The sequence below is a fragment of the Triticum urartu genome, chromosome 1A (genome assembly GCF_056163025.1).
Source record: "Triticum urartu cultivar PI428250 chromosome 1A, HENAU_Tu73, whole genome shotgun sequence".
Lineage (NCBI taxonomy): Eukaryota > Viridiplantae > Streptophyta > Magnoliopsida > Poales > Poaceae > Triticum > Triticum urartu.
Window position 1 is genome coordinate 508,540,589 of NC_141873.1, and position 72,089 is coordinate 508,612,677.

A 72,089-nucleotide genomic window follows, 5' to 3' on the forward strand; every position below is an offset into this window, starting at 1 on the left:
TGCGATTAGTTTTAGAAAGTTGAAAGTTGGCATGGTATTACGAGGGCCGAACCATAAGACATTAAAGCATTTCAAATGAACTCTGGAAAAGTTGAAAGTTGGCATGGTATCATAATTTCACCCACATAGCATGTGCATGTACAAAACGGACAATGGTAGCATGTTCGTGTGTTACAAAGTTGGCATGGTATCATCATAATAGTTGCGGGAGAAAGTCTTCACTTTTTCTTCGCTTGTGTCATTTGCTTATTGAGCTGTAACCATGGATAATCTTCATTGTTTATCAGGATGCTTGGGTCAGCCTTGACATTGAAGGGAGGAATTTCATGAAACTTTTCATAATCTTCAGACATGTCTGTCTTGCCGTCCACTCCCAGGATGTCCCTTTTTCCTGAAAGAACTATGTGGCGCTTTGGCTCATCGTATGATGTATTTGCTTCCTTATCTTTTTTTTCTCGGTTTGGTAGACATGTCCTTCACTTAGATAACCTGTGCCACATCATTGGCTAGGACGAACGGTTCATCAGTGTACCCAAGATTTTTCAGATCCACTGTTGTCATTCCGTACTGTGGGTCTACCTGTACCCCGCCGCCTGACAGATTGACCCATTTGCACTTAAACAAAGGGACCTTAAAATCAGGTCCGTAGTCAAGTTCCCATATGTCCACTATGTAACCATAATATGTGTCATTTCCACTCTCGGTTGCTGCATCAAAGCGGACACCGCTGTTTTGGTTGGTGCTCTTTTGATCTTGGGCGATCGTGTAAAATGTATTCCCATTTATCTCGTATCCTTTGTAAGTCAATACAGTCAAAGATGGTCCCCTGGACAACAAGTACAACTCATCACAAACAGTGTTGTCACCTCTGAGACGTGTTTCCAACCAATTGCTGAAAGTCCTGATGTGTTCACATGTAATCCAGTCGTCGCACTGCTCCGGGTGTTTGGAGCGCAGACTGTTCTTGTGTTCATCGACATACGGGTTCACCAAGGTAGAGTTCTGTAGAACTTTGTAGTGTGCTTGAGACCAAGAATATCCGTCCCTGCATATTATTGAGTCTCTTCCAAGAGTGCCTTTTCCAGTCAGTCTCCCCTCATACCGCGATTTAGGGAGACCTATCTTCTTAAGGCCAGGAATGAAGTCAACACAAAACCCGATAACATCCTCTGTTTGATGGCCCATGGAGATGCTTCCTTCTGGTCTAGCGCGGTTACGGACATATTTCTTTAGGACTCCCATGAACCTCTCAAAGGGGAACATATTGTGTAGAAATACGGGCCCCAGGATGACAATCTCGTCGACTAGATGAACTAGGACGTGCGTCATGATATTGAAGAAGGATGGTGGGAACACCAGCTCGAAACTGACAAGACATTGTGCCACATCACTCCTTAGCCTTGGTACGATTTCTGGGTCGATCACCTTCTGAGAGATTGCATTGAGGAATGCACATAGCTTCATAATGGCTAATCGGACATTTTCCGGTAGAAGCCCCCTCAATGCGTCATAATCACGTGGCAGTCATGAGACTTTAGGTTTTGAAACTTTTTCTCTGGCATATTTATTATTCCCTTTATATTTGAAGAGAAGCCAGTCGTGACCTTCATACTGAGAAGGCATTCAAAGAAGATTTCTTTCTCTTCTTTCGTAAGAGCGTAGTTGGCAGGACCTTTATACTGCTTCGGAGGCATGCCGTCTTTTTCGTGCAAACATTGCAGGTCCTCCCGTGCCTCAGGTGTATCTTTTGTCTTCCCATACACGCCCAAGAAGCCTAGCAGGTTCGTGCAAAGGTTCTTCGTCACGTGCATCACGTCGATTGAAGAGCGGACCTCTAGGTCTTTCCAGTAGGGTAGGTCCCAAAATATAGATTTCTTCTTCCACATGGGTGCGTGTCCCTCAGCGTCATTCGGAACAGCTAGTCCACCGGGACCCTTTCCAAAGATTACGTAGTGTAAATCATTGACCATAGCAAGTATGTGATCACCAGTACGCATGGCGGGCTTCTTCCGATGATCTGCCTCGCCTTTGAAATGCTTGCCTTTCTTTCGACATTGATGGTTGGTCGGAAGAAATCGACTATGGCCCAGGTAGACATTCTTCCTGCATTTGTCCAGGTATATACTTTCAGTGTCATCTAAACAGTGCGTGCATGCGTGGTATCCTTTGTTTGTCTGTCCTGAAAGGTTACTGAGAGCGGTCCAATCGTTGATGGTCACGAACAACAACACCTTAAGGTTAAATTCCTCCTGTCTGTGCTCATCCCACGTACGTACACTATTTCCATTCCACAGCTGTAAAAGTTCTTCAACTAATGGCCTTAGGTACACATCAATGTTGTTGCTGGGTTTCTTAGGGCCTTGGATGAGAACTGGCATCATAATGAACTTCCGCTTCATGCACATCCAAGGAGGAAGGTTATACATACATAGAGTCACGGGCCAGGTGCTGTGATTGCTGCTCTTCTCCCCGAAAGGATTAATGCCATCCACGCTTAAAGCAAACCATACATTTCTTGGGTCCTTTGCAAACTCATCCCAGTACTTTCACTCGATTTTTCTCCACTACGACCCGTCAGCGGGTGCTCTCAACTTCCCATGTTTCTTTCGGTTCTCACTGTGCCATCGCATCAACTTGGCATGCTCTTCGTTTCTGAACAGACGTTTCAACCGTGGTATTATAGGAGCATACCACATCACCTTCGCAGGAACCCTGTTCCTGGGGGGCTCGCCGTCAACATCACCAGGGTCATCTCGTCTGATCGTATACCGCAATGCACCGCATACCGGGCATGCGCTCAGATCCTTGTATGCACCGCGGTAGAGGATGCAGTCATTAGGGCATGCATGTATCTTCTCCACCTCCAATCCTAGAGGGCATACGACCTTCTTTGCTGCGTATGTACTGTCGGGCAATTCGTTATCCTTTGGAAGCTTCTTCTTCAATATTTTCAGTAGCTTCTCAAATCCTTTGTCAGCCACAGCATTCTCTGCCTTCCAGTGCAGCAATTCCAGTACGGTACCGAGCTTTGTGTTGCCATCTTCGCAATTGGGGTATAACCCTTTTTTGTGATCCTCTAACATGCGATCGAACTTCACCTTCTCCTTTTGACTTTCGCATTGCGTCCTTGCATCGACAATGACCCGGCGGAGATCATCATCGGGCACATCGTTTGGTTCCTCTTGATCTTCAGCAGCTTCACCCGTTGCAGCATCATTGGGCACATCGTCTGGTTCCTCTTGATCTTCACCAGCTCCCCCCGTTGTAGCGTCACCGTATTCAGGGGGCACATAGTTGTCATCGTACTCTTCTTCTTCGCCGTCTTCCATCATAACCCCTATTTCTCCGTGCCTCGTCCAAACATTATAGTGTGGCATGAAACCCTTGTAAAGCAGGTGGGAGTGAAGGATTTTCCGGTTAGAGTAAGACCTCGTATTCCCACATTCAATGCATGGACAACACATAAAACCATTCTGCTTGTTTGCCTCAGCCGCATCGAGAAACTCATGCACGCCCTTAATGTACTCGCAGGTGTGTCAGTCATCGTACATCCATTGCCGGTTCATCTGCGTGCATTATATATAATTAAGTGTCCAAATTAATAGAAGTTCATCATCACATTAAAACCAAAGTGCATACATAGTTCTCATCTAACAATATATAGCTCTCCAGAGCATCTAATTAATTAAACCATACATTGAAACTATGTAAAACATTTCAATGCGAAAACAAATGCGATCATAATCGCAACCAAGGTAACAATTGATCCAACGGCATAATGATACCAAGCCTCGGTATGAATGGCATATTTTCTAATCTTTCTAATCTTCAAGCGCATTGCATCCATCTTGATCTTGTGATCATCGATGACATCCGCAACATGCAACTCCAATATCATCTTCTCCTCCTCATTTTTTTTATTTTTTCCTTCAACAAATTGTTTTCTTCTTCATCTAAATTTAACCTCTCGACAATAGGGTCGGTTGGCATTTCCGATTCACATACATCCTACATAAATAAAATCTATGTCACGTTGGCCGGCATAATTTTCATAAACAATAAATGAACCAATAGTTATAAAGATAATATATATACCACATCCGAAACATAGACAGGACGAGGGCCGACGGGGGCGGATACCAAAACCATCGCACTATATAAGATGCAATAATAAAAGTAAGAAAATAATACAAGTATCTATGTAAACATACAAGTAAGAATATTTTTCCTTTCAGAAAGAAGATAAGAACAAGAGGCTCACCACAGTGGTGCCGGCGATGAGCTCGGGGCGGGTGATCGACGGCGGTGAAGACGGGGACGGGGCGTGACGGACCGCTAAACCTAGACAAATATTATGGAAAATGGAGCTTGGAGGTCGATCTTGGAGAGGAGAAAGGTTAAGTAGTGTGGCTCGGGCATTCCATCGAACACCTTGTGTGCATAGGAGGTGAGCTAGAGCACCACCAAGCCCTCTCCCCCTCGGCCAGAGAAAAACAGAGCACTGGGGTGCTCTGCTCGCGAGCGAGGGGTATATATAGGCACCTCATTGGTCCCGGTTGGTGACATGAACCGGGACTAAAGGGGAGCCTTTGGCCCCGGTTCAAGCCACCAACCGGGACCAATGGTGGTGGGCCAGGAGCGAGGCTCATTGGTATCGGTTCATCCCACCAACCGGGACCAAAAGGTCCAGATGAACCGGGACCAATGGCCCACGTGGCCCAGCCGGCCCCCTGGGCTCATGAACCGGGACCAATGCCCCCATTAGTCCCGGTTCTGGACTGAACCGGGACTAATGGGCTGACCCAGCCTGGACCAAAGCCATGTTTTCTGCTAGTGTGATGGTGGCGAGCCCTCGGCGAAGGGCAGTCAGGGAGCCATGAATGGCAGAAAAGAACCACTCACGGAACTCGCAGTCCGGGTTAGGGAGGGTGGCAGTGGCATGACACCAAGAAAGGATTTCATGCCAGATTTTCCGCGAAAATGAGCATCCAGCCAGTAGATATTGCATGGTCTCGGGCTCTTGGTCACATATCAGGCAGAGAGGGACGTGCGGGATGCCACGGCGTGCCAACCTGTCTGCCGTCCAACATCGGCCTTGATAGGCAAGCCAGAGGAAAATCATGACGCTGAGAGGATCCCATGACTTCCAGGTAAGCCGCTAGGCTAGTTCAATGGTCGATTCAGAGAAACGTGCCTTGTAGCAAGTGCAGCAGAGAGATACTTTCCTCCCAAACTAATCTATATACCAGCACTAATACTAGAATGAAGACAACACATAAGGAGACACATAGGTTTTGATAAGCATAGGGGTGCGATTTTTTTGGCGAAGGTAAAAGGATTTTATAACATGGTTCTCACAATAATAAACATGGGGAAAATGATGGCTCGCTCTCCTTCCCTCCCTTCCCCTCCTCCTCGGGCGAAGCAACTACGACGCCATTAAAGCGCACCAACTACCAGCCTCCCACCCACCCCCGCATCTCATCGAGCTCTCCCCACCCTGAATCCCCATCTCAGGTCCCGCATGGCTGGAGCGCGCCGCCGCGGCGTGCGGGTTCGTCAGCTTGCGCCGGTGGCAAGGGTAGCGGAACCGCGGGCGCTTCCACCACCTGCGGCGGCGCCGCTGCCCGAGATCGACCCACACTCGCCGGAGGCTCGCCGCGAGATGTGTCGGGTGGTGATGGAACGCTTCCCCGACCAGGACGAGTGGGGAGAGATCAACCTCCACATCCTCCGCCATGCGAACTTCGTCAAGTGCGCACGCTTCATCGGAGATGATGGCTGCGAGGATTTGGAGCTCCTCTTCTAGGCGATCCAGGAGGCAGAGTCGCCGGATCCGCGTCAGGCCGCGCGGTGGGAGAATTTCAGGACGGCGAACCCATCCAAGCTCAACATCGGGCTTCCTTCGTGGGAGGTCATCGCCAACATCCCGCCAGAATTCCTTCCGCCGGACATCGTTTGGCCACAGCGCCGCTAGTAGATCGTCTTCCCTGACCGATTCAAGCTCGGCAACGACCCATCGAGCCTCCACCTTGGCCAAGTGAGATAGGTATGAATCTTATTCATGCTGATTTATCGTTGAAGGCTCGATTGAGGGATTTCTGATTGCGTCAGAGGAGGGGTGCGACCCATAGTGTTTCAGATGATAAGTCTTTGAATGAGGATTTGGTAGTAAATTTGGGGGTTCTCCCTCGTCAAGCTGTACCTACTAAGGAACGCGTCGATGTTTGTACAGCTGGTGAGGCCTTGCCGGAGTTGGGCTCCGGCGAGGTGCTCAATCGTAAAACTGACATGGGTACCGTGCCAGGGGCTACGACTCCCTGCCGTTCTTCCCCTTCAAATCCAGCATTGACTGGGCCCACCTTCAGAGTGCGTGTCCAGAGTGAGAAAGCGGGAAGTGGGGGTAGATTACGTAAAGTGGAAAACCTAGAAAGTGTGGAGGAGTACTTTGGCCAGCTATGGCTTATTCCTCCCCTCCCCCCTCCCCCCGCACCGCCGCAACCATAAAACCCACCTCTCCGAGCCTCGGTCCGAAACCAATTCCAGATTCATCTGCTGGATCCGGAAAGACCTACTTGATAAAAATTCGTTCACGGCTGCCGACTGCTTCCCCGCTTCAATCCGGCCTTTTGACCCACCGCCAAAGAATATCAAGGTTTCTAGAGAAGGAATTGGCCCAAGGTCTCTTTTGTTTGTGGAGATAGTGAAGCGAGGTACACAGATTGCTGAGTGTCAGGCTGGAGGTAGCGGAAACCTTGGTGCTGGTCAGCACAAGGTGCCTGGGCAGAAGGTTCCCTTGTTCGCTGGGCGCAAGCAGCCATCTGCTCCGCCGGCGAAAGAGCAGGGCCCTGCCCCGAAACCTACCAGATCTACAACTTCGACTGCGGGATCAGCTCAGGTACAGTCGTCTCAATCTAGTGAAATAGAAGTGGAGCAAGTCCTTGATCCAAGGTATAAAGATATGATTTGTTTCAGGTGTGGGGGTCTGGGTCACTATGTTGGAAATTGTGTGAAGCCAAAGGCCTATTTTATTTGCCAACAAAATCACAACATTAACAACTATGCAGCCTGGTCAAAGATGCAACCCACTATTGCTTTCTTTTGCAGTGGAGCTCGAGGGCTTGGTTTCTACCATGTTGATGTACCCATAGCTAATGAGTCAAAATGGTTGAATTTCCAAAACTGTGTTGTGGTGAACATATTGAAAGGAGAAGTGGATTATCCCAAGCTGATGGAACTCTTGACTACAACATTTTGCAAGACTAGGCAGTGGCCATGGCAAATCAGGGGGCTATCCAGCAAAACATTTTTGGTCAGGTTTCCCCCTTGGAAGAAAGTGGAAGATCTCATTGAGCTGCCTGGGTTCTCCCTGCCTCAAGATGTGAATGTCACCCTGATTGAATGGAAGGGTGTGTGTGAGCCTTTTTTGGGGAACTGATTGAAGCTTGGGTCCTAATTGAGGGCATTCCTCCCAAGTGGTGCACATGGAAAGTTTTTTCTCAAATTGCTTCAATCTTTGGGGTGTTAACTGATGTTGATTGGAATGCCATGTTCAAGACTTTCTTTGAAAATGTCAGGATTAAGATTGCCTGTAGAGATCCCACTAAGATACCCTTTGAGAGGCTGATTGAGATGAAGAAGAAACTCTTCCTCCTGGGTTTTACTGTTGAGGGCTTTGAACAGGTGGGTGGAGTAGACTCTGTCATTGATATTGATGATGAGGAGGATGGTGATGAGGAAGAAGGAAAAGCTGAAGAGGATCGAACAAAAGAGGGTAGAGAGGCTCATGGAGAACATACTTCTGATGGATCGGGAGATGGTGGTTTGGCTATTGATGAGATGGGCAAAGCCAACTTTTCAACCAAACATGGGACTGCCAGTAAACGTGTGACACAGGGTTTGGTGCTCTCACCAATGGATCTTTATCCTGACTCTGACCAGGAGAACTTTGTCCTGGAATGTGTTTTATCGAAAGCTTATAATACCATTACATCTTTTGATGGTGTTGATGGGCAGAGCAATCATCAAAACCAACTTCTGGTGAAACAAAAAAGTGATGATCTATGTGTAGGCAAGGATGATACAATGGTGGGAGAGAATCTGGTTCAAAAAACTCCTGCCATTTTTTGGAAAAATAGGAATGCAATAACAGATGGGGAGAGATCTGGCAGCATGGACTACTATGAGGACCTGCTTAGGTCTGTGGACCTTTCTGATTCTGAAAATGAGGAACCTAAGGAGGAGGAGCTGGGGGTTCTCCCCCCAGAGGCCATTCATATCCTGCAGAGTGAGACACTGAAGAGATCATTGTTATATTCACTTAACCAAGTTCAGAAGGAGGGAGTTATCCCAGAGAAAAGATCTAAATGGGGACCTGTTCTTGCTCAAAAACCTAACACTAGAGGGCATGGAAACATCAACATTATGGAGAAAGCTGCTGCATACAAAAGGAATAAAAATCTGGAGATTCCTGAAAATTTTAATGGTAAATCTTTTTCCACTGTTGATAAATCTACTCTTGCTGACCAATTGGGACAAATGAACTTAACTATTGGTGGTGGTGAATCTCAAAAGAATAACGTTATTGATGAGATGGTGGCCGAGGAGAGAGAGAGAGAGATGTCTGGTTTTTGCCAATAATAACCCTGAAATAGTTCTTCCTGAGAACCTTGATATTGAAGTAAATGATTTAGTTAGCATACATGTGAGTGATTCTTCCTGTAAGCCAGTTGGCACTGCTGGTGCTTGTAGGAAAACACCCATTGTTCTAACTAAGGCCAACGCTTGTGGCTTATCCCATCCTTTTAAAATTGCTTAGTTATGATAGGTCTTATATGGAATATTAGGGGCCTTGGATAACCTGGGAAAATACAGTGCCTATGTGATACTATTGCCAAAGCTAATCCTGACTTTATTGGGTTTCAAGAGACTAAAAGAGAGATTATTTCTGAGGGTTTCCTCAAAACTATTGATAAATTTAATAATTTTGTTTGGCATTTCTTGCCTGCTGATAATACTACTGGTGGGATCCTTTTGGGTTTTAAGGAAAATGTTTTTTGAGGTTATTGGCTTTATTAACCAAAGATTTTCTATTGTGGCAACTATCAAAAATAAAAGTGATGGCTTTGTTTGGCAGATGGTGTTGGTCTATGGTTCTTCTTATTTGGAATTCAAAATGGATTTTGTGGTTGAACTTCATGATACTTTGAATAATGCTTCTTATCCTATTATGGTTTGTGGGGATTTCAGTTCGGTTTGAAGTGAAGCTGAGAAAAGCAGTGGGCAAATTAACCAGCAAACTAATTTTATCTTTAATGATTGGATCAATAGATGGGCCCTGATGGAGATTTCTATTTCCAATAGAGTCTTTACCTGGTCTAATAGCCAGAGTTCTCCAATTTTTGCCGTTCTTGATAGAGTGTTCACTTATATGGACTGGGATGCACACTTTCCCTTTTCAACTCTAACTGCGCTCCCTAGGGTTGGGAGTGATCACACGCCTTTAGTCCTTGACACTGATGCTAGAGCTCCAACTAACCACAAACCATTTAGGTTTGAAAAATGGTGGTTGTCTCAACCTGGGTTTCATCATATGGTTGCAGAAGCTTGGAACTCTGTGGCCTCTTCTAATTCTTCAGCTGACAACTAGATGACAAAAGCTAGGTTTCGGTGTCAAAACTGGCGGATCTCGGGTAGGGGGTCCCGAACTGTGCGTCAAGGCCGGATGGTAACAGGAGACAAGGGACACGATGTTTTTACCCAGGTTCGGGCCCTCTCGATGGAGGTAATACCCTACTCCTGCTTGATTAATATTGATGATATGGGTAGTACAAGAGTAGATCTACCACGAGATCAAGGAGGCTAAACCCTAGAAGCTAGCCTATGGTATGATTGTTGTATATGGAGTTGATGTCCTATGGACTACAACCCTCCGGTTTATATAGTCACCGGATAGGGTTAGGGTTACACAGAGTCGGTTACAATGGTAGGAGATCTTGAATATCCGCATCGCCAAGCTTGCCTTCCACGCCAAGGAAAGTCCCATCCGGACACGGGACGAAGTCTTCAATCTTGTATCTTCATAGTCCTGGAGTCCGGCTGAAGGTATAGTCCGGCTACCCGAACACCCCCTAATCCAGGACTCCCTCAGTAGCCCCTGAACCAGGCTTCAATGACGACGAGTCCGGCGCGCAAATTGTCTTCGGCATTGCAAGGCGGGTTCCTCCTCCAAGTCCTTCATAGAAGATTGTAAACACCAAGAGTAGTGTCCGGCTCTGCAAAATAAGTTTCCACATATTGCCATAGAGAGAATAATATAAACACAAATCAAATCTGCTGACGTATTCCGCAGTGCGTCATCACACTACGGCCAAGTCCTTTACTCAAATCGTTTTTACTTTTCCACCTCAGCATGTTTTGCGAGGCGGTTTCCTTGGCACGTCTTGTCAAAGCAGAGATCGTGTACCCCCTTTACGGGATTCTCATCAATACGGACGTGGGTAACCCAACCGCGCCATTTATCACGGTGCTTGGGAGGCAAGCGAGTTTTACTAGGCTGGTAGGGACGCACAACCGCATCCGCCCATATAAGGGGATAAGGATCCACCTTTTTACCTACGCCTTTTTCCTCCTTTGCCTATCCATCTCCTGCGTACTCGAGCTCCAGCGCCCAAGCCCGCACTTCCCACCTCAACCTTCTCCAGCAATGTCCGGAGCGGGAGGCAAGTGGATGGTCTCCTCCGCTACGGAGGGCCAAGTCAAGAAGCTAAGGAAGGCCGGATACCTGTCTAAGGACATCGCCCACCGGCTTCCCGAAAAGGGGCAGCTTCTCCCCACCCCAAGGCCCCATGAGAGGGTAGTATTTCTTCCCCACTTCCTCCGCGGACTGGGTTTTCCACTCCACCTATTTGTCCGGGGGCTCATGTTCTACTACGGCCTGGATTTCCACGATCTGGCCCCGAACTTCATCCTCAACATCTCGGCGTTTATCGTCGTGTGCGAGGCTTTCCTCCGCGTCCGCCCTCATTTCGGCCTCTGGCTCAAGACCTTCAACGTCAAGCCTAAGGTGGTGCGCGGCAGCCAGGCGGAGTGCGGAGGCGCCATGGCGGGCAAGATGGCCAACGTCCTATGGTTCGAGGGCTCTTTTGTGGAGACCCTAAAGGGGTGGCAATCCGTGTGGTTTTACATCACCGAGCCACGCGATCCGAACTGGATCACTGCCCCCGAGTTCCGATCCGGACCCCCCACGCGGCTTATGTCCTGGAAAGAGACGGGCCTGTCATGGGGTGACGAAAAAGAGGTGACCAGATTGCAAACATGCATCCAGTCCCTGGTGAACAAGCCAATCCGGCTTGTTAATATAATCCAGGTTATGCTCGTCCGCTGGATCCTCCCATGCCAACATCGGGATTTTAATCTGTGGGAGTTCGACCCGGCGCAGCACCAAGCCCTTAGCAGGCTCTTCGACACGACGGACGAAGATGCCTGGAAGGTGCTATTCAAGGGCGCCGAGCCTCCCGCATCCGCTTCCGAGGATCGCGGATACAGCTCGCAGCGTCACGCTAGCGAGGTAAGCTATCTTCACCTTTTACAGGATGTTAAGCTTTTTTCATAGTTTGACTATGCGGGATCTAAACCCTTACCTTTGACAGGCTTGGCGAGCGATATCCGGACCGATTAACTGTCCGGCTCCGCTACCCGAAGACCCAGCCCCAGCTCTACTAGTGAAGCTGCTGGTTCCGGCGCCTTATGTGGTGTCGGAGAAGAAGGCCAAGAAGAAGAAGACCACGGGGACTCGAAAGAGTGCCCGTAACATGGTGGTGTCGGACTCGTCATCCGACGGGTCCGAGACGCCCTCTTCCCGTGAAAACGAGGAGGAGGAAGAAGAAAACTCTCCCCCCAGCGGAGGGAGGAGAGAAGAGGAAGGCCTCCCCAACGAGGGAGGCCGAGGGGTCTAGGAAAAGGAAGACCCCTCCGGCGGACTACTCCCCCGACGCCAAAGAGGGCGGAGAGGAGTGGCCAAACAGGGCCAAGCATCCGGCGAAATCGTAAGTTCGGATATCAGAGTAACTCATGATGTTCCTTTGTTGCACAGTTTTCCCTAATGTCGAACGTAATTATGCAGCCTGCCCCGGGCCGAATTCAACGAATCGTCGGGCGGCTCCCTGGACTCATCGGACGTGAACTCAGTTCCGCCCGTTGTCTCCCCCCGCACTGCAGACAACGCCGAAGTGGCGTCACGACAAGCTCTGGGGCAGGAGGAGGTGGTCCCGGAGGAGCCGCAAGGCAACCTCCCGGACTCCAGGAGTGAAGGGGATAAGGCCCCCCAGGGCTCCAAGTCTGGCTTTGTGCCGGACACCGCGCCGGAGTCTTCCACAGTTCCGGACCGTGGTAGGCGAACTCCTTCCAAGAGGAGCAAGCCTTCTGAGCCGGCGGCCTCCGTCCAACCGGAGGTGCCGGACAATCTGCTGGAGGTGCTCGACGGCGCCTCCATCGACGAGGGGCACCGTACTATTATGAGTACGATAATCCAGAAGGTTCAGTCCGTCAAGAGCGGACTGACTGAAGCTTGCGCTAGCCTTCTAACAGGCTTCGAGGTAAGTAAAAAATATGTAAAAATATTACCGCATAGACAGTAGCCCCTGATGCTCTGTTTGGCGTTCGGAAAGAAAAGACGAATAGAGGATCTATTAAATATCGCAGGAGTCTAACAAAAAAGAGTCAATATGCGTATGCAGGCTTCGCTGCTATCCACCGACGCACTGACTACAGAGGTGGGTGTCCTGAAGCAGGACCTCGAGCGGACCGAGCAAGAGCTCGGCCTTGCCAAGCGGCGGCTCGAGGAGAAAGAAGGTAATTTACCTTACAGAAAAAGTGCCTATAAAAAGGCGTGATTGCAAAAAAATAACAGGATTGTACTTCTTATTGTAGGGGCCACGACTGAGGTCGTGACCCTTAAGCAGGCGCTGTCTGAGGCCGAAAAGAAAACGGCCGCGGAGCGCACCGAGCGAGACAGACTTGGGGCTCAGGTCGGCGAGGTGCAGCAAGAGCTTCAGGCTCTCATGAAAAAACATGAGAGTTTGGAGCTTGAGTCAAAGGCGCAAGCATCCGAGCTCGCGACGGCCCTTGAGACTGCCAAGCCTGCCAAGGCCGAAGCCCAAAAGGCCCTCCAAGAGTTGGAGGAGATGAGGAAGATAGCAGCGGGTAAGGCATTCTTTATGCAAAGAAGAAATATAAAAGTAAACTACTTGTTACTTACCCGAATCCGGAGCTCTCCAGGGGCATTCGCAGATCTTCCCCGCAGCGTATCTGACGCCTCCGCATTCTACCGAGCTGAAGAGGGCAGCTCGACGGAGAAGGTGTTCTGGTCTCAGTATTCTGAGGCCGGACACCCTGTGCCTTTGAGCGACCAGCTAAAACAGCTGGTCGAGCTCCACAAGGCGGCCGAACAGGCCATGAAGGGCTTCATAGTTCGGCTGTGGCCCGGAGAGGCCCTGCCTGGGAGCTATTTCGGGTTGGTGCGGCGGCTGGTGGAGGCCTGTCCGAGGCTCGAGGTCATCAAGCGCTCCGTCTGCATCGAAGGTGCCCGTCGGGCCCTTGCACGTGCAAAGGTGCACTGGGGTAAGCTGGACGGTGAGAAGCTTGTGAAGGACGGGCCGCCGTCGGGGAAGGAGCATCGCAAGCCCGAGAACTACTACAAGGATGTTCTTGCAGATGCCCGCCTTGTGGCGGATGAATGTACCAATGATGTGATTTTTGAATGAACTCGCTCGTGTTTATCCTGTGCGCTGAAAACTTGTTCATATGCGCTAAGCAATGCTTACTGAATTTAAAATATTACTTTCTGTGCGGTCGTTTATCAAAAAATTGAGAGATGGCCAGTCGTCGGCTTCTGCCCCCATGCCACTAGTGCTGGGCTGTTTGGGATAAACCTGAGCTCTCTTTTTCCCATAGTTGGGTCCTTCGAGGGAGGCGCTCAGCACAACGAACCAGGCAATCGGACTATAATGCTTGAACACTCTCACTTAGCCATAGAACTCTATAATTTTAAATTTTGGCGAAGCCCCTAGTTCGGAGGACCGAGTTCGGGGCGCTATCCACGCCTTGGCTGGACAAAGCCAGCTCCTCGCTCGAAGCGGCATAAGTCTTTAGGGACTCGAAAAACCTCTCGAACGGCGACCGGTCTCTCACCTCATCATGACAGTCAGTTTTAGCTTTCTCCACTGAGGTGCTTAACCCAGCTGAACCGGGGCACAATCGCAGTGGTTCTCCTAGTGCTACCTTAGCCGATATAGCGGAACATAAGGCACCAAAACATAGGAGCCGGGCAAACCCAACTATTGACCCAAATCATCATTCGGAGCCAATGCATATAGTGCTATAAGTTCGGGGTGCCGCACTTGTGAAAGTGTACGGACTTCTCACACCATAATGAGGTGTACTGAAGCCCCTAGCGTGTTTGCCGTACCATGGTGTACGGGTGCAATCATGTCATTTAATAAACATATATGTGAAAAGAGGATAATGCGAAAAATAGACAAAAAGTTATGCATTGTTTATAGAGAGGCTATTTATCAAAGCCGAACGATACAAATAGTGCGATAAGCAAAAAGATATTGGACTATTTAACATGTCCTGACCAGGGGCAGGCCGCGGAATTGTATTCAAAATAGGTATACCGCTCGTAACAGAGACCACCTGGGAGTTCCATAATGCGGCATGGCTTGTCTGCCTCCCTGGATCTTGCATCGTTTGTGCGGCAGTCGAATTGCCGAACAGGTCGTCCAAAGTATGGAGTCCTGAAAGTAAGAAAAAATTAAAAAAAGAATCTGGCAGCCCCTAGTACGTTTTAAGCCGTATTTTGGGCGTGCCGTTATTGTGCCCCTTCCCCTGTGCCCATGGTATTTCAAGGGCGTAGTTATGTACGCGAGGCACTGGTTTCGCTATGTCATGAGAGCTGGGGTTGGGGCCGCATTGCTACGCTTGCTCAGAACGTGCCAGGCGGTCCTGCTGTGGGTTACTCCGGGCGCGCTTGGCGGTGTCTGGCTTTTTAACGGACGGACTGGAGAATTGCCTAAGAAGGCTACTTTGTACTTCCGCTGCGAGAGCCGCCGTGTGCTCCTCCATACGGAGGGAGCGTTCGGTGTTTCCATTGACCGTGATTACTCCTCGAGGGCCTGGCATCTTGAGCTTGAGATATGCGTAGTACGGCACCGCATTGAACTTTGCGAATGCGGTTCGTCTGAGCAGGGCGTGATAGCCACTGCGAAACGGGACTATATCGAAGATTAACTCTTCGCTTCGGAAATTGTCCGAGAATCCGAAGACCACGTCAAGTGTTACTGAGCCTGTACAGTTGGCTTCTACACCTGGTATAACGCCTTTAAAGGTCGTTTTGTGGGCCTAATCCTTGAGGGATCTATGCCCATTTTCCACACTGTATCCTGGTAAAGCAGGTTCAGGCTACTGCCGCCGTCCATGAGGACTCTTGTGAGATGAAATCCGTCGATGATTGGGTCGAGAACCAATGCGGCGAAGTCGCCATGACGGATGCTAGTGGGATGGTCCCTTCGATAAAAAGTGATCGGGCAGGAGGACCATGGGTTGAACTTTGGGGCGACTGGCTCCATCGCGTATACGTCCCGTAGCGCACGCTTCCGCTCCCTCTTGGGAATGTGGGTTGCGTATATCATGTTCACCATCCGCACTTGTGGGGGAAAGCCCTTCTGTCCATTGTTGTTCGGCGGCCTGGGCTCCTCCTCGTTGTCGCTGTGCAGCCCCTTGTCTTTGTTTTCGGCTCTTAACTTGCCTGCCTGCTTGAACACCCAACAATCCCTGTTAGTGTGATTGGCTGGCCTTTCGGGGGTGCCATGTATCTGGCACAAGCGGTCGAGTATTCGGTCCAAACTGGACGGGCCCTGACTATTCTTTTTGGATGGCTTTTTCCGCTGACCAGATTTATAGCCTCCAAATCCGGCATTGACTGCCGTGTCTTCATTGCTGTCGCTGCTAACGCGGCGTTTTTGCTTATTCCGACGTGTCCTGCCACTTTTGTCCTTGGTATCCGAATTACCAGGGTTCTTTGATAAGTTGTTACTGCGAGCTAGCCAGCTATCTTCTCCCGCGGATGTTATGCTTGAAGGTTTCTAGGGCCTCTGCGTCCGGACAGTCGACTATCTGGTTTTTCTTTGTTAGGAACTGTGTCTAGAATTGCCTGGCCGATTCCTCTGGCTGCTGAATTATGTGGCTTAAGTCGTCGGCATCCGGTGGTCACACGTAAGTGCCCTGGAAGTTGTCGAGGAATGCGGCTTTCAGGTCCTCCCAAGAACCGATTGAGTCTGCTGGAAAGCTGTTAAGCCAATGCCGGGCCGGTCCTTTAAGTTTGAGCAGGAGGTATTAGATGGCGTGTAGATCATCACCGCGTGCCATGTGGATGTGAAGGAGATAATCCTCGATCCATACCGCCGGATCTGTTGTGCCATCGTATGATTCGATGTTTACGGGTTTGAAACCCTTTGGGATTTTATGATCCATTACTTCATCCGTGAAGCATAGCGGGTGTGCGGCGCCTCTGTACTGGGCTATATCACGACGCAGCTCGAAAGAGCTATGTCTGTTGTGTTCGGCCCGGCCGGATTTCTTGTATCCAGAGTGAAGATCATCGTCACGTGTCGTAGGGCGCCTGCGCGATCCGTAGATCGATCTTGTTTGTCTTGCCTTATCCTCCAGTACATCTCGCAGGTCTGGCGCATTTTCCCGTGCCTTAGTTGAGCGGCGTCGGGACATGGCTTGGGTGGAGGGCCGAGAGGCCTCTCTGTCGCGGCCGCGAGGTGGCCGGTCTGTCATGTCATGCGCTGGTGATGTAGGTGCTTCCTCCTCTGATCGGGGTAGCGGCCTACGCTTTGGGTAACTCTTGGAGGGGCGTTCGAGTTCGTACTCTTTGGCTGCAAGGACTTCAGTCCATCTGTCAGCTAGCAAATCTTGGTCAGCTCTAAGCTGTTGCTGCTTTTTCTTGAGGCTGCTTGCCATGGCTAAAAGCCTGTGTTTGAAACGCTCTTCTTTGGCGGGGTCTGATGGTACGACGAATTCGTCATCATCGAGGCTTGCCTCGTCTTCGGAGGGAGGCATATAGTTATCATCCTCGACCTCTCGGTCTGCCGCTCTCTCATGAGGGCTGTCTTCTCCATCTTCCTGTGCCGAATCTTGCTGTGGTGGGTGTTCTTCGGCGCTATCCGGGGTAGTATTATCTCCCGTGCCGGAATCACCGTTTTTGCTTTGGCTGGATTTAGAGCGGCGCCGCTGACGCCGGCGCTTTGGCTGTTTCTTGGAGGTGTCATCCCCCACTATTCCATCGCCATCTCCATCTTTTGGAGTATCCACCATATATATGTCATATGACGAGGTGGCCTTCCAGCGCCCTACAGGTGCTGGTTCCTGTTCGTCTCCTCAATCGTCGTCCATACCGTCGATGTCTTCGGAGCCGAAGTCAAGCATGTCGGTTAAATCGTCGACAGTGGCTACAAAGTGGGTGGTGGGTGGGCTTTGAACTTCTTCATCGTCCATATCCCATCCTCGCTGACCGTATTCCGGCCAAGGCTCTCCTGATAAAGAGAGAGACTGGAGAGAATTCAGGATGTCGCCAAAAGGCGAGTGCTGAAAGATGTCCGCGGCGGTGAACTCCATTATTGGCGCCCAATCGGATTCGATCGGCAGGGGCGCGGGGAGTTCGGAGTCTGGAGAGGAGTCCGGATCCTCGGAGTCGTGAGTCACGTGGAGTGTGGGGTCGGCGTTCGGCTCGATTGCCTTTGAGATCGCAGCCCCCGAGGTGACGTGCAACCGCTCATCCTCGATTGACACAATTGGCTCCGAATTAAGGGTCAGAGCTAGTGCGTTTGCGGCCTCCAGGACACTGTCCGGAGGCAGAGCTAGATCATGTCCCTCGAGATAGTGCGGCGCGCTTGGCCGTGGCTCGAACCCGTCGAAGATCAAGTCTCCGCAGATGTCAGCCGTGTAGTTTAAGCTTCCAAACCTGACTTGATGGCCAGGGGCGTAGCTTTCGATCTGCTCCAGATGGCCAAGCGAATTAGCCCGCAGTGCGAAGCCGCCGAAGATGAAGATCTGTCCGGGGAGAAAAGTCTCACCCTGGACCGCATCATTGTTGATGATCAAATGAGCCATCGGGACTAAAGGCGACGACACGGAGGAACTCTCAATGAAAGCACCAATGTCGGTGTCAAAACCGGCGGATCTCGGGTAGGGGGTCCCGAACTGTGCGTCAAGGCTGGATGGTAACAGGAGACAAGTGACACGATGTTTTTACCCAGGTTCGGGCCCTCTCGATGGAGGTAATACCCTACTCCTGCTTGATTAATATTGATAATATGGGTAGTACAAGAGTAGATCTACCACGAGATCAAGGAGGCTAAACCCTAGAAGCTAGCCTATGGTATGATTGTTGTATATGGAGTTGATGTCCTACGGACTACAACCCTCCGGTTTATATAGACACCGGATAGGGTTAGGGTTACACAGAGTCGGTTACAATGGTAGGAGATCTTGAATATCCGCATCGCCAAGCTTGCCTTCCACGCCAAGGAAAGTCCCATCCGGACACGGGACGAAGTCTTCAATCTTGTATCTTCATAGTCTTGGAGTCCGGCTGAAGGTATAGTCCGGCTACCCGAACACCCCCTAATCCAGGACTCCCTCACTAGGGTTCTTAGAAAGAAAATCAAGGGATGGAGTATTAACAGAGAAGCTTCTTTGAAAAAGAAAAAGAAGGCACTCCTTATGGAGTTTGATGCTCTTGATGTACTCTCTGAATCTCAGCAGCTCTCTGCTGATGATTTTGAGAGGATGAAAAATGTCAAAAAGGATCTTGGTGATATTTGGAAAAAAGAAGAGACTGCCTTATGGCAGAGATCTAGGGACAGGAAAAATTTAGAGGGAGATAGAAACAATGCTTACTTTCAGGCTCTTGCTAACCATAGACATAGAAAGAACCACATTACTGAACTGAATAGCCCTAATGGGGTGGTTTCCTCCACCAAAGATATGCTTGATGTGGCTACTTCCTTTTATAAGGAGTTGTTTGCTTTTGAACCTAGACCTGACATACATCTAGATGCTGATTTCTAGGCTACTGATGAGATGGTTAGTGATGAGGAGAGAGAATTTGTAGAGAGATCTTTTTTCTGAAGATGAAATCAAACAAGCTATAATGAGCTCCTATGCTAGTGATGCTCTTGTCCCTGATGGCCTTTCCTTTCTATTCTACCAAACCTTCTGGGGCGTGATTATAAAATATTTTATGTGGATGGTTAGAGATTTTGAGAATGGTGTTCTATATAGGTATAAGCTGAATTATGCCATTATTACCCTCATACCTAAAGTTCCTCTGGCTAGAGATAGGAAAAAATTTAGACCTATTAGTCTGAGTAATTGTGCTGTTAAGATTTTCTCGAAAGCCATGACCACTAGGGTTTCCCTACTTTGTGATAAACTTATTTCCTCTAATCAAATTGCCTTTAGTAAAGGAAGGTTCATTTTGGAAAGTGTGGTCATGGCTCATGAGGTTATCCATGAGATTCATAGATCTGGATCTAGTGGTTTAATCCTTAGGCCTCCTTTGGTTCATAGGATAGGAATGTTATAGGAATAGGAAAATCATAGGAAATGAGATGACATGTATATCAATTCCTATAGAGAAAGAGATGTCATTTGATGCATAGGATAGGAATTTTTCCATTGAGTCCTAGCTAATGTTTTTTCCTCCAAAATGTGAAGGATTGATTTCTATCCTACATAGGAATAGGAATCCATTCCTACAAACCAAAGTGCTTCAAAGGAAATTTTCCTATGCAAATCCTATCCTATAGAAATCCTATGAGATTCCTACAAACCAAAGGAGGCCTTAAACTGGACTATGAGAAAGCCTATGATAGACTGAGTTGGGACTTTCTGAAGGAAATGCTTCTTTCTAGAGGCTTTGGCAGTAAGTGGGTGGGCTGGGTGTTGTCTACTATTCACCAAGGGACATTCCAGGTCAGAATTAATGACACCAATGGCCCTCAATTTGTTGGTGGTAAAGGTTTAAAACAAGGCGACCCACACTCACCCCTATTATTCAACATGGTGGCTGATGTATTCTCTAAAATATTACATAAAGTTGTTAATAGAAACTTGATATGTGGGATCTTGCCTCATGCAATTCTTGGGGTGTGGTCAGCCTGCAATATGCTGACAATACTATCCTCTTCCTTGACAATTTTGTAGAATGTGCCAAAAACCTGAAGTGTATTTTAACTTGCTTTGAGAAACTTTCTAGTTTGAAGATTAATTTTCAAAAAAGTGATATGCACACTATTAACATTTCTGATCAAATGGCTAAAGAATTTTCTCAAGTGTTTTGTTGTCAGCTTGGGGATTTCCCCTTTAAATATTTAGGTGTACCTTTGCATTTTAAAAAGCTTATGAGAGAATACCTTCAACCCATTATAGACAGGATTATTAAGAACATAGTTGGGTGGTTGGGGAGATTTCCCTCATATAGAGGCAAATTGATTTTGCTTACTACCTGCATTACCAGTATCCCTGCCTACTTGATGTCCACTGTTAAATTTCCTAAATGGGCCATTGATATGATTACTTCTCAGATGTCTCATTTTTTTCTGGGGAAATGTGGGTGATAATCATAAATATCACCTTGCTAGCTGGGGCCTGATCTCCAGGAAGAGTTTGGGGGTTTGGGGGTTCCTAATCTTAGAGATTTCAACATGGCCCTTTTGGCTTCTTGGGGGAGAAGATTTTTTGATGATAGAGTTAATGATTGGAAAAAGATTTTGGCTTACAAATATAATGTTAATAATCCCAACTTCTTTAGTACTAGAACTACGTTGGGATCCCCCTTTTATGAAGAGCTTAGCTTGGGCGTTGGCAGTAGCTAAAAATTTCTATAGGTGGATCCCTGGGGATGGCAAGAATATTGCCTTCTGGCACGGTACTTGGATTGGGGATTGTTCCCTAAAAATTGCCTTTTGGGACATGTCTGAAATCTGTCAACAACAAGAAACTACTCTGGCGCAAGTTTGGGTGGGGGTGAACTTCAACTCACTTTTAGGAGGTGTGTGGACAGAGAGGCTCTATCCAGATGGGTGTTCTCGTTAATAGAGTAAAACAGGTGGTGCTATCTGATTCCCCAGATCAGCCTATGTGGATGTTGGACTCCTCTAGTAAATATTCCGTCAAATCTTTTTACAAAATGATTAACTTTGGAGGGATCCTGAGGGAGTCCTGGATTAGGGGGTGTCCGGATGGCCGGACTATACCTTCAGCCGGACTCCTGGACTATGAAGATACGAGATTGAAGACTTCGTCCCGTGTCCGGAAGGGACTTTTCTTGGCGTGGAAGGGAAGCTTGGCGATACGGATATGCAGATCTCCTACCATTGTAACCGACTTTGTGTAACCCTAACCCTCTCCGGTGTCTATATAAACCGGAGGGTTTTAGTCCGTAGGACAACATACACAACAACAATCATACCATAGGCTAGCTTCTATGGTTTAGCCTCTCCGATCTCGTGGTAGATCTACTCTTGTACTACCCATATCATCAATATTAATCAAGCAGGATGTAGGGTTTTACCTCCATCGAGAGGGCCCGAACCTAGGTAAAACTTCGTATCCCTTGCCTCCTGTTACCATCCGGCCTAGACGCACAGTTTGGGACCCCCTACCCGAGATCCGCCGGTTTTGACACCGACATTGGTGCTTTCATTGAGAGTTCCTCTGTGTCGTCGCCGTCAGGCTTGATGGCTCCTACGATCATCAATGGCGAGGCAGTCCAAGGTGAGACCTTCTTCCCCGGACAGATCTTCGTCTTCGGCGGCTTCGCACTGCGGGCCAATTCGCTTGGCCATCTGGAGCAGATCGAAAGCTATGCCCTTGGCCGTCATGTCAGATTTGGAAGTTTAAACTACACGGCTGACATCCGCGGGGACTTGATCTTCGACGGATTCGAGCCACTGCCGAGTGCGCCGCACTGTCACGATGAGCATGATCTAGCTCTGCCGCCGAACAGTGCCCTGGAGGCCGCACCCGCATCGGCTTCGACCCCTCCGCGCCCCTGCCAATCGAATCCGATTGGGCGCCGATTATTGATTTTACTGCCGCGGACATCTTTCAGCACTCGCCTTTCGGCGATATTCTGAAGACACTGAAGTCTCTCTCTTTATCAGGACAGCCCTGGCCGGACTACGGTCAGCAAGGTTGGGATTCGGACGATGAAGAAATTCAAAGCCCTCCCACCACCCACTTTGTAGCCACTGTCGACGACTTAACCGACATGCTCGACTTCGACTCCGAAGACATCGACGGTATGGACGCTGATGAAGGAGACGATGAAGAACCAGCGCCTATCAGGCCCTGGAAAGCCACCTCGTCATGTGACATATACATGGTGGACACCCCAAAAGAAGGAGATGGCGATGGAACAGCGGAGGATGACCCCTCCAAGAAACAGCCTAAGCGCCGGCGTCAGCGGCGCTGCTCAAAATCCCGCCAAAACAAATACGGTGATTCCAGCACGGCTGATAATAATACTCCGGAAAGTGCCGAAGAAAACCCCCTCCAGCAAGATTTAGCACGGGAGGATGGAGAAACCAGCCCTCATGAGAGAGCAGCAGACAGAGAGGTCGACGACAATAATTATATGCCTCCCTCCGAAGACGAGGCAAGCCTCGACGATGACGAATTCGTCGTGCCAGAGGATCCCGTCGAGCAAGAGCATTTTCAACGCAGGCTTATGGCCACGGCAAGAAGCCTCAAGAAAAAACAGCAACAGCTAAGAGCTGATCAAGATTTGCTAGTCGACAGATGGACTGAAGTCCTTGCGGCCGAAGAGCATAAAGTCGGACGCCCCTCCAAGAGCTACCCAAATCGCAAGTTGCTACCCCGATTAGAGGAGGAAGCACTTGATGCGGCCGACCAGCCACCTCGTGGCCGCGACGGAGAGGCCTCTCGGCCCTCCACTCAAGCCGCACCCCATACCAAGGCACGGGAATATGCGCCGGACTTACGAGATATGTTGGAGGACAAGGAAAGGCAGACAAGATCGATCTATGGATCGAGTGGGCGCCCCACGGCTCGAGACGGTAACCGTCACGCTGGCCACAAATTCGGCAGGGCCGAACACAGTAGACAAAGCTCATTGGAGCTACGTCGTGATATAGCCCAGTACAGAGGCGCTGCACACCCACTATGCTTCACAGACGAAATAATGGATCATCAAATCCCCAAGGGTTTCAAACCCGTAAATATCGAATCATATGATGGCACAACAGATCCCGCAGTATGGATCGAGGATTATCTCCTTCATATCCACATGGCCCGCGGCGACGATTTCCACGCCATCAAATACCTCCCACTCAAGCTTAAAGGAGCAGCTCGGCATTGGCTTAACAGCTTGCCAACAGGATCAATCAGTTGTTGGGAGGACCTGGAAGCCGCATTCCTCGACAATTTCCAGGGCACTTATGTGCGACCCCCAGACGCCGATGACCTAAGTCACGTAATTCAGCAGCCAGAGGAATCGGCCAGGCAATTCTGGACACGGTTCCTAACAAAGAAAAATCAAATAGTCGACTGTCCGGACGCTGAGGCCCTAGCAGCCTTCAAGCACAATATCCATGACGAGTGGCTTGCCCGGCACCTTGGACAGGAAAAGCCGAAGTCTATGGCAGCACTCACGACACTCATGACCCGCTTTTGCACGGGAGAAGACAGTTGGCTTGCTCGTAGCAACAATATGACCAAGAACCCTGGTAATTAGGATACCAGGAACAGTAGTGGCAGGTCGCGTCGCAACAAGCAGAAGGGCCGCATTAACAGCGACAATGCTGAGGATACGGAAGTTAATGCCGGATTCAGAGACTCTAAATCCGGTCAGCGGAAAAAGCCAATCAAAAGGAATCCCAGGGGCCCGTCCAGTTTGGACCGAATACTCGACCGCTTGTGCCAGATACATGGCACCCCCGAAAAGCCGGCCAATCACACCAACAGGGATTGTTGGGTGTTCAAGCAGGCAGGCAAGTTAAACGCCGAAAATGAAGACAAGGGGCTGCATAGCGATGACGACGAGGAGCCCCGGCCACCGAACAACAGTGGACAGAAGGGTTTTCCCCCACAAGTGCGGACGGTGAACATGATATATGCAACCCATGTCCCCAAAAGGGAGCGGAAGCGCGCGTTAAGGGATGTATACGCAGTAGAGCCAGTCGCCCCAAAGTTCAAGCCATGGTCCTCCTGCCCGATCACCTTTGATCGAAGGGACCATCCCACTAGCATCCGTCATGGCGGATTCGCCGCATTGGTTCTAGACCCAATAATTGACGGATTTCACCTCACTAGAGTCCTTATGGACGGCGGCAGTAGCCTGAACCTGCTTTACCAGGATACAGTGCGGAAAATGGGCATAGATCCCTCGAGGACTAAGCCCACCAAAACGACCTTTAAAGGCGTAATACCAGGTGTAGAGGCCAACTGTACAGGCTCAGTCACACTTGAAGTGGTCTTCGGATCTCCGGATAATTTCCGAAGCGAGGAGTTAATCTTCGACATAGTCCCATTCCGCAGTGGCTATCACGCACTGCTCGGACGAACCGCATTCGCCAAGTTCAATGCGGTACCGCACTACGCATACCTTAAGCTCAAGATGCTAGGCCCTCGAGGAGTAATTATGGTCAATGGAAATACCGAACGTTCCCTCCAAACGGAGGAGCACACAGCGGCCCTTGCAGCGGAAGTACAAAGCAGCCTCTCTAGGCAGTTCTCCAGTCCGGCCATTAAACGACCGTACACCGTCAAGCGCGCCTGGAGTAACCTACAACAAGACCGCCCGGCACGATTCGAGCAGGCGTAGCAATGCGGCCCCAACCCCAGCCCTCGCAAAAATGCGACACCAGTACTTCGCGTACATAACTACGCTCTAGAAATACCATGGGTACAGGGGAAGGCGCACCATCACGGCACGCCCGAAACATGGCTTAAACCGCACCAAGGGCTACCGACTTTTTAATTTTCTCTTACTTTCAGGACTCCACACTTCGGAAGGCCTGTTCGGCAGTTCAATTGCCGCACAAACGATGCAAGAACCAGGGAAGCAGACAAGCCACGCCGCATTACGGAACTCCCAGGTGGTCTCTATCACGAGCAGTATACCTGTTTCGCATACTATTCTGCAGCTTGCCCCCGGAACGGACATGTTACATAGTCCAACCTTTTGCTTATCGCATTATTTGTATCGTTCTGCTTTGATCGCAGCCCTCTTTAATAAACAGTGCATAGCTTTTGTCTATTTTTGCATTACTCTTTATATATGTGTGTGTGTGTGTGTGTGTGTGTTCCTTAACGACATATTGCACCCGTACACTTTGGTATGGCCTAAATACGCCAGGGGCTTTAGTACCCCTCAATATGGTGTGAGAAGTCCGAACACTTTAACAATTGCGGCACCCCGAACTTATAGCATTATATGCATCGGCTCCGAATCATGTCTTGGGTCAATAGTTGGGTTTGCCCGGCTCCTATGTTTTGGTGCCTTACGTTCCACTATATCGGCTAAGGTAGCACTAGGAGAACCACTGCGATTGTGCCCCAGTTGAGCTGGGTCGAGCACCTCACTGGAGAAAGCTAAAACTGACTGTCATGATGAAGCGAGAGCTGGTCGCTGTTCGAGAGGTTTTTCGAGTCCCTAACGACTTATGCCGCTTAGAGGAAGGAGCCGGCTCTGTCCGGCCAAGGCGTGGATAGCACCCCGAACTCGGTCTTCCGAATACCAGGGGCTTCGCCGAAATTTAAAATTATAGAATTCTATGGCTAAGTGAGAGTGTTCACGCATTATAGTCCGATTGCCTTGTTCGTTGGGCTGAGCGCCTCCCTCGAAGGACCCAAACATGGGAAAAAGAGCACTCAGGTTTATCCCCGAACACCCCAGCACTAGTGGCACGGGGGCAGAAGCCGATGACTAGCCATCTCTCAGAATTGATAAACAGCCACACAGAAGGTAATATTTTAAATTCCAAACAGCATTGCTTAGCGCACATGAACAAGTTTTCAGTGCACAGGACAAAACGAGCAAGTTTCACTCAAAAATTACATCCCTAGAACATTCATCCGCCACAAGGAAGGCACCCTTCAGAACATCCTTATAATAATTCTCGGGCTTGCGATGCTCTTTCCCCGGCGGTGGCCCGTCCTTCACAAGCTTCTCAGCATCCAGCTTGCCCCAGTGCACCTTAGCACGGGCAAGGGCCCTACGGGCACCTTCAATGCAGACGGAGCGCTTGATGACTTCGAGCCTTGGACAGGCCTCCACCAGCCGCCGCACCAGCCCGAAATAGCTCCCAGGCAGAGCCCCTCCAGGCCACAGCCGAACTATGAGGCCCTTCATGGCCTGTTCGGCCGCCTTGTGGAGCTCGACCAGTTGCTTCAGCTGGTCGCTCAGGGGCACGGGGTGTCCGGCCTCAGCATACTGAGACCAGAACACCTTCTCTGTCGAGCTTCCCTCCTCGGCTCGATAGAATGCGGCGGCATCAGACACACTCCGGGGAAGATCTGTGAACGCTCCTGGAGAGCTCCGGATTCGGGTAAGTAACAAGTAACTCATGTTTATGTGTTTGCTTTGCATAAAGAATGCCTTACCCGCCGCTATCTTCTTCACCTCATCCAACTCTTGGAGGGTCCTCTGGGATTTGGCCTTGGCAGACTTGGCATTTTCAATAGCCACCGCGAGCTCGGACGCTCGCGTCTTTGAGTCAAGCTCTAAACTCTCATGTTTTTCCATGAGAGCCTGGAGCTCTTGCCGTACCTTGCCAACCTCGGCCTCATACTTCTCCCGCTCGGTGCGCTCCGTGGCCGTCCTCTTCTCGGCCTCGACCAGCGCTTGCTTAAGGGTCGCCACCTCAGACGTGGCCCCTACAATAGCCACGATAATCCTGTCATTTTTTGCAATTGCATCTTTTTATATATATTTAAACAAGGTATTTCTTACCTTCATTGTCCTCAAGCTGCTTCTTGGCACGCCCGAGCTCTTGCTCGGACCGCTCGAGGTTCTGCTTTAGCGTGTCCACTTCCGCAGTCAGTGCGGCGGACGCCAGCAGCGAAGCCTGCATATGCATATTGACTCCTTTTTGTTAGACTCCTGCGAATTTTATTTGATCCTCTATTCGTCTTTTCTTCCCGAACACCAAACAGAGCATCAGGGGCTACTGTCTATGCGGTAATATTATTTACACATTCTTTACTTACCTCAAAGCCTGTTAGAAGGCTAGTACAAGCTTCAGTCAGTCCGCTCTTGGCGGACTGAACCTTCTGGACCACCGCACTCATAATGGTGCGGTGCTCCTCGTCGATGGAGGCGCCTTGGAGCACCTCCAATAGATTGTCCGGCGCCTCCGGTTGGACGGCGGTCACCGGCACGATGGGCTTGCTCCTCTTGGAAGGAGGTCCCCCGCCGGACTCTGGAACCTTTGAAGGTTCCGGAGCGGTGTCCGGCCTAGAGCCGGACTTGGAGCCCTGGGGGGTTTCATCCCCTTTACTCCTGGAGTCCGGGAGGTCGCCTTGCGGCGCCTCCAGGACCAGCTCCTCCCGGGTTGGAACTTGTTGGGACAACACTTCGGTGTTGTTCGTAGGGTGGGGGGAGGAAGCCGTCGGAAGCGAGTTCACATCCGACGAGTCCAGTGAGCCGCTCGATGATGCGTCGAGCCGGTCTTTGGGTGGGCTGCATAAACATATTCGACATAAGGGAAAGCTGTGCAATAAACGAATACTATGAATTACTCTGGTATCCGGATACTTACAATTTTGCTGGGGGCTTGGCCCTGGGTGGCCACTCCTCTCCGCCGTCGTCGGCGTCAGTGGAGTAGTTCGAAGGAAGGGTTTTCCCCTTCTTGGACCCTCCAGCCTCCCCAGAGAGGGCGGCCTTCCTTTTCTTCTCTCCTCCCGCTGGAGGGGGAGACGTCTCTTCTTCTTCCTCCTCGTCTTCACGGGAGGAATGCGCCTCGGAACCGTTGGATGATGGATGCGACACCTCCTGGCGCCAGGCACTCTTTCGAGTCCCCGTGGCCTTTTTCGCGGCCTTCTTCTCCGGCACCACATAGGGTGCCGGAACCAGCAGCTTCGCCAAGCAAGCGTCCTCTGGGCCTTCGGGCAAAGGAGCCGGACAGTTGATCTGTCCGGACGTCACCTGCCAATCCTGTCAAAGGTAAGGGAGCTTAGATCCCGCATGGAGTCAAACTATGAAAAACTGATACCCTGTAAAAGGAAAAAAACAGCTTACTGCATGAGCGTGACGCTGCGTACTGAATCCGCGATCCTCGGAAGCGGATGCGGGGGCCTCGGCGCCCTTGAAAAGCACCTTCCAGGCATCTTCGTACATCATGTCGAAGAGCCCGCTCAGAGTTTGGTGTCGCGCCGGGTCGAACTCCCACAGGTTGAAAGCCCGTTGTTGACACGAGAGGATCAGGCGGATGAGCATAACCTGGACTACATTGACAAGTTTGAGCTTCTTGTCCACCAGGGTTTAGACGGATGTTTGGAGTCCGGTCAGCTCTCCTTTTTTACCCCATGACAGGCCCGTCTCCTTCCAGGAGGTGAGCCACGTAGGGGGTCCGGATCAAAACTCGGCGGGTGCGACCCATTCGGGGTCACGCGGCTCGGTGATGTAAAACCACCCCGATTGCCACCCCTTCAGGGTCTCCACAAAGGAGCCCTTGAGCCATAAGACGTTGGCCATCTTGCCCACCATGGCGCCTCCGCACTCCGCTTGGTTGCCGCGCACCACCTTCGGCTTGACATTGAAAGTGTTGAGCCATAGGCCGAAATGGGGGCGGATGCAGAGGAAAGCCTTGCACACGACGATAAACGCCGAGATGTTGAGGACAAAGTTCGGGGCCAGATCATGGAAATCCAGGCCATAGTAGAACATGATCCCCCGGACAAAGGGGTGAAGAGGGAAGCCCAGTCCGCGGAGGAAATGGGGGAGGAACACCACCCTCTCATGGGGCTTAGGGGTGGGGATGAGCTGCCCCTTTTCGGGAAGCCGGTACGCAATGTCATTAGACAAGTATCCGGCCTTCCTCAGTTTTTTGATGTGTCCCTCCGTGACGGAGGAGACCATCCACTTACCTCCCGCTCCGGACATGGCTGGAGAAGGTTGAGGTGGGGAGTGTGGACTTAGGCGCTGGAGCTCGAGTGCGCGAGAATGGATAAGCAAGGGAGCAAGAAGGCGTAGGTGAAAAGGTGGATCCTTATCCCCTTATATGGGTGGACGCAACTACGTGTCCCCACCAGCCTGGTAAAACTCGCTTATCTCCAAGCGCTGTAATCAATGGCGCGGTTGGGTTACCCACGCCCGTATTGATGAGAATCCCGGAATAAGGGGACACGATCTCTGCTTTAACAAGACGTGCCAAGGAAACTGCCTCGCATGACGTGCTGAGGTGGGATAATGAAATGACTCGGATAAAGGCTTGGCCGTGGTGTGTCACACTATGGAATACGTCAGCAGATTAGATTTGTGTAAATGTTATTCTCTCTATGGCAATATGTGGAAACTTATTTTGCAGAGCCGGACACTATCTTTGTGTTCAAAATCTTCTATGAAGTACTTGGAGGAGGAACCTGCCTTGCAATGTCGAAGACAATCTGCGCGCCGGACTCGTCGTCATTGAAGCCTGGTTCAGGAGCTACTGAGGGAGTCCTGGATTAGGGGGTGTCCGGATGGCCGGACTATACCTTCAGCCGGACTCCTGGACTATGAAGATACGAGATTGAAGACTTCGTCCCGTGTCCGGAAGGGACTTTTCTTGGCATGAAAGGCAAGCTTGGCGATACGGATATGCAGATCTCCTGCCATTGTAACCGACTTTGTGTAACCCTAACCCTATCCGGTGTCTATATAAACCGGAGGGTTTTAGTCCATAGGACAACATACACAACAACAATCATACCATAGGCTAGCTTCTAGGGTTTAGCCTCTCCGATCTCGTGGTAGATCTACTCTTGTACTACCCATATCATCAATATTAATCAAGCAGGACGTAGGGTTTTACCTCCATCGAGAGGTCCCGAACCTGGGTAAAACTTCATGTCCCTTGCCTCCTGTTACCATCCGGCCTAGACGCACAGTTCGGGACCCCCTACCCGAGATCCGCCGGTTTTGACACCGACAGATCCCTTCTGGGATCAAAGATGATATATGGAAAAATAAAGTACCTCCTAATATCCATGTTTTTCTGTGGTTGATTTGTCACAATAAGAGCTTGACCAGAGATAACATGGCCAAACGTAGACATGTAGAGGACAAGACATGTGTATTTTGTGATGAATTAGAAACTATTCAACATCTTTTCTTTGACTGTACTGTTGCTAGGCAAGTCTGGGAGCTGATTGTTGAATGCTTTAAGATTACTGTTCCTGACTCTTTTGCTATGCTATGTTCCTTCTGGAGAAAAACAAAACTCTGTGAAGCTTTGAACATATCTACTACTGCTGCCTTGTGGATCTTATGGCGTTTGTGAAATGATTCTGTTTTCCAGGGGCGAAGATAACGAAGTATATACTGTGTTTTGAATCTATTGGGGGCTACGATCAGACAATGGAAAATCCTATGTTCAGAAGCTCAGGGTGTTCTTCTTCTCTGGTGTTTAAGGCTGCTGGACTACCGAAGAGGGGAATTGCTTAGAATCGCCTGGAGATAAAAAAGAAGAACTCTAGATCTATGGCTGGGGCATGTAGTTGCTAGCTGTCTGCATTGATCTATTCTGAGAGCTGGCATGTTTGCTTTTACTGGATGTGCATCCGTTCCTGGAACTATTATTACTCAACTGTAATAGGGGTAGTAAAACTAGAACCCTGTTGTGTTTCCTTCTATGGCAGCTACTCTCCGGCTGTCGCCGGGCGCTGTTTAACAGTCTATGTGCTTTGGTTTGCCTTGGCTTTCAATAAAAAGTTTAGGCGGGGGAAACCCCTTTCATTTCAAAAAAATTTATTCCATAGTTATAGGGTTACAATCGAGAGGCAAAAGTTCATCAATACAAGGTCGACCACTACCTAGCCATACAGCAATAGTGCTTTCCGTACGGCTATACAAAGCGATATGCTACCCTATTCTGTTCACGTTTAATTTTCAAAGGAATAAAGTCCCTTTCACCCATAAGAAGTTGGATCTCAGCTGGAACTCTGCTGACAATCGACGTAAGTATAGGCCGGTTAAGTGGCAGTCCATCTGCCGCCTCAAGTCTCATAGGGGGGCTGGGCATCCTGAACACTTTCATCATGAATAAATGCCTCATTATTAAATGGTGGTGGAAAATCATGTCCAGTGGACCTAGTACGATGTGGTTCGATATTCTGAAAGGAAAATATTTTCCAAATTGTAGCCCCATGTTTGCTCCGTCCTTTGGTGGGTCCTAGTTTTGGCATGATTTGGTCAAAATTAGAGATGTTTTCAGGGAACACGTCAAGTTTGTTGTAGGCAATGGTACCTCAGTGCGCTTTTGGTTAGACTGGTGGTCTGGCGACGCCCCTTGGCATTCTCAATTCTTGTTTTGTTTTCTTATTGTCCGAACCTGGAGATCTCAATCTCTTAGCTTGCCGGTGCAGGTTGGGTCCTGGGTTTCAAGAGGACCCTCTCTCCTGAAGAGTTGGGACAGTGGCACCTCCTTGCTGCCTGCTTCCCGATGTTGTCGAGGGAAGGGGATTCTGTCACCTAGCATCACTCTTCTGGTCGATTTTTGGAATCCCTCTACTTGCGGCTGATTTCTGGTTCCCCCACCAACAGATTTAAACATTTGTGGCTTGCTAGGGTGCCGCCAAAAATCAAGATCTTCATGTGGCAAGCCTTCAGAGGCAAACTACCAGCAGTCGATCAAATTCAAAAATGGAATGGACCAGGCTCGGCCCATTGCGCTTTATGCTTATTCGGACCATATCTTTTTTGGGTGTGTTCTGGCCAAGCTGGCATGGTGTTGTATTAAATCTTCGATGGGGGTTTCTTTGGTTCCTTCCTCCTTTGCCGAGTTGCGGTTGTTGGCTGCGAGCCTTGTGGGGGAAAATAGACGTATTTTTCGGGAGGGGTTCCCAGCGCTATGTTGTGTGTTGTGGACTACTAAAAATAAATTCACTATGGAAAGTATTCTCCCTAACAGGCCGGCTGATTACTTTTTCAAAATGATTATCTTCTTGCAGCAGTGAAAATTATTGACTAAGGACGCGGTTCGGGTGGCACTGGAGAAGCTGATGATCATGGTCCAGTCTCATGGCACCAACTCATGATCATCAGCGCATGATGCTCCTCTTCTGGCTAGGCTTTGTAGGTTGTTGGCCTGCGTGCCACTCTTACTAGGCTTGCATGCCACCGTTTACTCTTTTGTAATGGCTGCCTTAAGTTAGTGAAAAGTTTTGTGTGGTCTTGTTGATTCTACCTAGTGGCTTTATTTATAAAGTCACGCATATGTCGTTTCTCTAAAAAAAAGCCAACTACACAAAAACTGGATGCAAATTGCTAAAGGTTACTCCCTCCCAAAAAATGCCTAGCATTCCTTTACCTCCGGCCGGCATCGCTGCCAGTCCGCCTCGCCTCCGGTGACCTAAGGGCCATGGCGGCACGATGGATCCCGGCCCTTGCCGGCAGGAGGACTCTATTTTTTCATGTTTCCTCTAGTTTTGTTAGGGTTTGTGTCCTTCTCAGGAAGATGAGACAGCGGCGGCTCCCTGAAGATGGAACAAGTTTCTTCTCGCGTAGCCCCCATCCCGGTGATGCATCTAGCAACATCGATGGATGTGTGGAGATGTGTCTTTGGCAAATCTATCCTTAGTGGATTTCTTCGGATCTGGTCGTAGTTCCTCTACGTTCATGTGTTTTCACGTTGGGTCCTTCTGATATACGCTACTATTCAATGGCAGCAGTTGTGTTCTGGTGCGTTGCTCCTATAGGGCCTTAGCATGATGACTTCCCGACTATATACTATGACAAGTTTTGCCCAGCCCCGGCGAGGGAGGGGCGACGACGGTGGTGCGCCTTTAGTTCGCTTTAGTGCTTCTAGTCGTCGCTAGGTGGTCTAAATTTTGAATGCATTTTTTTATTATTTCTTGTGTTTGTTATACTGCCATGATTGAAGATGAATAGACCGGACGTTTTCCAATAAAAATTGTTTTTGCTAAAGGTTAAAATGATAGGTGTCCTCCAAAAAAACGATAGGTGCAAAGGATAAACGAATCTTTTTTTGCTTTTCATGCATTGTAGGATAGAAAAGTAAAATGATCTAATAAAAATATAAATCTCACCCATGAACCTAATACCTAATATCTGATACCATTTGTGTTGGGGAAACGCAATAATTTTAAAAAAATCCTACGCACACGCAAGATCCATCTAGGTGATGCATAGCAAGGAGAGGGGAGAGTGTTGTCCACGTACCCACGTAGACCGTAAGCGGAAGCGTTATGACAATGCGGTTGATGTGGTCATACGTCTTCATGATCCGACCAATCCTAGTACCGAAGATACTGCACCTCCGCGATCTGCACACGTTCAGCTCAGTGTGACGTCCCATGAACTCTAGATCCAGCTAAGGTCGAGGGAGAGTTGCGTTAGCACGATGGCATGGTGAAGGTGATGATGAAGCTACCGGCATAGGGCTTCACCTAAGCATTGCAACGATATGACCGAGGTGAAAATCTGTGGAGGGGGCACCACACACGGCTAAGATCAACTTTGATGTGTTCTAGGGTGCCCCCTCCCCACGTATATAAAGGAGGGAGGGGGAGGCCGGCCGGCCCTCTAGGCGCGCCAAGGGGGGAGGAGTCCTCTTCCTAGTAGGAGTAGGACTCACCCCTTTCCTAGTCCTACTAGGAAAAGAAGGAAGAGGGAGAAGGAGAAAGGAAAGGGGGGCTGACCCCCCCACCAAATTTGGATTGGGCTTGGGGGGCGCGCCCTCCACCTGGCTATCTTCTCTTCTCTCCCACTAAGGCCCAATAAGGCCCATTGACTCCCCGGGGGGTTCCGGTAAACCCCCGGTACTCCGGTAATTGCCTGAACTCACCCAGAACCATTCTGATGTCCAAACATAGCCTTCCAATATTTCGATCTTTATGTCTCGACCATTTCGAGACTCCTCATCATGTCTATGCTCATATCCGGGAATCCGAACTACCTTCGGTACATCAAAACACATAAACTCATAATATCGATCGTCACCAAACGTTAAGTGTGCGGACCCTACGGGTTCAAGAAATATGTATACATGACCGAGACTCGTCTCCGGTCAATAACCAATAGAGGAACCTGGATGCTCATATTGGTTCCTACATATTCTATGAAGATCTTTATCGGTCAAACCGCATAACAACATACGGTGTTCCCTTTGTCATTGGTATGTTACTTGCCCGAGATTCGATCGCCGGTATCTCAATACCAAGTTCAATCTCGTTACCGGCAAGTCTCTTTACTCGTTCCGTAATGCAACATCCCGTAACTAACTTATTAGTCACATTGCTTGCAAGGCTTATAGTGATGTGCATTACCGAGAGGGCCCAAAGATACCTCTCCGATACACGGAGTGACAAATCCTAATCTCGATCTATGCCAACTCAACAAACACCATTGGAGACACCTTTATAGCATCTTTATAGTCACCCAGTTACGTTGTGACGTTTGATAGCACACTCAGTGTTCCTCCGGTATTCGGGAGTTGCAATAGCAACAAACTAAACGATCATCGTGCTAAGCTAATGGATGGTCAAGTCAATCACATCATTCTCTAATGATGTGATCTCGTTCATCAAATGACAACTCTTTGTCCATGGCTAGGAAACTTAACCATCTTCGATTAACGAGCTAGTCAAGTAGAGGCATACTAGTGACACTCGGTTTGTCTATGTATTCACACATGTACTAAGTTTCCAGTTAATACAATTCTAGCATGAATAATAAACATTTATCATGATATAAGGAAATATGAATACCAACTTTATTATTGCCTCTAGGGCATATTTTCTTCAGACTCCCACTTGCACTAGAGTCAATAATCTAGATTACATTGTAATGATTCTAACTCCCATGGAGTCTTGGTGTTGATCATGTTTTGCTCGTGAGAGAGGCTTAGTCAACGGGTCTGCAACATTCAGATCCGTATGTATCTTGCAAATCTCTATGTCTTCCTCCTTGACTTGATCGCGGATGGAATTGAAGCGTCTTTTGATGTGATTGGTTCTCTTGTGATATCTGGATTCCTTTGTCAAGGCAATTGCACCAGTGTTGTCACAAAATATTTTCATTGGACCCGATGCACTAGGTATGACACTTAGATCGGATATGAAATCCTTCATCCAGACTCCTTCATTTGTTGCTTCTGAAGCAGCTATGTACTCCGCTTCACACGTAGATCCCGCCACGACGCTCTGCTTGGAACTGCACCAACTGATAGCTCCACAATTCAATAAAAATATGTATCCGGTTTGTGACTTAGAGTCATCCGGATCAGTGTCAAAGCTTGCATCAACGTAATCGTTTACGATGAGCTCTTTGTCACCTTCATAAACAAGAAACATATCGTTAGTCCTTTTCAGGTATTTCAGGATGTTCTTGACTGTTGTCCAGTGATCCACTCCTGGATTACTTTGGAACCTCCCTGCTAAACTAATAGCAAGGCACACATCAGGTCTGGTACACAGCTTTGCATACATGATAGAACCTATGGCTGAAGCATAGGGAATGAATTACATTTTCTCTCTATCTTCTGTAGTGGTCGGGCATTGAGTCTGACTCAACTTCACACCTTGTAACACAGGCAAGAACCCTTTCTTTGCTTGATCCATTTTGAACTTCTTCAAAACTTTATCAAGGTATGTGCTTTGTGAAAGTCCAATTAAGCGTCTTGATCTATCTCTATAGATCTAGATGCCCAATATATAAGCAGCTTCACCGAGATCTTTCATTGAAAAATTCTTATTCAAGTATCCTTTTATGCTATTCGGAAATTTAGTATCATTTCCGATCAACAATATGTCATGTACATATAATATCAGCAATGCTACAGAGCTCCCACTCACTTTCTTGTAAATACAGGCTTCTCCAAAAGTCTGTATAAAACCATATTGTAACATCCCAAATTTTCAATTTGGAATGTTATACATAGATCATTCTTGCATATCATGTTTTATTGCATTTCGTCTCGTGATCCTCGAAATCCTAAGCAACTCAAGGACCCTCGGAGAGAGTTGGGGATTTCCCCGGTTTTCAAATTTGATTTTATCAAATTTTGAAATGAGGATTTTGTTTTTAATTATTTTTCTCTCCGAAAATATTTCATATTAAAATATATGAGAGGAGATAATATGAATTCTCCAAAATAAATGAAATGTTGGAGGAAAAATATTAAAATCAATTTTTGATTTTATTTGGATTTTATTTGCAATTTTATTTGCATTAGAAAAATTGCACGTTTTCAAAATTGCATTTTTGGGGCAAAGAAAATGTTCATCTCGTTCTAAATATTTTATTTAGACGGAGAAAATTTGTTTTGGCATTTTTAGAATTTTATTTTATTGTTTAGGATTTTTCTAAGTTTCGGCGGAATTTAAAAAAATGCGCCAAGGCCTAGCTGGGCCGAAGCCCAGCGTCGGCCCACCTCCCCACGCCGCCGTCTCCTAGCGGGAGACTGCGCCGCCGCCGCCGCCGAACGGGAGTCCGGCTCGGACTCCTCGTCCCCGCCGTGCCCCCTCCCCCAAGGAACCCCCCCTTTAAAGTCGCGCCCTGCCGCCCTTGGAGCCCCACCCCGCCTCGAGCCGCCACCCCGCCGTCGAAGCCGCCGTGCCGCCTCACCGCCTCTGCCCGCTGCCGCGCCGCCCTTGCCGCGAGCCGCTGCCGCCGCCTGTTGCCCGTGCTGCCGCCGCCCCGCGTAGCACCGCCCCACGCTGGAGCCGGCGTCATGCCGGACCTCGCTGGAGGTTAGCGTCGTTCGGTTTTTTTAGAAAACCGGTTCGGTTTTCATTAAGAAACCCTAGTCATTTTTTTCGGTTCGCCGGTTTTTCTTTTTAGCGGACATTCGTCCGGACGTTCGTTTTAACGAACGGTTTTCACTCGTTAGTTACAGTTAATGAACGCTCGTTCGTTAGCCTCTTCGTTAGTTTTTTTTCGGATTAATCCGCGATTATTTCTGATCGCGATTTCTGATCCGATTTTCGTTTTAGTTTATCTTTTCGCTCGTTAGTCAGAATCAGGCGATTCAAGCGCCTAGATCTTCGTCTCGATACCCTCTTTCCGCTTAACCAACTTGCACAAGTTTTTGCTACTGTAAAATTTGACCTAGGTCCAGATTAGTAAACGGATCTTGTTTCTTTTGCCGTTTGAGTTTCGTTGCTCCGTTCGATTTGATTCTTTTTGTAAACCGGAGTTCTTAAGTTGAACTTTCTGGTTAGATCTTCTTATTTGAGATTTACCCGTGTTTCTTAGCTTGATTGCTTTTGTATGCTATTGTTTGTTTGCGATAGAATTCCCGGAGTGCGAAGCGTGTTATTTGGAGTCACTAGGTTACGCGGATCGTCAGCAAGGCAAGTAACACTTTGATCATACCCCTTTATCACCCAGTTTTTATGCATTAGTACCAATCCTCAAACATTGCATGGTTAGGATGTCATTAACATGTGGGTTGGGAAGTAGTTGATGAGGTAGAACCTATTACCTTGTTGCACTCAAACCCTTGGGAGTTACTTCTATGCATTGCTTATTTTTGCTATGCTATGCTCGTAGACGAGGTTTGGGTGGGCGAAATCCATGACAGATGTGAGATTGATAATTAATGGTTCAACTTAAGGTGGAAACTTAAATACACATCTGGGTGGATTGAGGCACCTGGAGTACCCAGTGTTGTCTGTATTTTTGGAATCCCGGAGTACCCGTGTGATCTTCCTATGGACCGCCACCCAGGCTCAAAGGGAACTGAGATTATTCATGCTAGAAACTTCCGTGTGCAGCCACAAGCTATTATGGGCTCTAGCATAGTTAAGTAATTTACGTGAAGCTCTTGAAGAGGTGGATTAGCAGGTAGTGGGATTGTAGGTTTGGTATGGTCTGCCCGGAGTAGAGAGTTAATGTTTCTGAAAGACTGTGTCTCGGTCATCCGTTTCTCAAACGCCCTGTAGTGCGAGAAAACCAACGGAGGAGATCGAGTCTTGTGGGGAAAAGTGCGCAAACCAATGCAAAGTGTATAAACTAATCATTGTTAGCTGTGTCCCCGGTTATGGACAATCTTGAGTATCTAGTACTTGGAGTATCTTATGTATCTCATCACTCTAAATTAATGTTGTTGGGTTGATAATTACTTTTAATTGGGATTGAGTTGGAGGAACCTTCTCAATGATGTTTCAACTACCATGATAGTTAAAATTAAAAATCTATTCCTTTGTTGTAGGGAAAAATTGGCTTTTCGCAAAACTATAACCATAGAGCTTTCCACCAGCCAAATATGCATGTAGTGATTGCATTATTCTGTTCTTGCTCTACTGTGTTATTTTGCTAGCATATTCCATGTGCTGACCCGTTTTCGGGATGCAACGTATTATGTTGCAGACTTTTCTGACAAGGAATAAGGTTCATTAGGTCGTTGTCGTGCAGCTCAGCTATGCCGTTGGAGTTGATGGACTCACTTTATATTCCAAGCCTTCCGCTGTTATCGTATTAGATGGCCTTAAGCCATATTTATTGTAATAAGTTCTCTTTGGAGACATTCAATGTAATAAGTGTGTGATTGCTACTCTGTTATAAATTCATGAGTACTGTGTGTCAGCATTACCGATCCAGGGATGACAGTGAAGCACAGAGACTTGACCGTTTGAGGTCGGGTCGCTACACATATGCTTTGATCACACTATCAAAGCATATATTCCAACTCCGAGAGGCTTGCACTAGTCCATAAATGGATCACTGGAGCTTGCACACTTTGTTAGCACCTTTTGGATCGACAAAACCTTTTGGTTGCATCATATACAACTCTTCTTTAAGATATCCATTAAGGAATGCAGTTTTGACATCCATTTGCCAAATTTCATAGTCATAAAATGTGGTAATTGCTAACATGATTTGGACGGACTTAAGCATCGCTACGGGTGAGAAGGTCTCATCGTAGTCAACTCCTAGAACTTGTCGAAAACCTTTTGCAACAAGTCAAGATTTGTAGACATAACAATACCGTCAGCGTCAGTCTTCTTCTTGAAGATCCATTTATTCTCTATGGCTTGCCGATCATCGGGTAAGTCAACCAAAGTCCACACTTTGCTCTCATACATGGATCCCATCTTAGATTTCATGGCCTCAAGCCATTTTGCGGAATCTGGGCTCGTCATCGCTTCCTCATAGTTCGTAGGTTTGTCATGGTCAAGTAACATGACCTCCAGAACAGGATTACCGTACCACTCTGGTGCAGATCTTACTCTAGTTGACCTACGAGGTTTGGTAGTAACTTGATCAGAAGTTTCATGATCATCATCATTAGCTTCCTCACTTACTGGTGTAGGAATCACTGGATTTGATTTCTGTGATGAACTACTTTCCAATAAGGGAGCAGGTACAGTTACCTCATCAAGTTCTACTTTCCTCCCACTCACTTCTTTCGAGAGAAACTCCTTCTCTAGAAAGGATCCATTCTTAGCAACGAATATCTTGCCTTCGGATCTGTGATAGAAGGTGTACCAACAGTCTCCTTTCGGTATCCTATGAAGACACATTTATCCGGTTTGGGTTTGAGCTTGTCAGGTTGAAGCTTTTTCACATAAGCATCACAACCCCAAACTTTAGGAAATGACAACTTGGGTTTCTTGCCAAACCACGGTTCATAAGGTGTCGTCTCAACGGATTTTGATGGTGCCCTATTTAATGTGAATGCAGTTGTCTCTAAAGCATAACCCCAAAATGATAGCGGTAAATCACTAAGAGACATCATAGATCGCACCATATCTAATAAAGTGTGGTTACGACATTCAGACACACCATTACGCTGTAGTGTTCCAGGTGGCGTGAGTTGCAAAACTATTCCGCATTGTTTCAAATGAAGACCAAACTCATAACTCAAATATTCACCTCCACGATCAAATCATAGAAACTTAATTTTCTTGTTACGATGATTTTACACTTCACTCTGAAATTCCTTGAACTTTTCAAATATTTGAGACTTATGTTCATCAAGTACATATACCCATATCTGCTTAAATCATCTGTGAAGGTAAGAAAATAACGATACCCGCCGCGAGCATCAACACTCATCGGACCGAATACATCAGTATGTATTATTTCCAACAAGTATGTTGCTCTCTCCATTGTTCCGAAGAACGGAGTCTTAGTCATCTTGCCCATAAGGCATGGTTCACAAGCATCAAGTGATTCCAAAAGTTCATCAGCATGGAGTTTCTTCATGCGCTTTACACCAATATGACCTAAACGGCAGTGCCACAAATAAGTTGCACTATCATTATTAAACTTATACCTTTTGGCTTCAATACTATGAACATGTGTATCACTACTATCAAGATTTAGTAAAAATAGACCACTCATCAAGGGTGCATGACCAAAAAAGATATCACTCATATAAATAGAACAACCATTATTCTTTGATTTAAATGAATAACCGTCTCACATCAAACAAGATCCAGATATAATGTTCATGCTCAACGCTGGCACCAAATAACAATTATTTAGGTCTAAAACTAATCCCGAAGATAGATGTAGAGGTACCGTGCCGACGGCGATCACATCGACTTTGGAACCATTTCCCACGCGCATCGTCACCTCGTCCTTAGCCAATCTTCGCTTAATCCGTAGCCCCTGTTTCGAGTTGCAAATATTAGCAACAGAACCAGTATCAAATACCTAGGCGCTACTGCCACTAGTAGAAAAAGGGTCAATTGTGAAGCACATTAGTCCCGGTTTGTAACAGAACCGGCACTAATATGATCAATAGTACCAGTTCGTGGTGGCGATCAATAGTATCGGTTCATGGCGAACCTTTAGTACCAGGTCATGCCACGAACCAGTACTAAAGAGGATGTGGCAGCTTGCGGTCAGGCTATGGCCCCACCATCACCATTTAGTGCCGGTTCGTACCACGAACCGGTACTAATGAGGTTATGGCAAGCTGTTTTTAGTCCCACCTCGCTCCCATAACAAGGTTTTTACCACCTTAAATATGTTACTTCTCAAACTATCACAAGCACTTGGTCTTCATTGAACTCTATGTGTAGAATTTGTGGCCGCGATATGAGTCTTCACCAGTTTACGAATCGTTGAGGACTCATATTGACAATTCAGATTGTACACAAAAAGATCATTGGTGATCAAAGTATTTTTGATGTATAAGATCATATTGACAATTCAGACTGTAAAGAAATATAAGATCATGATCTAAATGCTCTTATAATTTTTGCGTTCCGTATGCACCATTCAAGGCGACGTCATCAATTTTCAACCCTTTCTGACATCATTTGCTATTTTTCAGTCATTTACCGATTTGTTTAGAGAGCTAAATGACCCTGAAATTGAAAAGCACTACTAATGAACTCTGAAAAGGTCGAAACTTGGCATGGTATCATCATTTCACCCACATAGCATGTGTAGATAAGTACAGAGGGTTACAGAAAAAACTGGATGCACTTCGTTTACAAACTGGACAATCTCTTTCGAAGTATCCGGGTTTCTGAAGAAAACTCATCTGTTACAAAGGCAGTTCATTTTTAAACTTATTACAACTCCAGACTTTTTGTGTATTCAGTATGCACCATTCAAAGCGACGCCATCGACTTTCAACCATTTTTGCCTTCATTTGATATTTTTCATGCATTTAATCATTTGTTTTGAGAGCTAAATGACCTTGAAATTGAAAAGCACTACAAATGAACTCTGAAAAAGTTGAAACTTGGCATGGTATCATCATCTCACCCACATAGAATGTGCAAAAAAGTAGAGAGGGTTACGGCAAAAACTGGATGCACTTCGTTTACAAACTGGACAATCTCTTTCGAAGTATTCGGGTTTCTGACGAAAACTCATCTGTTACAAAGGCTTTTCATTTTTTAAAACTTATTACAGCTCCAGACTTTTTGTGATTCAGTATGCACCATTCAAAGCGACGCCATCAACTTTCAACCATTTCTGCCTTCATTTGCTATTTTTCATGCATTTAATGATTTGTTTTGAGCTAAATGGCCCTGAAATTGAAAAGCACTACAAAATGAGACACATTTGTCCGGTTTGAATTTGAGCGGGCAATAATGTGTCCATTAGTGCCGGTTCCAATGGCTAGGCGGGAGGAGCTCTTTAGTACCGGTTCGTGGCGAACCTTTAGCACCGGTTCGTGCCACAAACTGGTACTAATGAGGTTGTGTGAAGCTGTGGTCAGGCTAGGGCCCCACGAGCACCTTTAGTACCGGTTCATGGCATGAACCAGTACTAGCGTTTCTTAGTAAGCTGTTTTTAGTCCCACCTCACGAAGAGAGAGGCACTAGAAGCGGTTTATAAGCCTTGAGTGCAGAGACGATGAACAAGAGGCTCAATGCTCACCTGCACGTTGCTTAGCTTCAAGCCTTGAGGAATAGGGTAGACTGCACGAAGCTATGTGTAGTGCAGTTTACACTATTCCGAAAGGCTTGAAGCTAATTAACGAGCATTGCGCCTCTTTTTTATTTTTAATAACTTATTACAACTCCGGACTTCTTCTATTACGGCAAAAACTGGATGCACTTCGTGTAAAAATTGGACAATCTCTTTCAAAGTATCAGGGTCGGTTTCAGACGAAAACTCATCTGTTACACTGGCCCTTTATTTTTTTAAACTTATTATAACACCATACTTTTTGTGCATTCAGTATGCACCATTCAAAGCCACGCCATCAACTTTCAACTATTTCAGCCTTCATTTGCTAGTTTTTCATGCATTTAATGATTTGTTTTGAGAGCTAAATGACCTTGGAATTGAAAAGCACTACAAATGAACTCTGAAAAAGTCGAAACTTGGCATGGTATATAAAAAAATGAACAGAAGAAAATAAATAAAGCAGAAAAGAAAAATCAAAACTCTACAAAAAACTACTAAGAAATAAATAAAATAAAATAAATAAAGTAGAAAAGAAAAAACTATATAAAAAAACTACTCAGAAATAAATAGAAGAAAATAAATAAAGCAGAAAAGAAAAAAATTATATAAAAAACTACTCAGAAATAAATAGAAGAAAAAAATATAGCAGAAAAGAAAAAACCTATATAAAAAACTACTCAGAAATAAATAGAAGAAAAAATAAAGAAGAAAAGAAAAAAACTATATAAAAAAATTTGGGGCGCTGCCATATGGGCCTGCTAGACCACGGGCGTGCAATTTTAGGCCCACAAGGCCCAGCAGGCTCACAGGGTAGCGCACCGTAGTTAGGCCCAGAAGCCTGCTTTATAGAGGAGTTCAAAAGGGCAGCCGCGGCTGGGTTTATAAACCAGTGCGGTTGCCCTTCGCCCGGCAAGGTGGGACTAAACTTTGTGCACCGCGGGTGGCAGCGCACCACCTTTAGTACCGGTTGGTGGCTCCAACCGGTACTAAAGGTTGGTCTTTAGTACCGGTTGGATCCACCAACCGGTACTAATGGCCTGCTCTTCCCGCCTCTTGGCCTGGCCAAAGTTGGCCTTTACTACCGGTTGGTGGCTTCAACCGGTACTAAAGGCCTCTCTTATATATACAACATTTACGAAAAATTTCAGTTAGTTCCTGTTCGTCTTCGTCGCGCTCAGCCGCCGTCGCTGCCCCCGCCACCACCCCGTATCGCACCCCGTCCCCGTCGCCGTCGACGCGCCCTGGCCGTCCCCGTCCCCGTCGTCGTGCGTGCCCCGGCCATCCCCGTCCCCGTCGTCGCGCGCCCCGGACGTCCCCATCGTCCCACGCCCCGGCCGTCCCCGTCGTCGACGTTGACGCCCCCGTCGCGCCGTCCCCATCATCGTCTCGCGCCGCTGCCCGTACGCCGCCGCGCCCGCTCGTACGTACACACACATACACACACACACAATTTTTTTACTTATTTTTTGTTTTCTGTTTTTTAGATTAATGCATGTCAAATGTTACCTAGATAAGAATGTTAGATTAATGTCGAATGTTAGATATGAATTAGATAGAAAAGTTAAATATTAATGTCAATTGTTAGATGAATTAGCTAGATATTAATTAGGTATATGAGATTTGAACTAGTTGAATTAATATAACTAGTTTATTTTTAGTAAATGCTTAGTTGAATTAGTTGAATTAATAGAACTAGTTGAATTAATAGAACTAGTTGAATTAGTTGAAATAATAGAACTAGTAATGTTTCACCTATATATAGAATTTAACTAGCTAGATGTTAATGTTAATGATTTTTTGTTATTTGTTAATGATTTTTTTGTTTTTTTAATTTTTTATATATTTTTCGTTTATATAAATGTTAGTTTAATGTCAAATGTTAGATTAATTAGATAGAAATATATGTTAGATATTAATGTCAAATGTTAGATGAATATTAGAATTAGCTAGATATTAATTAATGTTAGATAGTAAGTGTTTAATGTTTCACCTATATGAACATAGGAAATGTCGTCTGACGATGAAAATTATTTCATTCTGTGCGAACACTGTGAAGACCAATGCGGCCTGTGCGACAGAAATTTCCTTGTTGATAATAGGCGCTTCAGCATCAAGCTGGATGAGACATTCGAAGTGGATACAGTAAGTCACAACGGCAAGTATTTTTTCGTAATAAAGCATGACTTATGCTTCATTTGTTTCAACTTATAATTTTAAATTTTCACTATTCTACTAGCGCATCCCCTGCCATGCAAGAATTTTTGTCTTGGATAAGATAAGTTTCAGTGCTATGGATGATATGGAGGTAAAGAGAGTTTACTTGAAGACCGAACATGGGTATACTTTCAACGTCAAATTATACAATGCAGAAACATACACCCATTTTAAATGCAAAACTTGGCAAGCACTATGCAAGGCTTATGCATTTGAGCCTGATATGGTTATCACCTCTGATATTCGTCCGGAAGATGATATTGAAGGTAATAGAGACATCTGGGTCGATGTGCAGACGCCTCCAGTTCTACCATTATGTAAGTTTTTCTCAAACATGTTTATGTCTTTGATATTGTTTATTCAAAAATAGTTGACAACTAATTTCTATTGTCAGCTTATTTCGGTTCAAGCAAACATGTCCAGCGCTTGGTAGACAGGACCTACTACTGTCCCGGGGCTGAACTAAACTGCAAGGAGATAATTCATTATGTTTCATGGCTTGAGGATCTTCATACTGTCAAGACAAATTTTCTTCCTGCACCTAGAAATGTTAGTACTCAAAACGTGCAACCAATAGTGATCGTATTGAACTACGGTCACATCTATAATGGAAGGATGGTAAGATTTTTACTATTTGTCCTTAGTGCATCTTTTGCATACATTATTTTTGAAGCTAAACTTTCATTGCTAAGTATATTAATTACTACACGATGTTTTTCAACAGGGACTCCCGATGACAGTTGTGCCTCAGTGGATCGAGACTAAAGGTCGCATGTCAATGGTTAGCTTACGACCAAGATATCCTACATTGCACATGAGTGCATTCAGGATTTCTGAAAGCAATGAATGCTTAATAGTGAAAGATTGGAGCAAAATTGTTAACGATCCCAGAGAAGTACTAGGGGCAGCAAGGAGAAGCGCATCCCACGATTAGGAGACAGATTCATCTGCATGCTCCAGTATGATGAATCAGGAGAGCTATACATGTTCTATGCTATTTACCTGAGAGGGAGCAGCAGGAGTGATTTAGCTAGTTCATGCTCTTAGTACTTGTCCTCTCATGTCCGTATTCTTCGTCCTGAACTTAATCTCAAAGAGTGATTTGCTTGTTATGAATGCTTATATATCATCACCATGTTGAACTCGATGATATCTTTGTTGAAAATATGCCCTAGAGGCAACAATAAATTGGTTATTATTATATTTCCTTGTTCATGATAATCGTTTATTATCCATGCTATAATTGTATTGATAGGAAACTCAGATACAAGTGTGGATACATAGAAAACACCATGTCCCTAGTAAGCCTCTAGTTGACTAGCTCGTTGATCAATAGATGGTTACGGTTTCCTAACCATGGACATTGGATGTCGTTGATAACGGGATCACATCATTAGGAGAATGATGTGATGGACAAGACCCAATCCTAAGCCTAGCACAAAGATCGTGTAGTTCGTATGCTAAAGCTTTTCTAATGTCAAGTATCATTTCCTTAGACCATGAGATTGTGCAACTCCCTGATACCATAGGAATGCTTTGGGTGTACCAAACGTCACAACGTAACTGGGTGGCTATGAAGGTACACTACGGGTATCTCCGAAAGTGTCTGTTGGGTTGGCACGAATCAAGACTGGGATTTGTCACTCCGTGTGACGGATAGGTATCTCTGGGCCCACTCGGTAGGACATCATCATAATGTGCACAATGTGACCAAGGAGTTGATCATGGGATGATGTGTTACGGACGAGTAAAGAGACTTGCCGGTAACGAGATTGAACAAGGTATCGGAGACCGACGACCGAATCTCGGGCAAGTACAATACCGTTGGACAAAGGGAATTGTATACGGCATTGATTGAATCCTCGACATCGTGGTTCATCCGATGAGATCATCGTGGAACATGTGGGAGCCAACATGGGTATCCATATCCCGCTATTGGTTATTGGCCGGAGAGCTGTCTCGGTCATGTCTGCATGGTTCCCGAACCTGTAGGGTCTACACACTTAAGGTTTGGTGACGCTAGAGTTGTTATGGGAAATAGTATGTGGTTCCCGAAGGTTGTTCAGAGTCCCGGATGAGATCCCGGACATGACGAGGAGCTCCAGAATGGTCCAGAGGTGAAGATCGGTATATTGGACGAAGGGTATTGGAGTCCGGAATTGTTCCGGGGGTACCAGGTGATGACCAGCGTGTCCGAAAGGGGTTTCGGAGGCCCCGGCAAGCGTTGGGGGTCCTTATGGGCCAAGGGGGGAGGGCACATCAGCCCACTAAGGGGCTGAGCGCCCCTCCCACCCCATCTCACGTAACCAAGAGAGGTGGGGGCGCCACCCCTAGGGCAGCCGCCCCTCCCGGCTTGGTGGGCAAGTTTCCTAGGGGCTGGGGGCGCCCAAACCCATCTAGGGTTTCCCCTGTGGCCGCCGCCCCTCCCCTAGGGAACCCTAGGGCGCCTCCCCCTCCTCCCTTCCCCCTATATATAGTGAGAGAGAGGGCAGCCGCACCCTTCCCCTGGCGCAGCCCTCTTCCTCCTCCCAACACCTCATCCTCCTCCGTAGTGCTTGGCGAAGCCCTGCCGGAGAACCACGAGCTCCATCACCACCACGCCGTCGTGCTATCGGAGATTTCCCTCAACTTATCCTCTCACCTTGCTGGATCAAGAAGGAGGAGACGTCTCCCAACCGTACATGTGGTTAACACGGAGGTGCCGTCCGTTCGGCGCTAGGATCATCGGTGATTTGGATCAGACGAGTACGACTCCATCAACCCCATTCACTTGAACGCTTCCGCTTAGCGATCTACAAGGGTATGTAGATGCACTATCCTTCCCCTCATTGCTAGATTACTCCATAGATTGATCTTGGTGATGCATAGAAAATTTTGAATTTCTGCTACGATCCCCAACAGTGGCATCATGAGCTAGGTCTATGCGTAGTTTCTATGCACGAGTAGAACACAAAGTAGTTGTGGGCGTCGATTTTGTCAATTTACTTGCCGTTACTAGTCTTATCTTGATTCGGCGGCATCGTGGGATGAAGCGGCCCGGACCGACCTTACACGTACTCTTACGTGAGACAGGTTCCACCGACTGACATGCACTAGTTGCATAAGGTGGCTAGCGGGTGTCTGTCTCTCCCACTTTAGTCGGATCGGATTCGATGAAAAGGGTCCTTATCAAGGGTAAATAGAAATTGGCATATCATGTTGTGGTTTTGGCGTAGGTAAGAAACGTTCTTGCTAAGAAACCTATAGCAGCCACGTAAAAATTTGCAACAACAATTAGAGGACGTCTAACTTGTTTTTGCAGCATATGCCGTGTGATGTGATATGGCCAAAAAGGATGTGATGAATGATATATGTGATGTATGAGATTGATCATGTTCTTGTAATAGGAATCACGACTTGCATGTCGATGAGTATGACAAACGGCAGGAGCCATAGGACTTGTCTTAATTTATTTATGACCTGCATGTCAACATAAACGTCATGTAATTACTTTACTTTATTGCTAACCGTTAGCCATAGTAGTAGAAGTAATAGTTGGCGAGACAACTTCACGAAGACACGATGATGGAGATCATGGTGTCATGCCGGTGACGATGATGATCATGGAGCCCCGAAGATGGAGATCAAAAGGAGCAAAGTGATGATGGCCATATCATGTCACTATTTGATTGCATGTGATGTTTATCATGTTTTACATCTTATTTGCTTAGAACGATGGTAGCTTAAATAAGATGATCCCTCACTAAAATTTCAAGAAAAGTGTTCTCCCTAACTGTGCACCGTTGCGAAGGTTCGTTGTTTCGAAGCACCATGTGATGATCGGGTGTGATAGATTCTAACGTTCGAATACAGCGGGTGTTGACGAGCCTAGCATGTACAGACATGGCCTCGGAACACATGCGAAACACTTAGGTTGACTGGACGAGCCTAGCATGTACAGACATGGCCTCAGAACACGGAGGACCGAAAGGTCGAACATGAGTCGTATAGAAGATGCGATCAACATGAGATGTTCACCGATGATGACTAGCCCATCTCACGTGATGATCGGACATGGCCTAGTCGATTCGGATCATGTATCACTTAGATGACTAGAGGGATGTCTATCTGAGTGGGAGTTCATGAAATAATCAGATGAACTCAATTATCATGAACATAGTCAAAAGGACTTTGCAAATTATATCATAGCTTACGCTTTAGTTCTACTGTTTTAGATACGTTCCTAGAGAAAATTTAGTTGAAAGTTGATAGTAGCAATTATGCGGACTGGGTCCGTAAACTGAGGATTGTCCTCATTGCTGCGCAGAAGGATTATGTCCTTAATGCACTGCTCAGTGAGCTGAACCTCGAGCGTCGGTTGTGGATGTTGCGAACATCTGACATACGCGTTTCGATGACTACATGATAGTTCAGTGCATAATGCTAAATGGTTTAGAATTGAGGCACTAAAGACATTTTTGAAACATCGCAGAACATATGAGATGTTCCAAGGACTGAAATTGGGATTTCAGGCTAGTGCCCACGTCAAGAGGTATGAGACCTCTGACAAGTTTCCTAAGCATGTAAACTAAGGAGAAAAGCTCAATCGTTGAGCATGTGCTCAGATTGTATGAGTACAACAATCACTTGAATCGAGTGGGAGTTAATCTTCCAGATGAGATAGTGATGTTTCTCCAAAGTCACTGCCACCAAGCTACTAGAGCTTCGTGATGAACTATAACATATCAAGGATAGACATGATGATCCTTGAGCAATTCGCGATGTTTGACACCGGGAAAGTAGAAATCAAGTAGGAGCATCAATTTTTGATGGTTAGTAAAACCACTAGTTTCAAGAAGGGCAAGGGAAAGAAGGGATACTTCATGAAACGGCAAATCAGTTGCTGCTCTAGTGAAGAAACCCAAGGTTGAACCCAAACCCGAGACTAAGTGCTTCGGTAATGAGGGGAACAGTCACTGAAGCAGAACTACCCTAGACACTTGGTAGATGAGAAGGCTAGCAAGGTCGACAGAAGTATATTGGATATACATTATATTGATGTGTACTTTACTAGTACTCCTAGTAGCACCATGGTAATAGATACCGGTTCAGTTGCTAAGTGTTAGTAACTCGAAATAAAAGGCTACGGAATAAACGGAGACTAGCTAAAGGTGAGATGACGATATGGTTTGGAAGTGTTTCCAAGGTTGATGTGATCAAGCATCGCATACTCCCTTTACCATCGAGATTGGTGTTAAACCTAAATAATTGTTATTTGGTGTTTGCGTTGAGCATAGACATGATTGGATTATGTTTATCGCAATACGGTTATTCATTTAAGGAGAATAATGGTTACTCTGTTTATTTGAATAATACCTTCAATGGTCTTGCACCTAAAATGAATGGTTTATTGAATCCCGATCATAGTGATACACATGTTCATGCCAAAAGATATAAGATAGTAATGATAGTACCACATACTTGTGGCACTCCAATTTGAGTCATATTGGTATAAAACACATGAAGAAGCTCCATGTTGATGGATCTTTGGACTCACTTGATTTTGAATCACTTGAGACATGCAATTCATACCGCATGGGCAAGATGACTGAAAGGCCTCGTTTTTCAGTAAGATGGAACAAGAAAGCAGCTTGTTGGAAGTAATACATCTTGATGTGTACAGTCCAATGAGTGCCGAGGCATGTAGTGGATATCGTTATGTTCTTACTTCACAGATGATTTGAGTATATGTACTTGATGAATCACGAGTCTGAATTATTGAAAGGTTCAAGTAATTTCAGGGTGAAGTTGAAAGATCGTCGTGACAAAAGGATAAAATATCTATGATATGATCATAGAGATGAATATCTGAATTACGAGTTTGGCACAGAATTAAGACATTGTGGAAATGGTCTCACAGCTGATACAGCCTGGAACACCATAGTGTGATGGTGTGTCCGAACATCATAATTGCACCCTATTGGATATGATGCATACCATGATGTCTATTATCAAATTACCACTATAGTTTATGGGTTAGGCATTAGAGACAACCACATTCACTTTAAATAGGGCACCACGCAATTCCGTTTGAGTCGACACCGTATGAACTATGGTTTAGAGAAACTAAGCTGTCGTTTCTTAAAAGTTTGGGGCTGCGACACTTACGTGAAAAAGTTTCAGGCTGATAAGCTCGAAACCAAAGCGGATAAATGCATCTTCACCCAAAACAGTTGGGTATACCTCCTGTCTCAGATCCGAAAGCAATAGGGATTGTTTCTCGAATCGGGTCCTTTCTCGAGGAAAAGTTTCTCTTGAAAGAATTGAGTGGGAGGATGGTGGAGACTTGATGAGGTTATTGAACCGTCACTTCAACTAATGTGTAGCGGGGCACAGGGAGTTGTTCCTGTCGCACTTACACCAATTGAAGTGGAAGCTTATGATAGTGATCATGAAACTTCGGATCAAGTCACTACCAAACCTCGTAGGACGGCAAGGATGCATACTACTTCGGAGTGGTACGTAATCCTATCTTGGAAGTCATGTTGCTATACAACAATGAACCTACGAGCTATGGAGAAGCGATGGTGGGCCCGGATTCCGAAAAATGGCTCGAGGCCATAAAATCTGAGAGAGGATCCATGTATGAAAACAAAGTGTAGACTTTGGAAGAACTACTTGCTGGTCGTAAGGCTGTTGGGTGCATATGGATTTTAAAAGGAAGACAGACCATGATGGTAAGTATCACCATTAGGAAAGCTTGACTTGTCGTTAAGATTTTTTCCGACAAGTTCAAGGAGTTGACTACGATGAGACTTTCTCACTCGTAGTGATGCTAAGAGTCTGTTGGAATTATATTAGCACGTACTGCATTATTTATGAAATCTTGTAGATAGGATGTCAAAATATTGTTTCCTTGATGATTTCCTTGAGGAAAGGTTGTATGTGATACAACCAGAAGATTTTGTCAATCCTGAAAGATGCTAACAAGTATTCAAAGCTCTAGCAATCCTTCTAAGGACTGGAGTAAGCATCTCGGAGTTGGAATGTACTCTTTGATGAGATGATCAAAGATTTGGGTTTATACAAAGTTTATGAGAAACTTGTATTTCCAAAGAAGTGAGTGGGAGCACTATATAATTTTTGATGAGTATATGTTGTGAACATATTGTTGATCAGAAATGATGTAGAATTTCTAGAAAGCATATAGGGTCATTTGAAAGGTGTTTTTCAATGGAAAACCTGGATTAAGCTACTTGAACATTAAGCATCAAGATCTATAAGGATAGATCAAAAACGCTTAATGGTACTTTCAAATGAGCACATACCTTGACATGATCTTGAAGGTGTTCAAGATGGATCAGCCAAAGAAGGAGTTCTTGCCTGAGTTGTAAGGTATGAAGTTAAGACTTAAACCTCGACCACGGCAGAAGAAAGAGGAAGGACGAAGGTCGTCCCCTATGCTTTTGTCATAGGCTCTATACGGTATGCCATGCTAAGTACCGCACGTGATGTGTGCCTTACCACATGTCTGGCAAGAGGGTACAAAGATGATCTAGGAGTAGATCACCAGATAGCGGTCAAAATTATCCTTAGAGGAATAAGGATATGTTTCTCGGTTATGGAGGTGATAAAGAGTTCGACGTAAAGAGATACATTGATGCAAGCTTAACACCTATCCGGATAGCTCTAAGTAGAGATACCGGATTCGTATAGTAGAACAGTTATTTGAAATGGCTCCAAATATAGCGTAGTAGCTGCATCCGCAAGATGACATACATACGAATCTGAATGTTGCAGACCCGTAGACTACAACATCTCTCACAAGCATAACATGATCAAACCCAGAACTCATTGAGTGTTAATCACATAGTGATGTGAACTAGATTATTGACTCTAGTAAACTCTTTGGATGTTGGTCACATGGCGATGTGACCTGTGAGTGTTAATCACATGGCGATGTGAACTAGATTATTGACTCTAGTGCAAGTGGGAGACTATTGGAAATATGCCCTAGAGGCAATAATAAATTGGTTATTATTATATTTCCTTGTTCATGATAATCATTTATTATCCATGCTATAATTGTATTGGTAGGAAACTCAGATACATGTGTGGATACATAGACAACACCATGTCCCTAGTAAGCCTCTAGTTGACTAGTTCATTGATCAATAGATGGTTACGGTTTCCTGACCATGGACATTGGATGTCGTTGATAACGGGATCACATCATTAGGAGAATGATGTGATGGACAAGACCCAATCCTAAGCCTAGCACAAAGATCATGTAGTTCGTATGCTAAAGCTTTTCTAATGTCAAGTATCATTTCCTTAGACCATGAGATTGCGCAACTCCCGGATACCGTAGGAATGCTTTGGGTGTACCAAACGTCACAACGTAACTGCGTGGCTATAAAGGTACACTACGGGTATCTCCAAAAGTGTCTGTTGGGTTGGCACGAATCGAGACTGGGATTTGTCACTCCGTGTGACGAAGAGGTATCTCTGGGCCCACTCGGTAGGACATCATCATAATGTGCACAATGTGACCAAGGAGTTGATCACAGGATGATGTGTTATGGAATGAGTAAAGAGACTTGCCGGTAACGAGATTGAACAAGATATCGGATACCGACGATCGAGTCTCGGGCAAGTACAATACCGCTGGACAAAGGGAATTGTATACAGGATTGATTGAATCCTCGACATCGTGGTTCATCCGATGAGATCATCGTGGAACATGTGGGAGCCAACATGGGTATCCATATCCCGCTATTGGTTATTGGCCGGAGAGCTGTCTCGGTCATGTCTGCATGGTTCCCGAACCTGTAGGGTCTACACACTTAAGGTTCGGTGACGCTAGAGTTGTTATGGGAAATAGTATGTGGTTACCGAAGGTTGTTCGGAGTCCCGGATGAGATCCCGGACATGACGAGGAGCTCCAGAATGGTCCAGAGGTGAAGATCGGTATATTGGACGAAGGGTATTGGAGTCCGGAATTGTTCCGGGGGTACCAGGTGATGACCAGCGTGTCCGAAAGGGGTTTCGGAGGCCCCGACAAGCGTTGGGGGGCCTTATGGGCCAAGGGGAGAGGGCACATCAGCCCACTAAGGGGCTGAGCGCCCCTCCCACCCCACCTCACGTAACCAAGAGAGGTGGGGGCGCCTCCCCTAGGGCAGCCGCCCCTCCCGGCTTGGGGGGCAAGTTTCCTAGGGGGTAGGGGCGCCCAAACCCATCTAGGGTTTCCCCTGTGGCCGCCGCCCCTCCCCTAGGGAACCCTAGGGCGCCTCCCCCTCCTCCCTCCCCCCTATATATAGCGAGAGAGCGAGAGGGCAGCCGCACCCTTCCCCTGGCGCAGCCCTCTTCCTCCTCCAAACACCTCATCCTCCTCCGTAGTGCTTGGCGAAGCCCTGCCGGAGAACCACGAGCTCCATCACCACCACGCTGTCGTGATGTCGGAGTTTTCCCTCAAATTCTCCTCTCACCTTGCTGGATCAAGAAGGAGGAGACGTCTCCCAACCGTACGTGTGTTGAACTCGGAGGTGCCATCCGTTCGGCACTAGGATCATCGGTGATTTGGATCACGACGAGTACGACTCCATCAACCCCGTTCACTTGAACGCTTCCGCTTAGCGATCTACAAGGGTATGTAGATGCACTCTCCTTCCCCTCGTTGCTAGATTACTCCATAGATTGATCTTGGTGATGCGTAGAAAATTTTGAATTTCTGCTACAATACCCAACAATCTTTGCTTCTGGTACAAGTGAATGTTTCTTCTTTAAGCTAGCGTTGGTGGTGATTAGATAGAGGTAATGACTATGATGATTAAATAGTGGTAATGACGACTACGATGATTTTTAGCTAGCTAGTATACTGTTGTTGGTGATGATATGATGCAAGAGTTTATATTAATATGTGATGATGGTGATGATGATGATGATGATGAGTTATTATATATATCATTTATGAAAGAAACCGCAAATTAGTTTGAACTGGATGGATCCTAGCTAAGTGATATATGTCATATCCATATTACTTGATCACTTAGATGATCAAGTAATATGGATATATGGCATATACTTGATCACTCAGCTAGCTAGGATCCACATGCATCCAGTCGAAACTAATCTGTGGTACTTTCACCTAATGATTTAACAACTCATTATAACGTAAAATAATCCTAAATTAAATTGATAACACAAATTTAAAGGAAAAATAAAAAACAAAACCAAAACCCACAAACATTTAGTACCGGTTGGTGTTACCAACCGGTACTAATGATCTACCGCACCCATGGCCTGGCTCGTGCCACGTGGTGGCACTTTAGCGCCGGTTCGTGCCGAACTGGTACTAAAGGGGGGCCTTTAGTGCCCACCCTTTAGTGCCGGTTATGCAACCGGCACTAAAGGCCTTTACGAACCGGGACTAAAGCCCGGTTCTGCACTAGTGTGCGAGCATTAGTAAGGTACACATCAATAACATGTATATCAAATATACCTTTCACTTTGCCATCCTTCTTCTCCGCCAAATACTTGGGGCAGTTCCGCTTCTAGTGACCAGTCCCTTTGCAGTAGAAGCACTCAGTCTCATGCTTAGGTCCAGACTTGGCCTTCTTCACTTGAGCAGCAACTTGCTTGTCGTTCTTCTTGAAGTTCCCTTTCTTCCCTTTACCCTTTTCTTGAAACTGGTGGTCTTGTTGACCATCAACACTTGATGCTCCTTCGTGATTTCTACCTCCGCGGCCTTTAGCATTGCGAAGAGCTCGGGAATCGTCTTATCCATCCCTTGCATATTCTAGTTCATCACGAAGCTCTTGTAGCTTGGTGGCAGTGATTGAAGAACTCTGTCGATGACACTATCATCAGGAAGATTAACTTCCAGCTGAGTCAAGTGGTTGTGGTACCCACACATTCTGAGTATATGTTCATTGACAGAACTATTCTCCTCCATTTTGCAGCTGTAGAACTTATTGGAGACTTCATATCTCTCAATCCGGGCATTTTCTTGAAATATTAACTTCAACTCCAGGAACATCTCATATGCTCCATGATGTTCAAAATGTCATTGAAGTCCTCTAAGCCGTAAAGCATGGCACACTAAACTATTGAGTAGTCATCAGCTTTGCTTTGCCAGATGTTCATAACATCTGGTGTTCCTCCTGCAGTGGGTTTGTCACCTAGCGCTGCTTCCAGGACGTAATTCGTCTGTGCAGCAACGAGGATAATCCTCAAGTTACGGACCTAGTCCGTGTAATTGCTACCATCATCTTTCAACTTAGCTTTCTCTATGAATGCATTAAAATTCAACGGAACAACAGCACGGGCCATCTATCTACAACAAAATAGACATGCAAAATACTATCAGGTACTAAGTTCATGATAAATTAAAGTTCAATTAATCATATTACTTAAGAACTCTCACTTAGATAGACATCCTCTAATCATCTAAGTGATCACGTGATCCATATCAACTAAACCGTGTCCAATCATCACGTGAGATGGAGTAGTTTTCAATGGTGAACATCACTATGTTGATCATATCTACTATATGATTCACGCTCGACCTTTCGGTCTCAATGTTCCGAGGCCATATCTGCATATGCTAGGCTCGTCAAGTTTAACCTGACTATTCTACGTGTGCAAAACTGGCTTGCACCCGTTGTATGTGAACGTAGAGCTTATCACACCCGACCATCATGTGGTGTCTCGGCATGACGAACTATAGCAACGGTGCATACTCAGGGAGAACACTTGTACCTTGAAATTTAGTGAGAGATCATCATATAATGCTACCGCCGAACTAAGCAAAATAAGATGCATAAAGGATAAACATCACATGCAATCAATATAAGTGATATGATATGGCCATCATCATCTTGTGCCTTTGATCTCCATCTCCAAAGCACCGTCATGATCACCATCGTCACTGGCTTGACACCTTGATCTCCATCGAAGCATCATTGTCGTCTCGCCAACTATTTCTTCTACGACTATCGCTCCCGCTTAGTGATAAAGTAAAGCAATTACATGGCGATTGCATTTCATACAATAAAGCGACAACCATATGGCTCCTGCCAGTTGCCGATAACTCTGTTACAAAACATGATCATCTCATACAATAAAACTTAGCATCATGTCTTGACCATATCACATCACAACATGCCCTGCAAAAACAAGTTAGACGTCCTCTACTTTGTTGTTGCAAGTTTTATGTGGCTGCTACGGGCTGAGCAAGAACCGTTCTTACCTACGCATCAAAAACCACAACGCAGTATAGTGATTGCTTTTTGATCTTCAGAAAGAACCCTGTTCATTGAATCTGATTCAACTAAAGTTGGAGAAACTGACATCCACTAGCCACTTGTGTGCGAAGCACGTCGGTAGAACGAGTCTCGCGTAAGCGTGCGCGTAATGTCAGTCTGAGCCGCTTCATCCAACAATACCGCTGAATCAAGAATCAACTAGTGACGGCAAGCAATATGTATATACCCACGCCCACAATTCCTTTGTGTTCTACTCGGGCATATAACATCTACGCATAAACCTGGCTCGGATGCCACTGTTGGGGAAACGCTGTAATTTCAAAAAAATTCCTATGCACACGCAAGATCCATCTAGGTGATGCATAGCAACGAGAGGGGAGAGTGTTGTCCACGTACCCTCGTAGACCGTAAGCGGAAGTGTTATGACAATGCGGTTGATGTACTCGAAGGTCTTCATGATCCGATCGGTCCTAGTACCGAACATATGGCACCTTCGCGATCTGCACACGTTCAGCTCGGTGATGTCCCACGAACTCTAGATCCAGCTGAGGTCAAGGGAGAGTTGCGTCAGCATGACGGCATGGTGACGATGATGATGAAGCTACGGGCGCAGGGCTTCGCCTAAGCACTGCAACGATATGACCAAGGTGGAAATCTGTGGATGGGGGCACCGCACACGGCTAAGATCAACTTTGATGTGTTCCAGGGTGCCCCCCTCCCCATGTATATAAAGGAAGGAGGGGACGGTCGGCCGGCCCTCTAGGCGCGCCAAGGGGGGAGGAGTCCTCCTCCTAGTAGGAGTAGGACTCCCCCCTTTCCTAGTCCTACTAGGAAAAGAAGGACGAGGGAGAAGGAGAAAGGAAAGTGGGGCCGGCCCCCCACCCAATTAGGATTGGGCTTGGGGACGCGCCCTCCACCTGGCTGCCTTCTCTTATCTCCCCCAATATTGCCCATTGACTCCCGGGGGGGTCCGGTAAACCCCCTGGTACTCTGGTAATTGCCCGAACTCACCCGGAACCATTCCGATGTCCAAACATGGCCTTCCAACATATCGATCTTTATGTCTCGACCATTTCGAGACTCCTCGTCATGTCAGTGATCATATCCGGGACTCTGAACTACCTACGGTACATCAAAACACATAAACTCATAATACCGATCGTCACCAAACGTTAAGCGTGCGGACCCTACGGGTTCAAGAACTATGTAGACATGACCGACACTCGTCTCCCGTCAATAACCAATAGCGGAACATGGATGCTCAAATTGGTTCCTACATATTCTACGAAGATCTTTATCGGTCAAACCGCATAACTACATACGTTGTTCGCTTTGTCATCGCTATGTTACTTGCCCGAGATTCGATCGTCGGTATCTCAATACCTAGTTCAATCTCGTTACCGGCAAGTCTCTTTACTCGTTCCGTAATGCAACATCCCGTAACTAACTTATTAGTCACATTGCTTTCAAGGCTTATAGTGATGTGCATTACTGAGAGGGCCCAGAGATACCTCTCTCATACACGGAGTGACAAATCCTAATCTCGGTCTATGCCAACTCAACAAACACCATTGGAGACACCTGTAGAGCATATTTATAGTCACCCAGTTATGTTGTGACATTTCATAGCACACTAAGTGTTCCTCCGGTATTTGGGAGTTGCATAATCTCATAGTCATAGGAACATGTATAAGTTATGGAGAAAGCAATACCAACAAACTAAACGATCATCGTGCTAAGCGAACGGATGGGTCAAGTCAATCACATCATTCTATAATGATGTGATCCCGTTCATCAAATGACAGCTCTTTGTCCATGGCTAGGAAACTTAACCATCTTTGATTAACGATCTAGTCAAGTAGAGGCATACTAGTGACACTCAGTTTGTCTATGTATTCACACATGTACTAAGTTTCCGGTTAATACAATTCTAGCATGAATAATAAACATTTATCATGATATAAGGAAATATAAATAACAACTTTATTATTGCCTCTAGGGCATATTTCCTTCAATTTGATGTGACGGCGGCTCAATCTTTTGATGAGAAAGGGGATAACTATTGATTTGATGGACTTTTACCTTGATGATCAGGCTATACCGTAGGTGACAATACGCCTTGACAATCGCTAAAACAATCTGCAATAGCTATTGATTTTTTTGTATGCATGATTAACCGGAACAATAAGATTTGAGTTCTTACAAGCAACTGGAGAACCATCAAGAATTGTGATGAATAAAAAAGAAAGAAACAAGATTTCGCTCCGCTTTATATATATAATAACAACCAAAGAAAGTACACGGCCAAACGATACAAGACGATTAAGTAGGCCTCTTACAAAGTGATCCTAGAGTAGTCGGATCACGCAGAACGTGCGCGACTACCCTACCAAGAGAGAACACAAGAAGATGTGAAAACAATGTCGTGCTACGCGCTGGTACACCTAAGCTCCACGACAACGCCCTCGGGAGGGAAAAAGGCACAAAGTGTCGCTGCTGCCGAGTCCACAATGGAAAAAGGTCTTCATCTAGAGCCCTGACATGGAGAGAAGGACCATGATGACATCTTCGAGAAGAGAGCGGCTCCCACGAGCTTCGCCGTCATCAATGCCAAGGCATAGAGATTTTGCTTGGCAACTCATCTGTGCCACCACAATGCCTCCAGGTTAAGTGCGATGATGGCATATCCCCATATCCAGATCAGGGCGTCGCCCTTGTGAGGTTACAGAGCATGCGTGAGCCACGAGCCATCCGTCGCTACACCTCCCGTCCCCTCATGACCATGAAGAAGAACCACCACTGCCGTGATGGTGCCCACTGGAGAGTCAACCATACGGACCGCAATTCGGGTCTCTACCCTTGCATCCCCATCGTGAGACACCATACACTGCTCACTTCACAACGCGCTCAACCACGGTTGGAAGGCTCCTCAATATTCCACTTTTTGTTAATAGTCATATTTTTTTCTATCATAGCATTTCCTTCTTCCAAGGTTAAACATAACGCGTCCATCTGCACTTAAATCAATGATATATTTAGATTCATTGTCTATCTCACGATAAAAAAAATGGAGTACGACATATTCAGCAAAACCATGGTAAGGGCAGAGATTCAAAAGTTTAGAGTGGCTCCCCAAGCTTTGTATGAGCTTTCTATGAGTTCCCGAGCAAAAGAGGTAAGATCTTTTCGGAGTTTTGCTATCTTAGAGAAAGGAAAAATTACCCGTAATTTTTTGCGCACACATCTTCTCGATGGTTATGCTGCAATACGGTAGTCTGCACATCTTTAATTTTAAAAGTTTCACATAAAGTGTCAAAGAACATAAGATGTGCTTGAGGGTCTTTCTCTTCATCTCCTATAAAAGCATGTTTAGTTACTTCATGGATTAGTTTACAATCAATCGAACACTTAGGAGCAAAATTTGTAGGATAGACTATAGGAGATCTGGAGCCCATATATGGAGCACAATACTCTCTAAGAGACTTCTCAACTTTCCGATAATGGACATCTCTGCATAGCAAGTGTTAAGCTTAGTAGCTTGATTTTTTTCTTGTAATGGAGTTTGTAGCTCCTGTGGAAAACACTCAAGATAATCTGGTAGAGAAGTTCTTCTAGAATGATTAGCGCTGATGTCACTGACAGAAAGCATCTACAATAACAACACATGCAAATCAGTTACAGAACAAATACTCTGCGCTTAATTTCCCAGCAACGGCGCCAGATAATGCTTGATGATCTACAAGATACACATGGCAGTGTAGAACCTTCGTGTAAGTATCATAATAGTAATCATCCCAACAAATAATGGAGGAGAGTATTTATGAGTGGCATTTTAGTCACACGCGAGTTGTCACCAGTCTCATATGAAGTAACTATTTCAAAATCTGCAGAGGCTATTAGTGTTCTTTGGAACAAATAAATTAGAGCAGTAAAAAGGATTGATTATAGCAGCAAGAATAAGAACTTAGAAATAAAGAACATAAATTGAAGGCAAAAAATAAAGTTTATTTCCTGTAAAAGAGAGATTAGGGGTGGAGAGACTTAGGATCATGGTTACATCAAGCTTGCCAGTGCGACGGTAATACAAATTACCTTGTAACATGAGTCTAGTATTTCGATTTCTTGTTCAGTAGGTGGATCACCCTAGGGTTGTGGAACTCCTTCATGCGGGGTTACATTCCACTCTATGGTCCTGCTTCGACGTTGCCACAGTGCAGTCGTCGTCACAATTAAGGTTGTTAAACCAGAACCATGTATTATGTTTGGTGGTTCACCATTATCTCATATCATCTTTGTTCCTCATAGATGTCTCCATCTGACACCTGAAGGTCATGGATTCCCTGAAAAATATTTGTTACATGTGTATATCTTTAGATCATGCTACCCGGGCCCTTAAAGTGGACAACACGCATTGCGCTCATTATCGAATAACAACTTAATTACTAAATAATCATACGGCTATAAACACGAATGATGAAATATATGATAGACACTAATGAATCTTACCATTCACCTACATCTCCCATGTCTAGAGGGAGTTACTCACATATCATAGAAGAATAACCAATCATCTCAGAGAATAATCCAATGAAAACCATATTAATAATACTGAGAAGATCCACAATAAGATGAATGATTAAACCAGTCTCAATCTCTAGATGAGTATGAATAGAGTTATACACCCTGATCCTGCAACTTGGAATTCCTCTTATAATGGTAATGATGAGATGAAATGAAGATGCAAAAAAAAGACAGAAAAGATCTTTGATAGTTCTTCTTCTCTGGATGTCTTCTCCCTCTGTTCTGGATGGAGTGGCGGTGACTCACTACTAGAAAAAGGGCTATAGATGGGATTGATACTAATGACGCACCAGACAAGCGGTGCGCCATTAGTATATACTAATGGCGCACCACCTACTGATACTCCATTAGAGTTGAAACTACTAATGGCGCACCTGGCCCATGGTGCGCCATTAGTATCAAATTTTTTTTAACTAGTGCGCCTGTCCAAACATACTAATGGCGCATCCAGATATAGTGCGCCATTACTAGTTGTAACTAGTAATGGCGCACCAGCCGGAAAGTGCGCCACTAATGTTGTTTTTTTTATTATATTTTTTATTCCCTTTTTTGCAAAACTACTAATGGCGCACTGTTCCACCGTGCGCCATTACTAGTTTAAACTAGTAATGGCGCACTGTGGGACAGTGCGCCATTAGTATTTTTTTTTGCAAAACTACTAATGGCGTAGCACCAGGAGGTGCGCCATTAGTAACCTGGATTACTAAGGGCGCATTTAGAGTTGGTGCGCCATTAGTAAGTGGGCAGCAACAAGATATTTTGGACAGCCTCTCCTACCCACACTCACTTTCTCCCCACTTCATTCTCTCCACCTCCTCCTTGTCTCGGGTGCCTCCTCTTTTTCACCTCATTTCCACCATAGATTCATTCAATTTAAGTGGTTAAATTACCTTGTTTTGATAGGTAAGTAAGGGGGGAAGCTATATTTATGTTGTTCTCTCTACAACAATGTGCACATGCACTTTTTATGGCCTAGCTAGATCTATGTATGTTCGTGGTGTTGCATATGTTTGTGGTGTTGCATATGTGTTTGTGTTTGGAGGTGTACCGGTATTTGAAATTCGATAGTTGCCAATATTTTGCCGGAATGTTGATTCATTTCCGTTTTGGCGAGAATTTTGGCATTAAGCATTCTTTTTGGTCCTATTTTTAGGGAAAGTCATGCCAAATTTTTTCTTGGTTCTAAAATATCGTTTTGCTCTACCCCGCAGGCGACCATGGTCCGCATGATGACCGAAGGCATCGCGAATAGGTTTTTAAGGTCCGCGAAGGCCGAGATGCTTCAAAAGAACGAGACGAAGATAAGATGTCCGTGTCGAAGATGCAAGCTGAAGAGCCTTATTGCGAACCCGGAATCCGGGCAGGTGCGGGACCACCTGCTCTTGCGTGGTTTCATGGATGGCTATCAGTGGCAAGGTGATGAAGATGACTACGAAGTCGTCCATGGGGGCCGGGCAAGAAATGAGGAAGGGCAGCAAGACAACCACCGCGGCTCGGGCGGGCGAGAAGACGAAGAATCCTGAGGAGATGATCACGACGGTGATGTTGTACATAGTCATCATGTAGAGGATGCAGGACATGATGATGAGGAAGATGCCGGAGCAGTCGACGGGCATGATCATGAAGATGATGATGCCGGCGGAGCAGACGACGCTGGACCATCGATGGGCTGGGTGCAGGACCCTCATATTCAAGAGCTGCTTCTCAAGCAGACAGATAACGCAAGAGCTGCCGCCCGAGAGAAAGCCAAGATGGATCAAATTGAGTTAGACGCGGTTACTCCATTGTATGAAGGATGCAGGCCCGAGGATACCCGCCTGAAAGTAACGCTCATGGCTCTGGAGATGAAGGTAAAACACAAAATGACCGACGCATGCTTCGACGAGAACATGTCATTCTGGCACGAACGTCTTCCCGAGGGGAACAAGTGCCCGACCAGTTTGGAGGAGGCGAAGAAAATCGTGTGTCCTCTGGATTTACTGCACGTGAAATACCATGTGTGCATGAACAATTGCATCATTTATCGGGATGAGCACGCGGAGTCTACCATATGTCCGGTGTGCAGCGTCACTCGATACAAGAAGAGGAAGAAAGCTCCTCGAAAAGTGGTGTGGTACTTTCCGATCACTCCTCGTCTGCAGCGGTATTTCGCGGACCCTAAGGTAGCAAAGCTCCTACGTTGGCACGCGGATAGGGAGGAGAAGAAGCGAGAAGATGACGCAAATGATCCGGAGATAGATAAAAAAGACAAGATGCTGAGTCACCCTAAGGATGCGAGCCAGTGGCAAGCGTTGAACTTCGAAGACCCAGAATTTGGGAATGATCCAAGGAACATCGTGCTGGGCGCGAGCACTGATGGAGTCAATCCGTTTGGCAGCCAGAGAAGCACACATAGCACCTAGCCTGTGTTTGTGTGGATGTACAACCTTCCCCCCTGGTTGTGCATGAAGAGGAAGTACATTCACATGAGTATGCTAATTGAAGGACCGAAACAACCAGGGAACGACATCAATCTGTATCTGGGGCTGCTGAAAGAGGAGCTTGACACGCTGTGGAAAATGCCAGCCAATACGTGGGACGCCGCAGAGAAAGAATATTTCCCTATGAGAGCCGCGCTGCTCACGACGGTGCACGACTATCTCGGTTACGGATATGTCGCGGGGCAGGTGGTCCACGGATTTTCTGGATGCATCAGGTGCATGGATGACACAACGTATCGCCAGCTAGATAGAGATCCCGGGTCTTCGAAAACCGTGTTCATGGGAAATCGAAGGTGGCTTCGCGACGATGACCCGTGGAGAAAATGCAAGGATCTGTTTGATGGTGAAACCAAACCCCGAGGACGCCCGCGTACGAGGAGCGGCGAGGAAATAGACGAGCTGTTGAAAAATTGGAAAGACTGCCCACTGCCGGGAAAGAAGCAAAAGGCGCCAGAGCCGGGAAAGAAGCGAAAGGCGCCAGAGCCGCTGCTGAAGGTATGGAAAACGAGGTCTGTTTTCTGGGACTTGCCGTACTGGAAGATCCACCGTGTGCCTCACAGCCTTGATGTCATGCATATCACGAAGAACGTGTGCGAGAGTCTGCTTGGTACCCTGCTCAACATGCCAGAGAGGACCAAAGATGGGCCGAAAGCAAGGGCAGACTTGAAATCAATGGGCATCAGGCAGGAGCTTCACGCTATATATGATGATCATGATGATGATAATGATGATGATGATGAGGCGAAGCAGGACACGGAAAGTCGTCACAAAGGCAAAAAGGCTAAGAAGACCGGAAATGACTACCCTCCCGCGTGCTTCACTCTAAGTCAGGAGGAGATCGAGCAGTTTTTCACCTGCCTCGTAGGAGTAAAACTTCCTTACGGTTACGCGGGGAAGATAAGAAAATACCTAGACCCGGCGAAGCTGAAGTTCAGCGGGATGAAGTCTCACGACTGTCACGTGCTGATGACGCAGATACTTCCAGTTGCAATCCGTGGGATCATGGACGCGCACGTCCGTGAAACCCTATTTGGCCTATGCAACTTTTTCGACGTCATCTCTCGGAAGTCTGTTGGCGTGAGGCAACTCAGAAGGCTACAGGAAGAGATCGTGGTGATACTATGCGAGCTTGAGATGTACTTCCCGCCCGCATTCTTCGACGTTATGGTGCATCTGCTGGTCCATATCGTGGACGATATCATCCAACTCGGGCCGATGTTCCTGCACAGCATGATGCCGTTCGAAAGTATGAATGGTGTCATCAAAGGATACGTTCGCAACATGTCACGTCCAGAGGGAAGCATAGCCAGGGGCTTTCTGACCGAAGAGTGCATCTCCTACTGCACGAATTATCTAGGCATCGAGAACCCCGTTGGTCTGCCCGTCAACAGGCACCTCGGCACGCTCGCTGGATGGGGTCACCGTGAGGGTCATCGCGAAATGCATGTCGACTTCGAGGGTCGACTCGCCGACTTTGAAAGAGCAAACCTAGTCGCGCTACAACACATAGACGTGGTCGATCCTTGGGTGGTACAGCACAAAACCTTTATTAAGAAGACGTACAATGACCGAGGCCAACAGAGGACGGACGGAGATATACTCAAAGAGCACAACTCATGTTTCACGCATTGGTTCAAGCAGAAGCTTCTGTCGTACCCTTTACATCAGGATTCTTCCGCGGAAGAACAACTCATATTCGCCTTGTCACAGGGCGCCGAGCACAACCTGATGACCTATGAGGCGTACGATATCAACAGCTACACATTCTACACCGAGGAAAAGGACATTAAGAGCGATTATCAGAACTCCGGGGTAACGATGGAATCCTACACCAGTAACGACAAGGACAGATACTACAGAAGGATCAAGGAGATCTGGGAGTTGAGCTACGCTGGAGAGAAGGTCCCGATGTTCCGTCTGAGATGGGCCAAGAGCGTCCTAAAAGAAGACCGGTATTTCGCCACCATGGTTATACCCGAAGCCAAATACAAGACCGTGGGCGCAAACGTCACCGCGAAAAATGAGCCATGGGTACTGGCTGCCCAAGTGGACCAATGCTTCTTCATTAACGACCCGTCAAAGCCCAGTCGTGTTGTCGTGAGGAGAGTCAAAAGGAACATCATCGGAATGGATGGAGTGGCCAATGAGCAAGACTTCGACAAGTACGGTGACCCGAAGATGGAAGATGACGGCGACGATGAAGTACCATACACCACAAGAAGAAGCAGGACCACCCTACCTAAAGGACGTCCGTTCAAGAGAAGAACTCAAGGGGTTCCGGGGCTAAATTATTCAACCATGAGAAAGAAGGGCAAGAAGATTGTGAAAAGATAGCTAAGATCGAATCACGACATGTCGGCCGTGGGTGTGTGTCAGTGGCAAGCTCAATTATTACATGCAACTAAATTATTACATGTATCACTTGATTTCAACCATGTCATCTAATTCTAAATCTTTGCACAATGGTTTTATCACTCCATTTGCATTTTCCTTTTCTTTTATCTCAAATCTTAAATTATTACATGCAACTAAAAATCCAAAAAAAATAAAAAAAAGTTAGTAATGGCGCACCAGGAGAAGGTGCGCCATTGCTATCACGGTGTTTACGGCGCACCCCTAAATGGTGCGCCATTGATATACCAATTTTTATGGTGCACCCCTAAAAGGTGCGCCATTGCTAACCCTCCCCCCACTAAAATATCCAAGATGACCCAGCCGGTCGTCCTTCTCCCCAATCTGCATCTCGCCCCTCGCCTCTCGCCACCGCCGCCGATCCCCTTCCACCACCACCGCCACCGCCACCGGCACGGCATCCACCTCCGCCTCCTCCTCCTCCGCGGCCATGGCCTCCACCTCCTCGGGACCCCGCCACACCACCCCTTCAACAACAACAACGACAATCGCCCCACGTGTCGTCCCCAAATAGCCATCGCCGCCGCCCCCAAATCGCCAGAGCCCGCCAGCCAGAGCCCACTGGCCGGTCTCCTCCGCCACCATATCTTCTCCCTACCGCATCATTCCTCTCCTCACCATTGTCATGCTATTCCTCTCCTCCTTCTGTGGTCGCCGCCGTCTAGGGTTTCGGTGGTGCTCACCTAGCCACTACGCCATTCCTCTCTCCTACACCGCCACACCTTTCTTCTCCTTTGGACCGTCACGTCGCTCCTCTCCTTCTACACTGGTTGCCGACGGCTAGGGTTTCGGTGGTGCTTGCCTGACCGCGTCGTCTCATCGTTGCTCCTCTCCCTGCCGCACCGTTCCTATCAAAGTTGAAAATGCATTATATCGACTAGAGGGGGGGTGAATAGGCGATTTTTATGAAAGTCTTCAAAACATGGAAGTTTTGAAGACAAATGATAGAAATGAACCTATTACCATGCAGCGGATGGTAGACTACACTAGTCAGACCATAGTCAAGTATTCGATGAAGTGAAAGGACAATGACTAATAGCAGCTAGGCAGTAAAGATCAGGTACACAGTGAAGACAAATGGATAATGCAAATAGGCACTGACTTCACAAGAGCCAACTGTAAATAAAGAGATGGGAAGGATAGAACCAGTGTGCAGGATGAAGACAAAGGTTTGTAGACCAGTTCCAACTGCGGTGACAGTTGTACGTCTGGTTAGGGCGGATAGGTATTTAAACCTGAGGACACACAGTCCCGGACACCTAGTCCTGAACCGCAGCTCAGGACACTTAGTCCTCACCGTATTCCCCTTGAGCTAAGGTCACACAGACCTCGCCCAATCACTCTGGTAAGTCTTCAAGGTAGACTTCCAAACCTTCACAGACTTCGTTCACCGGCGATCCACAATGACTCTTGGATGCTCAGAACGCGACGCCTAACCGGCTGGAGGATTCACAGTCCTCAAGTGTAATAAGTCTTCAGATCACACAGACAGGAAGACTTAAGTGATGCCTAACACTCTTTGGCTCTGGGTGGTTAGGGCTTTATCCTCTCAAGGAATTCTCTCTCAAAGGCTTCGAGGTGGGTTGCTCTCAAACGACAAAAGCCGTGCTTTAACTCTGAGAAGCCAACCGTTTATGGTTGTAGGGGGTGGGCTATTTATAGCCACTGGGCAACCCGACCTGATTTGTCCGAAATGACCCTGGGTCACTAAGGAACTGACACGTGTTCCAATGGTCAGGTTTCAAACACACACGGCAACTTTACTTGGGCTACAAGCAAAGCTGACTTATCCAACTCTGGACAAGATTTGCTCTCATAGTCTTCACTCGAAGACATAGGATTTTGGTTAAGCATCACGTCAGTCATTCTGACTGGTTCTCTTGGACCCCACTTAACAGTACGGTGGTTCCTATGACTCAACAAAGAAAACACAGAATGACGAAACTGCTAAGTCTTCGCGCTCCATAGTCTTCACGCGATGTCTTCTCTTGTCATAGTCTTCAATGTGAATGTCTTCACATACCACCTTTGACTTCAATGTCTTCATACATTTTTAGGGGTCATCTCTGGTAGGAAAACCGAATCAATGAGGGACTTCTACCTGTGTTATCCTGCAATTCTCACAAACACATTAGTCCCTCAACTAGGTTTGTCGTCAATACTCCAAAACCAACTAGGGATGGCACTAGATGCACTTACAATCTCCCCCTTTTTGGTGATTGATGACAAACTAGTTGAAGTTTTCAACGGGGAATATAATATGTGAAATTGTAAAGGATAGGGAATTGTCTTCATAAGTTGCAAGGGCTCCCCCTGAAGATGTGCATATAAGTAATTTGCTTTTGGAATGCAAATGCACATGGCAGGTTGTACTTGTGGAGATCATCTTCAACTTATGATGACAATTCATCATGCATGAAAAGTATGTGAAGATAATGACATGCATAATGAAAAATGGACGTCTGCAAAATGATCTAAGTGCGGATTTTATCGTCGCACATGCGGAATTTATCATCGCATCATAGAATAGCAAATAAGTAGCAGACGACCATCGAGTTTAAGTGTTACAACTCAAAGAACCAAATGTATCAAAACGAGAGTTGTAAACACTAGGCAAAACATAAAGCAACCGCCCATATGGACCCGCTTGAAGACTATCAAACTCATATGCTTCTCCCCCTTTTGTCAGTAAGAACCAAAAAGGTTTGAAGATATAGAGCATCTACTCGTTCCCATGAGGAGTAGGTGAAGCAGCAAGGTCGTCGGTGTTGTTCGGCGATGCAGACGAACTCGGGGCAGTGTCGATGCGTGCAGAAGTAGGGAGCGGTGAAGTGGCATTGTCTTCGTCCTCGATCACTCTGGCCTTCACAGTTGCTGCGGAGGAAGAGAACTCAGAGTCTTCAAGAGTCGTAGCATAGTCCTTCTTGGAGGTGTGGAGTCAAACTTGAAACGTTCAGAGAAGCCATCCTCTTGAATATCATATTCAGAACACATAAGCGTCAGCCCTTTCCATGTACGCCGACAGGTTTCATGGGCAACAAAGGCATTCTTGGTGGCAAGATTGCGAATGCGGTTGACATCCACCAAGAGGCTTTGCATTTGGTGCTTCAGCCAGTCATGATGCCTATCCTGTTTCTGATGAAGGGCAACCAGAAGCTCTCGGTCATTGAGAACACAAGATCGCTTCTTGGGCCGTTGGGCAATAGTGCTTTCAGTGGCTTCAGTGAGGGCAGGATGAGGTGGACGTGTTGTACCAGCCAGAGGATAAACACGAGTGACTGCTTCAACTCCTTCAATGTTTTGAGAGAAACTTTGATGCTCGGCATTCTAAAGACTAAGAGGCTCCTTGGCAGGCTCTGGATAGATGGCTTCAACGGACATATCAACATCAGGCAGAAAGATCCGATGATTGCGAGCAGAGGGCTGATATGAGACAGCTGGGTGTAGTTTGATCAGCCGCATTATCCATGGAGCGTAAAACTTGAAGCCAAAAAGATCAGATCCTGATGCAGCAAGTTGGCGGATGAAGAAGTCTTGTGCATTGAAGCATTTGCCGTGAAGAATATAAAAGACCAAAGTCTTCATTGCACCTTCCAGCTTTGCATGTGGAGAATGTCCTTTGATGGGCCAGAGAGTTCGCCTGATAATGTGATAGATAGTGCGTGGAAGATACTCAAGGTCTTCAACAAAGAACTCCTTAGGATATGCAGCATCTGGAGGCAAAGGCTTCATCATGCTAAGCATCTGACTCATGTTCGGTTCAGGCTTCTGAAAGATGCTCTCCATAGCTGCACTGTGAAGCTGACAACCAGGTTCAGAAAGATCTCCAGGAGTGGGCAGACCGGTGAGCTCAATGATATCAAAGGCTTTGGCTTTGTGATGAACATTGCCGGTCATCCACTCAAGGACCCAAGTCTTCGGATCTCTGTTGTAGCCACGAATGTGAAGAGTGGCATAGATTTGAAGCAGCAACTCTTCATTCCAGTGCTCTTGGTCGGTGACAAAAGGCAACAATCCAGACTCTTTGAAGCAATCCAGAGCTTCTTCCAAGCAAGGCAGACCAGTTATGGCTTCAGTGTCAAGACGCATATGAGGGAAAATGCGACCTTGATTGTACAGAATGCATGAGTAATAACTTCGCTGCGGATAGCTCCAGAACCGATCAGAAGATATTCTTTCCCTTGAGTAGGGGTTCTTGGCGCTATTGAAGAAGGTGTTGTCTGCTTTGAAGCCGTTGACATTAAAGGATCCGGGTGCTGATGCAGGACCTGGAAACTTGGGCAACCTTGGCATTGGCTTCTGTACCTGAGGCCTGTGCTCAACGTGATAGTCAAACTGAGGACCAGCAGCAGGCGCAGGAACAGGAGCAGTAGCATCATTGGCTTCACTGACATCTGGCACATTGGTTGGTGCAGGCTCCACATTTGCTTCAGCCATGACAACGTCATTGGCTTCATTTGTGTTGGCGGTGGCAGCCTCAAGATTCTCAACCTCCACTTGATGAGCTGGAGGGTTGGGCACAGACACGTTCTCCTCGAGAACAGCTTCTTTAGTAATGGGGGGAGTAGGGACACGTTCTTCTTCTCATGTGTCGTCGGCTGATGCAACCAGAATGTCTTCAGCAGCTTTAGCCTCAGACTCGGAGACATTCACAGTAGGAGTGGCATCTGGAAACACTTGACGTGCAACAGATTGGTGGGGCACTTCTACTTCTGGAACGCTCGAAAGAAGGACTTGAGACCTTGGTCCTTTGCGAAGCCTGCGTAACGCTGGTGACGCCTCTAGAGACGGAGTTGGCTGGGCCTCAAAGTCATCTTCTTCTTCTTGCCGGGATGGTGTGACTTGTTGTTGTGGGTGATCAGCCCATGATGCATCCTGAGCAATTGGCGTCAGAGGACGACCAATGCTGATGAGTTCGCTGTGCGTAAACACAGGCGATGATACCAAGTTGTGCTCGATCTGAGGAAGAACTACATCATCTTCAACATTGTCATGGTGACCAATGTCTTCAGCAGCGGTGGGATCAGCTGCTGGAATGTCTTCAGCTTCATGAGACTCTGTGAAGCAGGCTCATGGACAGTCAGTTGGCGCTCTTGATGTTCAGCTGCAGGGCGAACCATGGAGATAGGTTCAACAACTAAGGGCTCTGTGGGAGCAGCCCGATCCTTCTTGGTCTTGCACTTTTTCTTGGAGGGAGCGGCATCAGAGGCTTCAGGATGTTTCCTCTTTCTCGCCTCAGCCTCAGTAGTCCTCGTCTTCTTCAGTTCTGAAGCGGTTGACCTGACCTTTGGCTTCGATCCAGTCATGCTGGTTGGGAAGACAATGGGATGTGCTTCCTGCCTTGGTGCTTCGGGTTCGGCCACAGCTGCCTTCTTCTTCTTCTTTGCAGCCATCCTGGGATCGATGCCAGGACGACCAAGGGCCTTGCGCTTCTCAGCCTCATTGTAGGCTTGCACACACTTGTCAGCCAGGCTCTTCATGCGCTCACGAGAACCTTGAGCTTCTTCACGCTTCTTGAGA

The 72,089-nt window shown here is 46.7% G+C and overlaps 1 protein-coding gene across 1 annotated transcript; it reads left to right on the forward strand.

Annotated features, from left to right (window-relative positions):
* Positions 1–6,961: 6,961 nt before the first annotated feature.
* Positions 6,962–30,739, forward strand: LOC147992031 (uncharacterized). The gene is made up of 2 exons (XM_087539510.1): positions 6,962–8,485; positions 30,594–30,739. The coding sequence occupies exons 1-2, from the start codon at positions 7,549–7,551 to the stop codon at positions 30,737–30,739; spliced, it is 1,083 nt and encodes a 360-aa protein (XP_087395636.1). The 5' UTR covers positions 6,962–7,548.
* Positions 30,740–72,089: the final 41,350 nt, after the last annotated feature.

What these genes read in the sequence shown, in the direction of transcription:
- LOC147992031 (XM_087539510.1), top strand. Translation starts at nt 7,549, where the DNA reads ATGTTCAAGACTTTCTTTGAAAATGTCAGGATTAAGATTGCCTGTAGA. An exon ending in GATTCCTGAAAATTTTAATG is followed by an intron (nt 8,486 to 30,593) that starts GTAAATCTTTTT and finishes TCTGTTTTCCAG; the next exon opens with GGGCGAAGATAACGAAGTAT.